Genomic DNA, 72,089 nt, shown 5'->3' with positions numbered 1-72,089 from the left:
TCTTTCTTTGTTTTTTTCACCTGATGCCTTATTTTATGTTCTCTTGATGTTGAGTTTCTTTTTTGTTTTTTTTTTTTTTTTTTTGCTTCTCGGTTCTTGTTCTATATGATAGTAGCATCTCCTTAAATCTGGAGACATGTATCTTTTCATGTAAGCAACGTAAATAACAGCCTGATACTGATTGTTATTTTTGTCCATGAAATGAACTGTTAATCTGTCTGGTCTTTTCTATTAATGTTGCAATTGACTTTCTGGTGGGATGTGATCAGGCTAAAGAAGTGGCAGAGAGGAAAGCCAAAGAAATTGCGAATGCCATGGAATCACTGAAAGTAGAGCTCAGAAGCGAGAAGCAACAAAGAATATCAGCAACGAATGTAGCCAAGATGAAAAACAAAGAAAATGTGGTGATGAAGAGGGCAATTCAGTCAATTGGATGCAAGGTTTGCTTCTCCAGCAGTGATGACAATACTATTGATATTGAAATCAGCCCAGCTGAAGCAGCACAAAACTTGAAGTATTCTCTAACCGGAATGGAATTTGATGATAAAAAGGATTTATCTGCTTCAGTAACAATTACAGAAGATGTCAATGATCCAAGCAATGCTATTAGTCAAGTATGTGAAACTCTATGCCCATTTCGTACTCAAGATGGACGCTGCCGGTGGCCCAATGCTGCTTGTGCACAACGTGTCAGCCAGTTTGTTGGTCTAAAGGCAAACTTTGATGCTCTAGATCAACTCTTAATTGATGATGATTATTTCAAGCCTGAGTGATCAGGGAATTCAGGTCCAAAAAGTATCAAGTTTTTGCTTTTTCTGTACTTTACCGTAGTCAAGAGTTCTATTTGAAATTCCAGATCACAAATGGGGACAGCAAGATTTGGCTTTCTGTACCAGGTCCCGGGAATTGTACAGACTAGAGTTAAAATCATGTCAGTACAGACATGTCTAGGAAGCTTGGGAAGATCAATTGATCATCGAGGCAGCCGTATGAGTAATTAGTTAATATTGAATACAGGCGTAGCAGGTGGTAGAAGCTGAAGCCTATTGTTGTATAGGTAATTAGCTCAAGCTCTGGGCACAGATAAATCAGTGTATATAGCAAGAATGTCGTGAACTGGTGTATGTTAAAGCAGCTATTCATTTGTGTTATAAAAAGAAGAGGGGGTAAAGGAACTTACTCGGTTTGGATTCAGATTGGGTTACAGCTACTCTTGGGTTATCTGCTAGAACCTAAGCCTAGATTGGCACAACAGGTGCACCACAAGAAAAGAATGGGCGAGTTGGTAGGAAAATTTTATGGTTGGGTCAGTTACTACTAATAGAGTTCCTTTATATAGACATAGATATGGATATTTTGGGAAGACAAAACATCCATGTTTTATGCATTTAAGGTGTGTCATGCTATCAGTTAGTTGATTTATCATGATCTCTATTATCCCCTGATGAGATCATGATCTCAATGAATGAGATGGTATACGGTATATATTTACAATATGGAATAAATACTGATTTAGTTTGTAGATATGATTATATTTAATCACAATGAAAATAATTCATATATATGCAATATTTGGGTTTGAATATTATAAATTAAGTTACAATTGGGAAAATTTCTATCAAATATTTCGGTCTATTACGAGCAAATCTAAAATCTAACAGTTTGTATTATGTTACCAACTTGACAAGCAATTCCCCGCACCATTGGATGATCACAGGGCAAGAGGTTTTGCATGGAACACTCTTAGGAAACAAGAAAAAGGTATCCGAACTAATTAGTAAAATCCTCGGATGGTGTGAAACAAGTTCTAGAGTAATAGCCTTAAAAATACGATAGTTTTTTTTTTGGTGAAATAAAAATACGATAGTTTTTTAGCATTAAAAATAGCCAACATTGTTATATTTTGTAAACTTTTAAAGCGATATTTCTTCAATAAAAAACTTTTCAATACCCATGACTTTTGAGTAAAAATTTTTAGAGCAAAAGTGGATCTCAAACCTTTATTTTTTTAATCCGTAAGGGAGTTGATAGATATATTTGTTAAAAATGAGAGGGAAGGGAAAGCATGTGCGGTTTGGTAGATTGGCACAACAAGTGCATTGAGAGAGAGGGGGGGGGGGGGGGAAGAGAACCAAACGTCCAACAATGGTTAACCAAATAATCAGTGAAAGCAACTTTTATATGTAGAGGTAGGTAGAGGATGGTTTAGGGAGGAAAAATATTCAGACCTTCAATTGCAGATTTTACACTTGTGAACTTTATTTTTGTTAGTCGTTAAAATGCTTGAATTAGGAAACCAAGTTTTTAAATTAGTTGATATAACTTTTGTACACTTTCACATTTTGTTTTACATATATATTATCATAGATATATGAAATATTTTTTATTTACTAAAGAATAAAGTCTTTTTTTTATAAGCATTTCATTTTTATTGTCATTTTTAAATTTTAAAAATATCTAAAAACATCGTACTCTACTTTGACTATTTGAAATATTTTATTTTTTATATTTATATTATGATGCATGTATATAATATTATTTCTATTTAATTGGGTTAATATGATTTTTGGTGCCTAAAATTTGGGTTTACTTTGGGTTTAATCTTTCAAATTTCAAACCCATGCTTTTAGTCTCTAAAATTTAGTCCGTCTTAAAATGTTAATTTCTAGAGATGTAATGGTGTTGAAATATACTAAAGTCTCAAATAACAACGTTAAAGTGGTGATGTAGATTAACTACTAGGTGACATCTAGTTGGATCTTGTGTGTATAATAGAAGAGTCAAAAAAGAGCAACTGCTCAAATTGCAGCTATTTAACCCCTGTTTTTTCTTCCTCGTTGTTTGTTTCAGGAGCTATTTACTGTGCTGTATTCTGTTATCCACATAAGATCTAGCTAGATGTCATACAGTGAGTTAACATCACTACCTTTAACATCAACAATCATTATACCTTCAAGGATTGACAGACATTTAAAGACAGACTACTAGTTTTGAAATCTGAGATACCAAAATCAAAATGGGTTCAAATTTAAAGGCAAAAAATTATATTAACCATATTTAATTACTCCTCTGTCATTAATATATGACCTAACTGTTGAGTTAATTTTAGTCTAAATATAAGGTTTATTATTCATATTTATAATATTTTTTAAATTACCCCTATAGATACTCTATCAAACACAATCAAATAGGAGAGGGAGAGGGGATATTAAGGAAGATGATTATGTGTTTTAGGAAAAAGCATGTTATATTTTTTATAATTAACTAATTTACCTAACTTTCTTAATTAATCAAATTAATTAAATAGATTTTATATAATCATCGGAAGAGTATTATTTTACCGTTCCTGCTTACCGTTTCAACCTTGACCCGGTGGTCTTCCGGTCCAAAGTGCAGTCCGCTTTTAAAACATTGCTCTGGAGAGCAGACTGGAGCCAACCTCCTCCTGCTGTTTCTCGAATTCCTTTGTAGTTTCCTACTCTTCACCCGACTTTCTATATTTTTGGTTTTTCGTCATTCACCACTGTTTCCATCCCACAGAGTTATCTCCGTCGTTTGAGGAATTAGTCCCATCGTCGAAATGGCCAACAACAGAGAAATCGTGATAAAGGAGGAAGACCCTAAAGCTCCCAGATTCGTTTTCCCTTTCTTCCCTAATTTTAAGTTTGATTTGCCTTTCTTGAAGACAAACTCTACTGAGGCCTCTGGTAAAGAGGTCGAGAGGCGAACTGGGACTGTGGATGATGAAAGTACTGGGAACGATGGTGCTAAGCCTAGCTTTGTGAGGTTTCCAAAAACCCAGTCGGTTGTTCCTCCTCCTTTGGAGACTGAGGCCGAAGAGTCTGCCAAAACTTCCAATCCTATTATACTCTGGCAGGTATTGTTTTGTTTTGCTGTTTTTGAATGCCTTCATTCGCTACGAGTTGTTGGCTGCATGTTTATGAAATCGAAGAGGTGGACCACATATTAGAAACTATTCTTTCATAAATTTACTTCAAGTGTTTGTCATGGTCTAGTGAAGGTGCTCTAAGTTTAAGAATCAGCAGCATAACTTCCAGGTTTTTATGATGGGACCAGAATCTGAATATTGAAGGGAACAAAAGATAAAGAACTAATAAATATTTAACAGAGAATCAGAATTGGAGTTTATTCGATCACACCAGTCTTTTTCGGAATTTTTTTGTGGAAGAATCTATATCCATATCTATATATCGATAAATTCTCTACAAAATTATTTGTAAGTCACATTGTTTATCAGTCATGAACAATGTGGTTCTCTCTATAATTCATTAGTCACAAGCTTCATGAGCAGGACATCTTGCATTGGGCTACTTGCCTCTCTTAATTATGTTAGTAATTTTATTTATAGTCTTCTCTCTGTTTTCTTACTATTTAAATTAAATTTCAATTTGGAATTTCCCATCGAAAAATGTTTTAAAATTAAATTATTCTCCCATTTAAAATTTTCTATCATGTTGTTATCCATCCTTGTATTAGACATGGAAAAATCTATAGTTAAAACTAAAGTTTATGCAATCACATATTGTTTAAGAACCACTGGATTTTGATAATTGAGAGGTTCAATGTCAATTTAAATCTCTTGCTGAACTCTATGGTATCCACAGATTGTGTTTGTAGATTAAGTTTGTCTTGGAAAAAATTCTATCCTAGAAGCTTTGTAATTTTTGTTCGGGACCAACCAGTCTTATTTAACTAACAATTTACTTTCTGCAGTACATCTGTGTTGGTACTCAAAAGTATTCAGTCAGTAATATGAGGCTCTGTTAGGCTGCCTTTGATATGTTTCTGATAGAATCACAGCTCTGAAATATGTATTATTCAACTAGAAATACTCCTCCACAGAGTGTAGGTCTAATGGAGGTAAACCTAAACAGAGAAAACACACTACCCTATGCATTCGAGAGGCATATGAACTCTCCCCAATTCACTCACCACATTTTCCATACCCTTTCCAATAACCAGGTTCCTGTTATATAGCCCCTCTCTCTCACTAACTGTCAAATGGAAAATACCACAAACACCCACACTCACATGGTTCACACCCCATATGTCAATAATATCCTTATACCCGACAGTTCCCCTGCATATTCTGAATGATCTCATGCTTTGGTTTTAAACCTTGACCGTGTGACACAACTGCATTAGTATTTGGATGATAAGATGATTCCCTAAACTTATGAAGTTAATTGAGTCCCCATCTTATTCGATGTGATGTTCAAGTGTTTTATCTGTGTCACTAAAAGTGTAGTTACCTGTATTTTATGTGTTCAATGCTTAATATGGCGTCATGGAATGAATTTTCTCAAGAAGAAACCCTGTCATCATTATTGGCACACATATCAGAAATTACAAACTTCCTTGCTCCTTCATAACTTGCCGTGCTCACGCATAAAAAGCTTTTTTTCATTGTAATATGAAAAGAAGAGAACAAAAGACTGACAAATTCCAACAAGCATCCAATTTCCAAATGTGTCAAGAATCAAGCACAAACTACAAAATGGCGTTACCAACATTTTGTTTTTTTGTGAATCAAACTTATTTGCTATCGAATTTTTTCTTCCTTGTTTTCTTTTTTCGTTTTTTTTTTTTTGGTTTTGGGTGAATAATTCTCTTTAACATCTTCTGTGGAAATTAAGGTATTTCACGGACAAAAATAAAATTAGGAAAAAAAAAAATTAGATAGGGACAAGATAGAATACATTGGAAGTAAACTATGAAAAAGCACCAAAGAAGTAGAAAAGAGAGAGAAAAGGGAGAGAATATAGGGGGTAGGAGAAAGAAGAGGGAGAACAACACAGCAAAGAGGAAAAAAAAAAGAGAAATAGAGACAGGTGGGGAAGGAGAGCAGAAGAATACAGAGAGGGGGAGTCTGGCCATCTAGGAGCACACTTCAGCAGGGAGGGAGGGATTTCGATGAAAAGATTCTCATGTACCTGGCTTGTGATGTGCACAGTGCCTGTATTGTGGGGCACGGTGCACCATCTTGAGTCTGAAGCGACACAACTTTGATGCGTTATATACTTTTAGCATGTATGGTCACTTTGCTATTGAAACAATGGATTTATGGTTAGGAATGATCGATGTATTACCAAGAAGGGTACCTTTACTGTAAATGCTTCTATGAGCACCTGACATATTTTCTCAATTTTATATTTTGGTTGGAGTGCCTTGAGTCATGGATTGAACCACATCATTGGTCAGTTGCACAACAGCTGGAAATCCAGTGTCTCACTGAGGGTTGGGGAGCTTCCCCCTATCGATGCCATTTGGGTTAGGCTTTTGTGGTCAATAATGTTTATTGGAGGTTCATATGGTTATTCACCGAAGGACAGATGTTCGTTGCTAGGTAGAAAATGCTGCCGCAGAGGGCAGGTTATTTGTGGATAAATTGGAAGAGACCCATGAAATTGAATAATGATCTAATTAATACTCTTTACTCTCGAAAGTATCCCAATGGGACAAGGTGTGTGAATGTATTACCCTGCGATCAATATCTTTAAAAAACTCATAAGAAATCTGACGGCCTGAAACCCTTGTAATATATGGTTCTTGTCGTCTTCTTTTTTCCCCCCTTGCAAAACTTGACTTGAACTGGAACATTGCGCCAGGTATAATTAGTTTATGTTGACTTTGATTGTCTTTTGGGCTTGAATATCGCAATCGGCTATCTCGAGACTATATGCCATCCTTGACTGATTGAATTTGTCCATGCTAATCAACTGGCAAAAGGTTTGGCTTGTCGTATATATGTTTGTCTGTATGTTTGCAAAATATAACTTTTGCCAATACACACACAAGGACGATTGACACGGTTTATGATTTATATGGTCACATCAAGCGATAATACTTTTGGACAGTGTTATCATTGTTTGAATCTATCATCTCTTTTTTGTTTTAACAAGTTTAAATATTCCCCAGCAATACCGGGGCAACTTATCTTTAGTATATAATTTTACTATTAATTCCAGGTTTATGCATTGGGAGGAATCCTTATTGCAAGGTGGATTTGGGCAAGATGGAATGAGAGGAGGCCTAAAGGGAGGAACCCCAATGATGAGAATTCCCAAAATAGGCGTTCTTCAGATGAGAATGAGGGTCGACCGTCTGGTAATGAATAGAGATTTTGATTTTCTATATAGCTTGGGTTGTTAGATGTCTGAACTCACTTCGACATCTTCTCATTGGCTGTGTAAATCGCCACTGTTTTATAAAGCTCCTCTTTAGCTTCATAGTATTACAAATCTTTTGCTTGACATGTGAACTTTGACTCTTGCAGTCCTATACTCCTCTTGAACTTTGATGTTGCGTTTATCATTGTATTAAAACCAACAACATTTGTTTCATGAATTGAATTTGAATGTATATGGGGTTAGCTCTTAATAATTATTCCTACTATTTATTGCCTTGAATAGCGTAGCAAAAATTTATCCCTGCTATGTTTAACTTCATTTGATCGCTTCTTTAAGGCTTTATTTACTAATTAAATTGAGAAAATTAGTTGAAATTAGTTAAATAGTAAAAACTCTTGCAAGTTTTCAAAGTTATTCTTTGGTTAATTCATTAGAGATAAAGGATGGACAAGTCATTTTAAAGAGGTAAAGGCTTTTTGGAAGGTTAATTATAAATGTTTTAAATTTTCTACTTAGCTTGCATTGAGTCCTTAAGTTGTTTATGAACTTTCATGAGTTTTTTAGCTCAGCGGCTATATAGACCATTCTTTCAATATCACTATAGAAGTACAACTTCATTTGTTTGGGACGTTTGGAACAAGTGTTACCTTTTAACTTTACTTTTGTCCACCTCTATGCATAACTTATGAAGGTCCACTGTCATGCTTTCTCAACGGTTGTTTGGTTAGCCATATTTCAACAGATGGAAGGGTAAACATGGAACCCAAGAAAAAGATGGAATGGAAATAATATTGGAATGGAGAAAATTAGATATGGATAGAATTATTAACAATTGGCATGGATTTTAAGGAATTGTACTGGCTTTAGTTTATATAGCCCCCCCCCCCCTTCAAATTTTAATCACTCATTAATGTAAATATATTGATTGGTTTTAAGCATTGATATTTGTAACTATAACAACAATGCCTTCCCCATGCAATGATGCACATGGTTGAATGTGAAACTCCCAAGCATTATTACGTTGGAAAAGCTAAAAAGCTCACTGTTTTGTAACGCATCATTTGAAGCCCTTGTCAATAAAATAAAAGCGACTTATTTGTAAGACAGACACAGTGAACAGAGACAGATATGGTGAAATAAAGCAACCTGAGACGTGATATTGTGAAAATTTTGAAACTACAAACCTCAACGTGAGAATCGTTCTCAGATTATGTAAGATAGTGATTGAAGGCTCGCCATGGGGCAAAAGCCAGTGATGTAATGAAAAGAATTTCACTTAATGTGCATAAATAGCAATTATGTAAACAAAACAAAGATTTGGAGCAATTATCTCATGCATTTTGGTTAATCAAAGGCTTTAGATACTCATGTAGGGCTTGTTTAGAATAAGGATTAAAGTTTTTAAAAGTAGTTTTTCAATTATGATTAACGGGATATTAGATGAAAGTTTTGTTTTGATTTATATAAACGTGATTATAAGTGTTTATATTAAATAACTCCAAATAAACATTATCCGTTTGAAACAAGAAGGCTGGCAATTTGTACCATATGTAACTAAACTTTTCGAAATTTACTAATGATTTTATATTACTACTCTAAAGTATGTAATAAACTGAAACGTTAGCTATTCTTCGAATCTTCCAAATGTTCCTCCTCAATTATTCTGTCTTGGTAAGGTTCAACGAAAGTATTAATTAAAAAAATTTACATGACAGTTCTTAAAATAAAAGATATCAAAACAGCTATAAGTGAAACCCATGTAGTCTGAACATCACATAAACTATTTGAATAAAACCTGTGTTGTCTAAATAAAAATATGCGACTTCTTACCCAAAAAAATAAAAATAAAAATATGTGACATCCAAATGGAATATTTACATACAATCTAGCATGTTGAAAAATAAAAGTAGGAATACAGGCTGGCCCTACAAGGCGATGGGCTTAAAAAGACCAACCTTGTGGGATCAAAATTTCAAAAATATATCAATTTGCTAGGCCTGGCCTTCAAGCTGACAGGTTCATGACTGGCCAACAGGCTTTTGACTCATTTTAAAAAATGTTATTTTTCATATTTTTATCAAAAAAATAAAAATAAACTGATGAAATTATTAATATAAGACATAAATGTGAATAAAATTAATTTCTATAAAAAATAAAAATAAACTAATGAAATTATTAATATAATATATAAATATGAATAAAATTAAGTCACAAATATAAAATATCATCATATCTAAATATCCATAAACATCCAAGAAAATTTAAAACATCCATTAACAAGATAATAACATCCAAAAGTTTTATTAATAGTGCAATGTGCAATGGACAAACACTATTATTAATTTTTTAAAACTTCATCATTATTATAATCAATTGTTCTTCTTCATGAATATGCTCTTCTTTCAAAGAAAAAATATCAACTTTTTTTTATAGGAATTTCACTTTTAAATTTTGCAATCTAGCTATTATTTTATTTTAGTTTGAGAAGTATTATTGTTGAAACTCATAAATTTCTAATTCCAATTATAGAATCTCAAGTTATGTAAGTATAAAAATTACTCTCTTATCAAATATATATAGTTTAAAAACATCAACACATAATATAAATCAAATTATTATTAAAGTCCAAATTAACCCATTTTTTAAAATTTAATTTTATTGTCTAAAATTAGATCAATCAAACCATTTTGTGAAATTTAATTTCAAAATGATAATAATAACTAAATAGTCTAAATATCATTAACAACATAAAAATAATAATATTAGAATCATACAAAAAAATTTAAAAAAATTATAAAAGGGCCTAAATGGGTTGGCCCTCGATCCTACAAGACTGACCAGTTTAAACTATCGACCCTATAGGACTAGTCCTTTTAAGACTATTTTTCATTTAAAGGGAAAAATTCTAAAGCCGACCCTCACAATTTTTGTGCCTCAGCTTGTTTTCCAATTCTATTGAAAGAGGATCCCTTCCCCAATTAGCTATTAGATATCATGTTAAATCATGTCTCTTTCTCTCTCTCTCTTTTTGGGTAAAAATTATGTTTTTCTTTTAAAACTGTATACGATTTCTCAAAAACAAAAACAAAAACAAAAACAAAAATTAGATCTGATCTAATATCACCACCCATAAAACCATGGTATTGAAATCCAACTCAAGGTTGGCTAGTCGACTGATGAATTGATAGATCAGTCTTCTATCCAATTCGATCAAGAGTTTTCAATAAGTTGACAGGATTGAATTATATACATATACACACATATATTAATTCCTCACAAACCCTAATCACATCAAGGCAGAAAAAGGTTACGTCTTCCTTTTGGGCAGCAATGACACTAGAGATCCCTTCTCACTTTCCTCAACTTATCACCCTTTTGTTTGAAACATTAGTTCCTTTGGTTTTTTTTGTGTTTTTTTTTGGGGGGGGGGGGGAAGGACGCGAAATAAGCTACTACATGCTTTGCACAAAATGTCACAGAAACTTGTTAAACTGTGGGGTGGAAGGAGAAAATGAATTGAAATGAATTAAGAAAAAAATAAATTTGTACATCATCTTAAAAGTAAATCAATCAAGATATTCAAATATTGCTATGCAAAGAATGTAGTTGATACATGAGTTCTTTTCGGAGTTGGTCTCTCCTTATTTTTCCCGTCGTAGTGAGTGGAAAGGGCTTCCTCCACAGGATAAACATTTTTGGAATCTTAAACCTGAAAAGAAATCAATGGAAAATATGTACCATATATTAAATTAAGTCACATTATTTATAAGTGACTCGTTCCTCAAACTTTATGCAATATACAAAAGGCACATCTAGTTGAACAGGAATCGCTAAAACACTGATGCATACTTAAACGAGCTTCCTCGCTTCTCAGTTTCTCTTAAAATATTATTTCCTCCTATTCTTAATATAAGAACTATATAGATAATTTGTGGATATTAAAAAAATTAGTTGATTTAGTCATTCATATCAAATGTATGCCGGTTTCCAAAATACGCTTTCTAGTCATATGTATTGTAACTACCCCAATACCCCTTAATGAAAACTTCTATGTGCAATCAATACGTTTTGGAAAAAAAATTATAAATTTAAAAGACAAAGTGAATTGAAATCTAGTATCTAGATCAAAATGAGCCCCTCATCTAACTCTGATATCTAGGATCAGCGGTAGTCACATTGAGTAGCCTGACATGCCTACATCCAATATTAAATAGCATGAGATACCTGCTTAAATTCTTTTCTATACAATATTGCCGAAGATTCTCTGGTGACAAGTGATGATCATCTGAAACAGACTGCTCTGACCATTGCCAGTCTTTTCTTGGTTGGATACAAGCAACTACCATTTCAGACAAGCGAGCATTAGGTATTCCAACAATTACTACAGCAGCAATCCCAGAATGTTCCAGAAGAATTGCTTCAACCTATTTGAAATAAACAGTATGCTTAAACCTCAATGAAAATTTCGAAGACCACAAATCAAGTAAGATAAAGAATTGATAAAGACAGGGAATCAATTTAATTTAATGACTTTGGTGGTCCTTATAATTTCATCACAGATAAATTTCTACAAGTGGTGTCATCTTAACTGGTTAATCATGTGCTATCTTGATATTCTAAACATGCATAGCTCATCGACAAAACATAAGATTTAAAGACAGAAATTTTGCTAGTATTAGACCAAGTCTTTATGAAACTATAAGGTACAAAATCATAAATTATAAAAATTATTTGTAAATCGTATAAAACTGAAAAAAAAAAAATAATAATGACACCATTAATTTTATGGGAAAATCACTATCAGATCTTAAGGAAAAAATATAATAATCTAAAAGTCTTAATCACAAGGGAGCAACCTGGAACTTCTTGTATTTTTTGCTCTAAAACTTGTTATTCACTAGTCATGGAACTTTTTAGTAATCACATTCCTTCATTGGGACCATATATTAGTTTCCCCTTCCCTTCACGAGAATTCTATATAATAATATCATTCATATGAATATGTTTTATTCTAGTTGTGTGTCCTTTTTGAAATATGAAGCTTTAAGAAATAATCCAAATAGGTTTATTGTCACTGTTTCTACCTCTTCAGGATAGATGTTCTCTCCACCACTCTTGATCCGACCTTTTGTTCGCCCCAGGAGCCACAAATTACCGTTTTGATCAATTGATCCAATGTCACCTGTGTCAAGCCAGACTTCATTTGAGGGATCTAATGAGCTTGTCGAAGTTTGATCCCAATATCGGATCATTACATGTGGTCCTCTGGTTAAAATTCTCCCAACATGGCCAGAGGAATCTGCACATATACTGAGTTCTACATGGGGAGCAGCCTTGCCAACACAAACCCCTTGGGAGTACTTTATTGTCTCAGATCTTCTATTCACAGCCATCTGAGAGGACTGACCAATCTTTTCTTGAGTTGCGTCATAGAGGGTCAGGAATGTCAGTGAAGAGCAAGCCTCAGTCATCCCTTACATATGTGAATCAGATTACAGATAGAAATTAAAGGCCAGTAAGTAAGAACTTCTATTTGTTGGACAAAGAAGACGTAACTAACAAGATTTGAATAGAGTAATATATTCATGTCTTTTTGGTATATCTTTATTCAGTAAATATCCGGGGGGAGGGGTGTTGAGACTATAGGGTGTCTTTGTCAAAGAAAACACAGAGGAATTCACTAAAGCCTAAAATAAAATCTAGGGAAAAGTAGCACCCAAAACCCTAATGTTATTTCCTAAGTGCATCCAACACCCTAGTGTCATTTTCTCGAAGAATCTAGCACCCCCTAAGGTTATTTTCCAATCATATCCAATACCTTAATCTTATATATGGTTTAATGTGTTGGATGCACTATAAAATTAAAGTGCTAAAAGCACCAAATACTCGATATAGGCAAAAGTCTAACGATGAATAAACCTCGGGCTATTTATAGATCCATAATCCTAGTTCATCTACACTACTATAATCGTAAAAGACAAGATGAACTTTGTCAAATTTAAAGTATTCTAAATCCTAGATGAAATTAATGTTTGTCTTCAGACCATCAATATGCTAGCACAAGTGATGCTGTCACTTTTCTGAATCATTAAATTTAAATTCTGTCACTACCTTTGCTTCTAATTAAAATTGTAGTTCTTAAGGCTCAGTTTGGTTGGAGGGTTGTTGAGGGAAGGGGAGGAGAGGGGAGGGGAGGGGAGGGGATAAGTGTGTTTGATTGGGAAAAATAGAGGGGAGGGGAGGGAAGAAATTTGTCTTTTAGTGCTCCCCTCCCCTCCCCTCCCCATGCTCTCCTCCAAATTTGAGGTTTTTTAGAGGGGAGAGAAATATTATGTCTAATATTAATCAAACTACCCATACTAATTTTTTAATATTCCAAGTTTGTCCATCTTATTAAAAATCTTTTTTCACTTCTTTCTCTTTTTAGCCACTAATAATATTTGATAATAATAATATAATTATATAATTATACAATATATACATATCATATGTATTAATATATACATATCATAACATGTGTGTATTATAATTATATATTATATCGTGTTTGTATTAAAAAAATAAATTAGTCTAAATATAGAGATAAGGGTATATTTGTCAATTTATAATTACCTCCCCTCCCCTCCCCTTATGAACCAAACAAGAAATCTCCCCTCCCTTCCCCTCCCCTCCAACCAAACAAAACCATGACCTCCCTTCCCCTCCCTTCCCTTTCCTTTAATTAACCTCCCCTCCCCTCCCTTCCATTGAACCAAACAAAGCCTAAGATTTAAGAGGTCTCAAACGAAATCTTCCTGAGAAGGCTATTCAGACAAATTATGGTAAAAAAAAAGCTAAAAAAAAGCTGAAAAAAAAAGCGGAAAAAAAAAAAGCGCCATGCCAGAGATACCTACCATAAGCTGATATAAGCTTAGCCTTAGGGAAGAATATACTGGAGTACATGATTAGTTCATTTGAGAGGCTCCCACCTCCGTTAAGTATTTTCTTGATGGATTCCCCACATTTCCAGATCTCCTTGCCCCTGACAGAAGGCCAAAAAAATAAAAAAGCCAATGAAATTATATTTATTAAACAAAGGATATGCAGAATTATTGTTCTTGGGTGAAACCCAAGCTGCAAATAGCAAGACCTTCAAGCAGAGAAGGCGTGACAATTTAAATTCAATATTTTGGCTACTAAAAGATGAAACTTGATCCTTTTTCAAATATCTTTAAAAAAAAAAACATATTACTTCAATTAATGTCAAAAAGTCCCATTATCTTGACGCGGTACATTAAGGAAGGGAGAAATCAAAAAGGGCGATTAAAACATGAAGTATTATGCGATAATCACTTGACTTGTAGGCATTAGTTTTAACTTATATCTATAGTTTTCAATCATAAAAGTTTTTTCTTTTACTTTTTTCCATTTTCTTTGTCGGGTTTAAAATTTTACATTTTAATGTTTAGGTAATAAAACTGTAACTACCCTTTAGTCTAGGTGGTTAAATGTATTTACCCTATCATTTAATTCAGCTTTTTTATTGCAGAATATAAATGACAGAAGAGTGAATGGAGCAACATTTTATACTAAAATAAAAGCCGTTAGTTTTTCAAAACCAGTTACCAGTGATACCCGGAACAAGTATGTCAATCAGAATATACCTAATTAACGACACCATATCAGCCATTATTGCGGGGACTGTGATTAGAGATGTGACAGTATATTGCTCTATGGCATCAACAGCCGATTGAGCGTCAAACTTCGGCATCAAGACATGGCAACCGCCAACCATTAACATAGCCATTGCCGATGACAATCCACCAATATGGCACAATGGAGCACTATGCAAATAGATCTGTTACAAAGAAAAATTCAAAAACAAGTAAAACTTAACTTCTCTTTAACTCTTTCAGTTTGAATTATCAAGTAAGCAGGTGTTTGGTACAATGTCATCTTGATCTCATATACTCCCTCCAGCCCTTATTATGAGCTTCAAATAACTAATTTACATATAATGAAAAATCAGTTAAAATTAGTTAAATGCAATAAATAGGTAATAAATACCCCCTCTTTCCATCGAAAAGAATCATCAGAATCTTACATCTAGTTTAATAAAATACCAACTGTATGTATCATTTCTCAAATCAAACACCTCAATCTACATTACTTAAATCAGAACATCAACTACTTTCAGTTCAAATAGTAGTCAGATTTTAGAAACTAAAACAAGAAAGGCATACATCATCCTCACTGTACCCAACAATGGCGATCTTAGCTAGAGATTGTATGAACAGAGCTGCATGGCTTAGGGTGACTCCCTTGGGTTTTCCCGTGGTTCCTTGAGTTGACAACAACATAAGATAAATTTTATGAGATTATGAATTCTCAAAGCATTAGATATGTGCTGTAATAGGTGAAGTAATATCATTAGTCGATAAAGAATTCAAGCCCCAGATTATCTGCATTCAGATATCAAACAGCATTTTTGGAACTTTGCATTGGACATTTTGTTTCTTAGAACAAAAATACCATAACTATGATTTATAAGGGCATCTAATAAACTTTTTCTAAAGAAAATAACTTGAAATTAAACCTCAACATCACATCTTTTTTTCTTTTAAAGTATTCCATCCCTCATACTTTCAGTGGATGGATATGTAAAACTTGATAAAATCCATTTAATAAAACAATCGACGTAAACTGATCATTGCATAAATTGGTCTCACCAATCACCTAAATACCTTCATAAAAAATCATTTAAATCAACATTTTCAACCTAGCAAGCCAATGCTTTTTACTTATGACTACTAATGCTGTGTTACCAAATGATTGCCTGCCAGGAACTGCACAAACTGAGAACAACTTATTTCCTAACGTCATATGGATTCAATTGGTAAAGGTTCTCAGTAACCACAAATCCTGCAATCTTGGCAGCAGAATGATTGATCCATTATCTAAATAAGTGGTCTCACCACCACTTCTCTGGTGATAGTGCTTGTTTACAAACACACAAATCAATGTTGGCAAAAAAATTAGAAAGTACACAAACCACAAGCATAAAATAGGGTATTCTAGAAAAGCAACAATAAGACTTGAACCTGAGGTGAAGCATATTACGACAGCGCCTTCAGGAGCCCAGGAGTAACAAAACGGTGGAAGCTTTGTGAGATGCTTCTTTAGTAATTCTGGAATTAGTACTGCCAAATAGTAAAACAATTATTATGACAGCTTATTTAATCCAAGAAAGAAAGAAAATGCTTCATATAGCATATTTTTACATTGGTCCCAAAATTTACCATTCCACTTCTTGACAAAATCTGAGGAAGGGGAGCCTATAAAGACATGCCACCTAAGAGATGAGGTATCCTCTTTTTGGAGGTTTATGAACCAGGTGTAACAGCTCTCATCAGTAACCAACATCACTGGTCTCACGGAGTTAATTGCCAATGTTGTCTCTTTAATGCTCTGCAGGTGAAGAAAATTAATTGGTAAAATAGGTGTAATGCTTAACACTAGCATTTGTACGTAACATACTTTATGGAAAAGGAAATTGAGCGTGCAAAGAAGATAAAGTAAATCGATGCACCAAATGGTTTCAAAGAGAAGGTAAATGACTTTCCAAATATAACACTAAGTTCCCTGTCCTGTATTACAGTCACATTCCTATGTGTGACAATATGCCATTGGAGTTATATGTGAGTCATGCTTCTTCCGCCCCTCCATCAACTCCGAAGAAGGAAAACTTATGAATAGATAGATGAAAGTTCATATTTAACTTAGTTTGGAGTCCTCTAAAAAATAACAGAGGAAGACCAAAAAGAGCGCTCAATGAGGTCATTGAACAAGACATTTTGGTTAACAATCTATTTAAGAATTTGTTCATATTTAACAATAAGGCGTGTTGTATCACTTGATGCTTATAAGAATGAAAGTTGAAATAAAATCACTTCCAAATATAGAGTTGAAGTGCCATCTTGGCAGCAGCAAGGCTTCATATTCAAATTAAGAAGAAATAAAAACAGGTCAATGATAATTCATCACTCATCTAAAAGGATCGATCATGTCAACAGAAAATCTACTTACCCATCGATAGTTCAGAAGAGAAGCTATCCCTCCAACAAATGCAATGGCTAATAACCACTCCAGATACAAATCACTGAGAGGGGAAAGAAAAGAAATCAATAGACGTTTCATAGGATATGATCTGTTCAAATGGCAAATCATTGACCAGTTTCTTCTGCTGGCAGGGGAGAAAAGAAAAATCATGTACAGCCAAGAAAACTTAAGCGAGAAGGATAAAATCTTGAAATCTAAAACTAGATGTAAAAGAGTAATTTTTCAGTGCCCTTCTTATTTTATTCAATTCATCATTATCTTGGAGCGAGACAGTGCGACTTAAAACTTCAAATGCCTTGTTATACATCACACACTGCTTAAGTCAAATTACTATCATACCCTGCTTAAGTCAAATCACTATCTTACAACAATAGCTTTGATCTATAATGACATCACAGACCAGCACGCAAATATAATGTTTCCATTAGAGTCATTACTACTCGGTAGACACCCCAAAGTATATGAATTACCCTATAGTAAAAGGCAAGTCAAAAGCTCAACGTCAAGCAGAGAAGCTTTTAAAGTGAATAATTTTCATGTTTGTCAATAACCACAGTTTTCAACGGGTTCTAGTACTTAATGCATAGCCAAATGCACCCGGTCAGAAATCTCAAAATAAATAACTTTTTTTTGGACTGAAGATAAATAATATTGATATAAAAAGTTTTAGCTACATATTAAAAAAAAAAAAATTCTTTTATTAGATTTCAGTGGAAGACAACTTGAATTTTATACAATAAAAAAATGTGCATGATAAAGCATTTCAAAATAAGAAAGAATAATTTACTAAATTAAATCGTAATGAACTATGAGCTGAACCAGATAATTTGAGGAAAAAGCATTTTATTTATCTTATTAATTTTCTCACTGTTTTCCGACAAAATCTACAGTGTTGCCAGCTTTATGAGATGCTGGGACAGATTCAGGGCATTTTTATTTAATACACAGAATGGCAAACAAAAGGATGCTAATGTAATAAGAAATAATCATAATGTTTTGATATTATATATATATGCACAACACGAATCATAAAAAATGATAATTACATAAAAGTACACTTCGTTCCACCCTATGCGTGGAGTAGAGAGGAAAAATATTTTTTCATCCTATTTACAGGGTACTGAAATTTTTTTTGTATATATGTACAATTTTATCTTTTATGAAGTTCAAGGTTTTTCTTAATACGTGTGAAATATATTAGAAGTAACTTAAAAATAGGATTAGAGGAGTACATCATTTTGAGTGAAAAGCAGAGAGGGTGCACGCTTCTTTATTTTTAAAAATATATATCTAGTGCCTTAAAATATTTTTTTCAGTGTCATTCACTATTCTAAATTAATATTTAGTGCATTTGGCATCATAAAATATTTTTCTAGAAGCACCTATTCTCTAACACCCTTACACCCGGGCATTCTGAAATATTTTTTAATAGCATCCAATATTCTAAAATATTTTTTTATCCACGGTTAAAATATTTTTCATTAACCCCCTCTATCTAGCATCAAACACACTAGAGTATTTTTTCAGTAGTACCCAGTATATTGAACTAAATTTTAATATATCTGTCATCCTAAAATATTGAACCCAAAATTTATTTAAAATATTAAGTGCTATGAACAAATATTTTAGGATCCTAAAAATTAGTTTAGGATATCTTGATATAACCGAGCATATCGTTGGCCAAAAAAGGGATAACCTCACATATCGCAGAGAATCAGTACTTTTGTATCATTGGTTTATTGACGGGGGTAGTTTTATTTGGAGGCCCACCCGACCCAAGACCAATATCCCTCGTAAATATTTTTAAAAAATATTTTCATGCAAATATTTTCCTGTAAATTAATCCTGTTTTTCATACTCCTCCGGTCCTAATTATAAGACCCAATTGACTTATTTGAGGAGATTAAGGAAGTAAGTTAAATTGGTTATTTATAATAAATAAGTGTTGTTATTCCTAAAATATCCTTGCTAATTAAGTATATTGGCTAAAACTATCATTATTAGAAGGATTATCTTGGAAAAAAATGCATAAATATAAGAGAGAAAATGAATTGGGTCTTATAATTAGGACCAAATAAAAAGTCAAATTGGGTCTTATAATAAGGACAGGAGGAGTATAACACGTAAAATCACATTTTTGTAAAATCATGTTTTGTTTTTCCCAAAAAGGCCCAAGACCAAAATCAAGCCGCAAAAGCTTGTATTGAAGCAGATGTCTGGAGTTCTGAACTTCTTGATCAAACTTCATTTCAGAACCCAGAAAACGCATTAAATTATCAAAAATTCTCAAGAATGTAAATTAAATAAACGCCCCAGAAGCTAGAGTACGAGTTCGAATCGAAAAACCACTCGCCCCACAAAAAACAAAAAGTTTCGGAGCTGAAGATTGATTGGAAGGGTACCTGTTGTAAGCAGAGATGGCGACAACGTCGCCTGCTTTAATTCCCAATTCTTGAAGACCGTAGGCCAACGCTACTACTTCATGCACGAACTGTTCTCCAGTTTTGTGACGGTCATTGGCAATTGTGACCGGAAGATTTCGTCGGGAAGTTAACAATCGACTCAAACATTGGCAAATGTGAGCATCGGAGTACTTAGCCATTCGGTCCCAGATTCCTCGACGAAGAAGCCCTTTGCAAGTGAATTGTTTTGAGAGCGAAACAGGGAGCCTACCGGACGGGGTTCAACTAGTGGGGACTCTTGGAACGCTGCTGTAAGAAGTCCCCAAGTAAGCATTCTGTGGGGGACCGTCCAGCATATCTGGCTGGGATAAGAGGGTGATCTCGTTCGCAATCGCATGGATCAGGTAGGAAAGGTTTTTTTTTTTTTTTTTAAAATTGAAAAGTGACGTCAATGCAGAACCAACAAATTAAAACAGAAACAAGTAAACTCCCGTCATCCTCCTTCCCTGCGATATGTGAGGTTATCCCTTTTTTAAGAATTGTTAATCATGTTACGAAGGTTAAAAAAAATTCAAAATACAAAAGTTTCCAACTGCCAGAGCTATAGTGCTAGTTGCTAGCTGACGACCCATCGTAGCTCTGGCATTGGCCTCAAGCGTCGAAGCTCTAACAGTTGGCGAGCCAACGAGACTGGCCTGAGGTTTTTTAATGCCATTATAAATTCACTGGCCTTTCAAAGTTCCAATTTAGTCATTATAATTTATTTAAAGTTTTGCAAATTCAAGTCACTTGCTAGGATTTTGAAAATTCAACTATTATATTTTTAGAATTTTTACCCAAAAAAATTATTTCTAGTTTTTAAAGGTAAGATAAATTTAATCACATGTATTTTAACCTCCACACTTGAGTTAAATAAAATCTTAACATTATTATATTTGCAATCTATATTTGCTCATGTGTGGGACGATGTACATATTGGGAATTTTTATATAAACTTTTTTAGAGGTGATGAGCAAAATTATATCATATAATAATATTTTATATTACCTTCGATCCTTAATATAAGATTAGTTGACTAAGTTCAGCAGATTAAGAAAGTTAGTTAAATTAGTTTTTTTGTAGTAAATAAATTTTATCTTCCATAAAATACACTTATGAATAATATGTACTCCTCTGGTGCTAAATATAAGACTCTTTTTGTAGTGTAATTTATACTACAAAAAGAGTCTTATATTTAGGATCAGAGGAGTATTTGAATTACATATTGATAGTAACCCATTAACATATGAAACTACTATAAGGATAACTTGAGGATAAAATAGATAAATATTGAAGACAAAATAAATTTGAGTTTTATATTTAAGGCTAAATTAAATATTAAATTAAGAATAGAAAGTAGTAGTATATTTACAATTTATATTTTGTACAAAACGCGGGAGTCTCAATCATTGCTTAACAAACATCTAGTCTATGTTAAGTTGAAAATTCTTCCATCATTTTTAATAAGTTGATTGACAAAATTACTTGATAATATAGGATCTATTTGTTTTTTTCTTTAATTCTCAAAACAATTTTAAAAAATCTGTCTGGATAATTATTTTAAAAAATTATATTTAAAAATAAACATACTGAGATCGGAGAGTGAATCCCCTTGCTGATAACTTAAGTCCTCAAATGGAGAAATAGCTATTGGGTAGAAAAAAAATGTTCCCAATTTTTTCAAACGAAACAATAAAAAATACAAAAACAAAAAAAACAACAAAAAATTATTTGGGTTTTTTAGTTTTTAAAAACAAATTTCTTTTTTTTTTTGTTTTTAAAAATTCTTTACTAAAAACAAATTTTCACACAAGTTTTTTTGTTTTTTGATTTTTTCAAAAAAAACTCTTTTCAAAATAAGAAACCAAATAAGGCTATAGTTTAAGTATCCAACTCTTCACAAAATATTTTTTGAGTACTCTTTAAAACTTATATAAACTAAATTTATCTGTTCCAAAACAAAGATATGTGAATGATCAATAAATAAATTGTAATTTTATTTGACTTGATGGGTTGTGTCGATGTCAATATAAATATAATTTTAAAATTAATTTTGTAGTTAAATTAACTATTGTGTGTGTAATACAAATTGAAAGAAATGCGTATGTTTATATGCAGACAAAAAAAATTAGGTGAGTTGAATTCAAAGGTTTACTAGGACTAGGGCACATGCCTCCAAATTCAGAGAGCATTTACAGAAGTATCCACAGATCGTCTATCAATAAGGTTCTCACATTGATAGTGAAATTTAAACTTATAACTTCATGAATTATGAGTCAACTTAACTAGATCAACTTTTATTAATAAAGGGTAATATAAACCCACAATCATGATATAAACTAACTTTTATTTCAGGAAAAATAACCAGAAAATGACTGTTGAAATTTAAAAAGACAAAAAGAGCATCCAAATAACTGAAATGACTAAATGGGCCTAAGGTATGAATATGGGATTATCAAAATTTTGGTATAAAAACTAAAACGCCCCTAACAACTTGAGCTAAAGAGAGGACACATAAAGCTCCAGAAGAGATATTGAAAGCAGGAAAGTTGGGAAGATGAAGCTTGGAGCAACACTTGGAATCTGGAAAGAGAAAAAAAGTAAGCAATTTTTCTATTCAAATGCTAGTATAGTACTCCTCCAACTATCACCATTTTGCAAACCTTATTTATTAGGTTGGATTTTGCTTGTGGGCAAGTTGGTTTGTAGTGTAAGGGGGGTGAATGTGCGACATTATGTAAGTGAGTCGAGGTTGATGGTGGGGTTTGGGTTCTTAACTGGCTTGGCTGTTGCATGCTCAAATGGGGATGGGCTTGTGAGTGAAGAGGGTTTAGATGAAGAATTTGATGGGGATGAGAGATTGATGTATTGGAAATGGAAAAATAGTGGCAAGTGACTTACATGGCCATGAAGTTTGAGGTGATTAGTGTTGTTAAATTCAGTAGTCGAATTGTTAAATCCTATATTTAATTTGTCATGGAGGAAGTGGGTGTGTGCGTTTTTTGGGTGTTTCAGAAGGTAAATGAAATTGATTATTGGGGAACTAAAATATTGAATTATGCTTCTTTGCTCTAGGTTAGCAAGCTTTGATGACGTCTAATATTGGGTCAACATCTTCAAAGCGACTTACTTGTTATTTTCATGTGGGTGGAAACTTTACAAAAAATGATGATGGTGAAGTTAAGTACAATAGTGGAACACCAGGGTAAGAATAATAAATGAGGGTATAAGGCTTGAAGATTTGAGGGTAATGATAGAAGTATAGCCTGGTATAGATAGTAATAGTTGTGACATTAAATACACATTAGGCTTTAATGATAGGATATTAATAGATCTCATTAATGATGATGAAGCTGATAACCTATTTCAGTATAATGACAGTAATGCACAAGTTTACATAGCAGCTAAAGGTAATGAGAATGTGGAGGAAGAAGTGGCTGATCCATACAGGTAAGTCACAAGTTTTTTGTTATAGAAGTTGTTAATTGTTACAATGTTATTGTCAATCTATTAACAAATGTTGTAATTATACATACAGCATCTCAAAATTCTTTGGACTATCACAGCAAAATGATGAGCCTATGTTTGAGCATATGTAGTACAGAGTATACCAACACCTTTACCAGGGATAAATTCCTTGAAATGGAAGAAAGTATTGTTAGGACTAAGACAGACTTTTACACATGCAGATAATTTCAAGAAGAGACTACACAAGTTTATTATTGCAAACAAATTTGAGTATAAATATGTGAAAAATTCTAATGCCCATATGTATGTCAAATGCAAGGTTAAAGTTTGTCCATGGAGGATCAGTGCGAGAGTAGCTAGAAAGAGCACTCTATTTTTACGTGTGACAACATTTAAAAATGAGCATATTCATAATGCCTAAGAAAATCTTCATGTGACACATGGGAGAATCAACTAGCTTGACATTATCAATTATAATTAAAGATGTTAGGGATCACATAAACATACATCCAAATAATATAAGAAAGAGGTTGGAAAAAGATTATCGTGTGAAGTTGACATACAAGTAGGCATATAAGGCTAAGGAAAGAGTGTTGGAGGACATACATGGCAGAGCTGATCAAACTTATATGCTTATTCTATAGATATGTGACGAGTTGAAAGAAATAGATAACAAAACAGTGACAAAATGGGTGGTTACAATGAACAACACATTTGAGCGTGTATTCATAGCCTATGGGTGTTGTATAGAGGGCTTTATTGCTGATACTAGACATATATTATATATTAATGGAAGTCATTTAAGTGGATTGTATAAAGGGACACTACTTTCAGCCTCTGCTTATGATGCAGATAATGAATTGGTGCCTTTTGTGATTGCGATTACGATTGTGAAGAGAGAGACACTTGAGGATTAGACATGGTTCTTATATATGATTAAGGAGATAGTTGGTTCAATGTAATTAACAATTATTTTAGACCAACACAATGCAATTATCAGTTCTGTCCAAGCAATATTAGGAGGTGAGCAACATGCGTACTATTATAGACATGTTAAGAAGAATTTCAGTACACAAATGGCTAAGTTAAATAGAGGAAAAAGTAAGACGAGTGGCAACACAAGGGAGGATGGATTGCAATTCCTAGATGCTATTATATATGTAAAGCTTGACACTGAGTTTGATAAAACAATGGATAACATGAGAAATTTCTATTCCCAATTATTTTAATGGCTGTCAATCATGATGATATTCACAAGTAGGCCTTAAGCAAGTTTCCTTTTAAACAATAGGACAACATAACAACAAACCTTATGGAGTCATTCAATGCGTGGATGTTGAAGGAAAGACGATATAATATTGTCCAATTTATATATGAGCATCATGAAAAAGTGGCTAAGAATATGTATACAGCAAGCATGGCAATGAGTAAAATTCTGTGGAATATGTGAATTACGCAGCATCTCAAAATTCTTAGGACTGTAACAAGTTTTTAGTTATGGAAGTTGTTAATTGTTATAGTGTTGTTGTCAATCTATTAACAAATGTTGTAATTATACTGCAGCATCTTAAAATTCTTAGGACTGTCACAACAAAATGATGAGCCTATGTTTGAGGAAAATACTATAGAATGTGTGAATTACGTAGTATCTGAAAATGTTTTTAGCCTACCATATGCAGTATAGAGTGCACCAACACCTTTACCATAGATGAATTCCTTGAAATAGAAGAAAGTGTTGTTAGGACTGAGGTAGACTTTTGCACATGCGGAGTTGTTCAATACGTGATATTAAAAGAGAGACAATATGATATTGCCCAACTTATCTATGAGTACCGTGAAAAAATGGCCAAGAAGATGCATGCAGCAAGTATGGTAATGAATAAATGGAAGAATGGTGTAGACCCAAACACAGATGCAATATTGATGTGGCGAGATTTGCACGCATGTTAAGTTTACCTTATGGAAAGGAGAGGATGTGTGTCCATACAGCAAAAGGAGTCATACATGTTGATCTTGGAAAAGGTGAATGCAGCTATACAGCTTGGCGAATGTTAGGCATCCCATGTTCACATGCATGTGCAGCTATCAAGGTTTTGAATTCCAATGTCTATGACTTTGTTCAGAAATGCTACAAGATTATGTCCCAATAAAAGATTTATGATAGGACTATGATTTCAATAGTGATAATCGACATACCAAATCGTAATAACTATTGGCTGCAAGATATAGCAAGTTCAAGTGTTCTTAGCACCACCTTTGACTAGTCAACCACCTGGAAGGCCTGGGACAAAAAGGCAAGGGCTGCAATTTCAAAACAAGAAGGTGTATCATTGTAGTGCGTGCCAGCAAGTTGGCCATACAAAAAGAACATGCAAGAATCTAAACCCAAGTTAAAGCTTGATGTTAATAACTCGGGTAATTTTTTAATATGAATGGAATGACTTTTGAACCCTTCTTAATTTTTTTAGGAGAAAGGTTGATAGGTAGGCTTTTTTTTTTTTTTTTTGTAAGGGATGTTAACAAGGTATGATATGTTTTGTGATCTGAATGACAAAGAAACATTAGGTGCTAGTTTAATCTTAATGTTACATTGTCATTTAAATATAAATTATGTAACTTCTGTCATAGGCCTACTGGTTTTTAGTAAATGTTGTCACTTTAGTGATCAATTCTATTACACATGTAGTAAAGTCTAGGGGTGAGCAAGATCAAATCGAAACCGAAAACCAAACCAAACCGAACACAATTCGGTTTTTTCGGTTTTTTGGTTCTTATCAGTTTTTATTTTCAGTTATTTTCGGTGTTCGGTTTTCGGTTCGGTATGCATAAAAAAATTTCGGCTTAAACCGAATAACTGAAATAATTCAAAACGACATCGTATTTGCATAAGATGTTGCTCCTCAATCCTTATATTGTGTTGTGCGTGGCTGCGTGCAGTGAAAAGGGATAGGCTTGTCTTCTTTTGCTGCTGGGCTTGGGCCCTCTTTGTAAACCCCCCAAAAAAAAATAATGATAGCTTCATGAAAAACAATTGACCAACATTTTTTGACTAAATGGATGGACATGGACTGTGGACGGATGGATCATGAATGGATTCATAAAATTGAAATAAGAATGTTTTTGAAAATAATTATTTTTGACTTGGTTTTTTTAAAATAATTGAAAGTTGACAAAATCGAAAATCCCCAATTCATTCAATGATTCAATTAGATCAAGAAACTCAACCCTAACCCTTCTCTAACCTCTTCGTCGTTCTCAAGTCTCCATCCTCGGTCCCTTGCATCCTCACACCTTTTCCCTTTGTTCAATCGACTGGACCCTCATCTCCTCACCTCTTGTTCACTTGTGCTCTCTAGTCTCGTCGCCATTCAGTCCTGTCTTCTATTCACTCATGGTTGAGCTTCTTTAGTTCCTGTTCAGTCCTGTTGTCCAGTGTTCATTCAAGGTTGAGCATCTCCACTCGATCTACTACTCCATTCTGGTAAGTAAACCTGTATATTACTAACAGATTACAGATTTTATTGTTGTTCTTTATGATTATATAGTTGTGATTTTGTCGACACTTCAATGTTTTGTTTCTTCATCGCTTTTATACGTTCACCATTCTGTTTCTATCTCTCTTTTATTAATCATTCTCTATTCCCTTTTTCTTCATTCTAAAGATGATTTCTATAATCAATATTAATATAAACGTACACGCAACATTACCTTCTTTTAGTATACATTCTTATCCATTTTATATATTGTGAAGGTGAAATTATGGTTGACCAAACAACTAGAGGAGGTGAAAAAAATCAACTTTCAGCTACTAAGAATAAGGCTTCAACAACCGGGGTTGGAAAAAGAAAAGCCATGAAACTAAGATCAAAAGTTTGGGAACACTTCACCAAATTTGTGAATGATGCGGGTGAAATTAGAGGTAAGTGTAATTATTGTGGAAGTGATATTAAATGTGATCCAAAATTGAATAGAACCACCGCACTTAATAACCACATGAACATCTGCAAATTGAGGCCCCCTCCTGATCAACTTGCACAATCTCATATAAATTTTAATGTAGAAGATGATAAAATGGGTCTTCTTAGTTGGAAATTTGATCAAGAAACTGTTAGAAAAGCCTTGACATGTATGATAATCACTGATGAATTGCCCTTCAAGTTTGTTGAGGGGGCTAGCTTTAAGCAATTTATGCAATGTGTTCAACCTAAATTTAAAATTCCATCTAGATGGATTGTGACTCGTGGTTGTTTTGGAATATATATTGATGAAAAGGTCAAATTTAAAGACTACTTGGCTGGTATAAAACAAAGGGTTTGCCTCACTACTGACACTTGGACCTCTATTCAAAGAATAAATTACATGTGTATTACTGCACATTTTATAGATGACACATGGACTTCGAAAAAGAGAATCTTAAATTTCATTCCTCTTTCCAGCCATAAAGGGAGGGATATTGGAATGGAAATTGAAAAATGTTTACTTGAATGGGGAATTGAAAGAGTGTTGACAGTTACAGTAGACAATGCTAGTTCTAATGATTTGGCATGTCAATATTTGGAAGAAAAAATTATAAATTGGGGTTATTCAATGCTAAAATGTCAGTTTTTGCATGTGAGATGTGTTGCACACATAATCAATTTAATTGTTACTGATGGGCTGAAAGAAATGGGGCGTTCAGTCAAAAAAGTTAAAGAGGTTGTTCGCTTTATTAGGCAGTCACCTATTAAAATGAGAAAGTTTAAAGAAAGTTGTGAAGATAAAAAGATTCAGAGTAAAAAAATGTTATGCTTAGATGTTTCTACTAGATGGAACTCTACTTATTTAATGTTGGACATTGCCCAAAAATTTGAGGCTGCCTTTAAAAGATATGAGCATAAAGATCCTTATTTTAGATTTGATCTTGAAGTTGAAGAAGGAGTGCCTGAAGCTGAAGATTGGAAAAATGTTAGGAGGTTAACCATTATGTTGGGTCATTTTTATGATCTTACTTTATGTATTTCTGGTTCTCTTTTTGTGACTTCTAATTGTTTTTTCTATGAAATTTATAAGTTGTATCGCATCTTGGATGAGTGGAAAAAAAAGTAATGTGGTGAAGTTGGCAAACATAGCAAGCAAAATGAAAGATAAATATGATAAGTATTGGGGAGATCCTATGAAAATGAACAAACTTCTTTATGTTGCTACTGTTCTTGATCCCCGATACAAGTTGGATTGGGTGCAATTTGCTTTGTCCAAAATGTATACAAGTGCTGTTGGTGAACAATTGGGGATGCATATTAAAGAAATTTTAATTTCTCTATATAATGAATACAATCAAGGTGTTTCTCCCTCAGCACAACCTGAAAGGGAATCAGTATGTGACACAAAAGTTAATTTTGATGATGATGATGACCCTGCTTTAAAAGTTAGAAAATTGCTTGATATGGAGGAGCAATTATTCATGGATGAGCTTCTTGGTGGGAAAACTTGCAGAACAGAGGTTGACAGATATCTGAATGAAGAAATTGAGCTTAGAAAAGATGATTTTGATATTTTGGGTTGGTGGAAGCTAAATAGTCCAGGATTTCCTATTCTTTCTCTAGTAGCAAGAGATATCTTGGCTATGTCAATTTCCACTGTTGCCTTAGAATCTACATTCAGTACTGGAGGAAGGGTTTTAGATTCATTTAGGAGCTCTTTAACTCCTAAAGTTGTGCAATCTCTTATTTGTGCTCAAGATTGGCTGAGGCTATCACTGCAATATCTTGTAGAAGAAGGGGATGATGATATACAAAAGATAGAGCTTGGTAATATTTTACTAATTCTTCATATATCATATCTTGGTAAGAATAATACTATATTTATTTTGAAATATTAAGTCTAATCTTGTTCTTTTGATTGCTAGATTTGCAAAAAAATTGCATTGAAAGCAACGGTTGATATCTTGTAGATGCAATATGAAACAAATTGCAAGAGTTGCAAGTAATTTTTATCATCTTTATATCATTACATATTATAATTTTTAATTGACTTTTTGTTGTTGTAATTGTAGGAGATTATGATTTATAATTGACTTTTTTTGTTGTAATTATAGGTGGCATTCAGGGAGCAAGGCAGAAATTATCATGTTTTTTGAACTGTTATTATGTTTTTGTTGGATCAAGCAATACTAGATAGAATTATTTAGTTTATATTTTGATCAATGGATTGATTGTATCAGATTTGACTTTCCCACATTCAAAGCTAGCTGCTGCTTATGGATGCGTTTTATAGTCTCATACGTACAAGTTGTTTTGTTAAGTTACCAAGTTTATATAGTATCTTTTTATTTAAACAAATATATCCTCCTCTTAATATGGCTGCTGCTCTTTATTTTTTATTGTAAGCTGTCTTGTGGCTTCTTTTTTTTTAATGAAAGGTATGTATATATTAATTAAAATCATATAACTATACAAAAGACAAACAAGTTTCCTTTTCGTATCAGGGGTTATCCTTCTTCTTGTAGTGATTCCTTTATTTTGAGTCCAAGCGTCTTTTTTGGCCCAAAATAATAGGAAATACTATGTTGAATTTGCCTTGGGCTTCAATTTTTCAAGTGGATAGATTTGCAACAAAAAGGCCCAATAAAAGGGCCCAATAATCGACCAATACCGAATAATCGAACCGAAATAATTCAGTTTGTTCGGTTCTGTTATTTAATATATTTTGGTTTCGATTTAGTCTTAAAAATGTGTAATGTTCGGTTTTTTGGTTTTTTCGGTTTTCACCGAAAACCGTTTGCTCACCCTTAGTAAATTCTGAAAGTTAATATAAACATATTATGATGTTCTTCAAGTGTACTTGTATGCTATTTTGTTAGCACATTTTACCATTTGTTTAATTCCTCCAAGAGAGTTGGTGAAAGTTGCCAATAGCCATAACCAAAATGGTAATTTTCATTACGAATGTTGTTATTCCCATTACAAATGTTATTATTCTCATTATTGGGGTAGTAAAATTGGCTCCAAATGGATGTTACTTGGGTTGGAAATAAACGAGGTGCAAATGGCAATACAGAAGTGGTAACTTGCATTACGAATATCATTATTCTCATTATTGGGTAGTGAAATTGGCTCTAAATAGATTTAAATTTGGTTTCAAATAAACGAGTTGCAAATGGCAATACAGAAGTGGTAACTTGCATTATGAATGTTATTAATCTCATTACTAGGGTAGTGAAATTGGCTCTAAATAAACGAGTTGCAAATGGCAATATGGAAGTGGTAACTTTCATTACAAATGTTGTTAATCTCATTACTTGTATAGTGAAATTTGCTTCAAATAGATGTAATTAAATAAACAAGTTGCAAATGCCATCACGGAAATGGTAACTTTCATTACAAATGTTGTTAATTTCATTACTTGTGTAGTAAAATTGGCTCCAAATAGATGTAATTTGGGTTTCAAATAAATGAGTTGCAAATGCCATCATGAAAGTGGTAACATTTATTACGAATGTTGTTAATCTCATTACTTGTGTAGTGAAATTAGCTCCAAATGGATGTTAAGTAGGTTGGAAATAAACGAGTTGCAAATAACAATACGGAAGTGACAACTTTCATTACGAATGTTGTTAAGCTCATTACTTGTGTAGTGACATTGGCTCCAAATAGATATAATTTGGGTTCAAATATATGAGTTGCAAATGCCATTACGGAAGTGGTAACTTTTATTACGAATGTTGTTAATCTCATTACTTGCGCAGTGAAATTGGCTCCAAATGGATGTTAATTGGGTTTCAAATAAACGAGTTGCAAATGTTATTACAGAAGTCAAAACTTTCATTATGCATGTTGTAATTAATTAGCCCAAAAAGGATTTAAATTAGGTAAACAAATATCATAACTTATAACCTACAATAATAAGTCAAATATCATCATAATAGTTGGACACTACATTGACAAGTATTATATGTTTAATCTACGTAATATTTACTACTGTCACATATGCTGTTTTTGGGTCAGCATGATGGCTTGATTTGATGAAAGCAAGCTCAATACTTCATCACGTTTTGAATTAAGGTTATGATTAACTAGCCACTATATAAGGTTTCGTTGGAATTCAGCTACTTGTTCGTGTGTATAGTCAAGTATGACACCGGCCTTCTATTTACTTAACAATATTAATACGTCAACACCACAGTCTCGCTTGCACATGAAAACATTCCAACAATATAAATGAATAAAAAAACAAAATAGAGTAGCATTCACACATTATAATATCAACAACTTCAACCACTCACTAATTGTTTTGTTATGGAACAAGGGCCCAAATAATATCACTTATTTTCTTCTTCTTCTTCCTAATGGCATTAGGCTTAACTATGTCAATAATGTCATAAAATTGATTCCTCTGAACAATATAGAGTTGCATTTATAAATAAAATGGTAAATGAAATGTAAATCATACAAGATGAGTTATATTATCCATACACATCCAGTGACTACGATCATAATGTCATCATTAATTACACTCTTCTTCTTCCCATCTAAATTTGGCTTCATTAAGTCCAGGACATAGAAATTCATTATACTAGGCTCAAGCACAACACAGAACCAGTGAGCGCCAACAAGTGTGGGTCCAAATATCAAATCACATTCTCCTATGTTGTAACCTATATTTTTAGGTAAAAATTGATTCTTTTGTTTTGTAGCAACCCAACTCTCTGGGTTATTAGCCATTATTGTCTACAACATGAACGTGTTAGTCATTTATCAGCAGCAATCCACAAAATACTGACATATCAACAAGCTTATAATAAATTCGGTATCAAAAATGTGCCACTTGACTTGTCCTTCCTTCTTCATATCAGCCATTAATATCTTACACACAATTGACATCAACTGTATGCAAAGAAATGATAGTTTTCATCAACTTAAAACACAACATCAACTAAAAAATTAAATCACCTAATCACAAATATTATACTTACCTGGTTACCTATTTTCTCAATTCCACCAAGTGTCTTGGCTGATCTCGAGTAATATCTTTATCAGAGATTTTAACCAAAGGCCTAAAAATATGTTGTTAATATCATTATGCATGTAATTAATTAGTACAAAACAGTAATAAATATCATTAAGTGGGTAGTGAATAAGTACTTGCTTGTCACCCTCCTTACTTGAACACATATGAGAAATTATGTCAAAAAACCGATCCTTGTCATCTATGTCCTCTTTCTCCTCTTAATTGGCTTTGTCAAAATCCATGGAGAATTTATAGCCAATTTCATCTCTCTCCGCGATCTCCTGAGTTGAAATCCCCTGTCTATAGGGGAAGGGGCAGGGGAGAATCCATATTTCCTATTTCTACTTCTTACAGTTCAACACCAATCTCTTCGCCCTTATCCGAGTCATCTTCATCGTCATCTTGCTCATTTGAGTCATCTCCATCATCATCTTCCTGATTTGATTCATCTCCATCACCACCTCATTGATTAGAGTCATGTCTATCATGATCATTAGGGTCCTCATTGCCAAATGCATCATCATATTCTCCCTTATCCTCATCTACAACTTCAATAGGCTCCTCATATCGATCTTTATTAGGCTCCTCATCTCCTGCAAAATAGTTTTCCTCTATCATTATCTACACCTTATATAGCTCATCTTTTTATGCACTAATAAGCCTTTTATTGCTTAATTCGATCAGAGCCATCAATCATCCATGCAAGTTCTGCAACTCCTGCATGAAATAATTTAAAAAGATTAAACCAAGGAACAAAAAACTAGATCGGACTGGCCGGTTCAGACCGGAAACTGACGAACCGGTCAGGTTCATCCTCTGAACCAGTACATCTTCGAGGTGGTACGAACCGGTCAAAACCGGAATAACCTGGTAATAACTGGACAATCCGCTAGGTTGGAAGGGTTAACTGACTCCCTCAAAAATACCCCAAAAAAACACAGAAATGAGCATGAAGAAAAAAGAAAATTCATGGAGAAAAAGAAGAAAGGGTAAGAAGGAAAGGAGGAAGGCAGAGAAAAGAGATTAGATGTGGAGAAGGAAGGAGAAGGGAGGACGGAGAGGGAGGGAGGAGAATGAGAGGAGCTTGCGAAGCTTCTTTTGATCTTTGCATTCTTGCTACAACTTCAGCTTCCTAAGCCATTGAAGAAAGGAAGAGCATAAGAGAAGATAATGACAATGGTTCAAAGTGAAATGAAAGAGAATGGACAATATAGAAAGGACAAGAAAGGGAAGAGGAATAGTTTTAAATTTCAATTTTTGACTGGCTAGAAAAGCACCACGTCAAATCAAAAAGAATAGAATAGTTGGGTCACATTACAAAGCATTAATAAGCCTATAGGTATGTTACAGACTTTTTCCTTCTTTTTCGTCTTTCAAAGCATAAATCATTTTTTTTAATTTTATCTCTACACATTCTCTTTTTTGCTATAAAAAAAATCTCTACTTCCCACCAATTCCTATACTTATAGTAATTATAATAAAACTATAAAATCAAATATAAGGAAGAAAGTCTGGCGAAAAAAGAAAGGAGAGGAGTTCTTTATTATTATAATTCATATAATATAAGTGTTACTTTTTTTATTTAGTAGGATGTTTTTAAATATTAGTTTTATTAAATTTTTTTATAACCAAATATAAATATTTTCGTATCAAAATTTTTTATATCAAATATAATACTTTAATGATTCTAGTAAGGCAAATATAAATATTCTCAAAATTATTGTATTTTATTATTGTTACAATTTAGTTATTATTGTATTTTTTACATTATTTTGTTATTATCATTTAAATTGTATTATTTAAATATAATCGGTCTGACCCCAAGTTGATCCCGATCTGACCCATTAACCCTTAAACCACTACTTCAACCGGTTGAGTGTCTGGTCCAGTTTTTTGTACCTTGGATTAAACACTTTTTTCATGACATTATTTGTTAATGCAGATGAAAATTACTAAGAAAACATACACTGGGTATAAATCAGCCACTTTTACGTTTTCTTTTATCTTTCTCATTTCTATCTGTAGTTCTCTTCCCCTTATGCAATAAAACCCTAAAGCTTTCCCTCTTTTTCTTTGTCATTTTCCTTATCCTCTGATTAGTCCAGAATTGAATAGCATTTATTGACCCTCGTTTAACAGCTTTCGACAGTGGGAAGCGCTCAGCAAAATATAACTGCAACAGCAAATAATTAACTTTCTAATTCCTCAATTAAAGAAAACAATAAAAAGTATAGGTAAGAAATACATACTAACAGGAGGTAGATGCGTCCTCCCACATTGCAACTTTCTTCATCTTTATCTTCATCTTCATCTTCATCTTCATCTTCATCTTTCTTTGCTTTTATATACACTTTCACATAATTTCCCATCTCTTTCCACATGTTCTTGCCAATGTACGTGGCCTAATCAAATTAGTGAAATCCTTTCACGGTATAACTCTTGACTCTTGTTAGCTCGTCACTCACGGTTATTTGAGAAGTAGGAGTTAATGACTTATATTGTCGAACTGAGCAACGAGTGTTAAAAGCAACTTTTTTCTTTCTCTTCTTCTCCATCCCTTCCTTTCTTGATTGCTAAACCTTATCATTATATTTCTTCTGCTCCACTAGTGTCAGCTACTTTCATGCTTTTGATGCCTCTATAACTTGTTCTGACATATTCTTGAACTTCCTCCCTGCCTTAAGAAATTTTTTTTTTAGACAACATGCACCCATTCCTTACTTCTTCACTTGGCTCTTCTTCTAGAACAAGCATATGATTACAACAAATAGATAGGATGCTTGCTAATGAAAACAAGATGCAAAAAGGAGGATTTAACAATTATGGTACACAATGAATAACTAAATTTGGTCAATTCTATTAACAAATAAATTTAATTGTAATAACAGGTCAACTTTCTTTGCCTTATAAAAAAGTTGTCATTGCCAATATAAATATAGTCATTCACATCCTAAGTGTTGTTATTTCACCACAAAACCAATCACAACTATTTACTACTCAGATAACCAAATTTGCTGATCAGGTGATGAAAGTTATTACTTGTTTCTGAATTATCAGAACAGAGTAGAAAATAGAGACTAACAAGATAGTACACTTTAAGACCAAACTACAAACAATTTAATATATTATCTTTGGATGTTATATAATATTTGCTCTTGCATAATTTTTCCCAAGTGGATGATACTCAATTTTCTTAAAAACTCAATGTTAAATTGTTAAAATAATATTGCTAAAGATTTTGGTTTTGCTATGAATGGCACTTCAAATTGATAAAAATCCATTGCCAATGAATAAAAATATTAGCAGTAATTTTTTGGTCATTTTCCCTTTACTTTGTAGGATTACTTTTTAAGCCCATAAGGCCCAGCATGTAGCCCTTGATAAATAAAGATAGTTATTCAGTTTTTTACTGGCTAAATAAAGATGGCTTACCCAATCCAACTTTTTAAAGGCTACCTTATGTTTGGATAGGGAAACAATTTAGAAAGAAAACAATAATATGCGAGAGAAATTTTCAAAAATAGTACTCTACAAGTTCTAGATGTAAGACCAATTTCTTACATTTTAGGGCCAGAGGAGTAAACTTTTTTTTTTAAAACTATTTTTAAAAGTTTTCCTTCCTAGTATTCCCTTCTTCTATTTTCTTCCAATTTTCTCCCATCCAAATATAACATGAGGCCTGAGTGGTCAATTATGCCCTGTAGATTAGGATTGCGCACATTGCGGTTTGATGATACCTCTTCCTAGTTCTAAGCATTGTTTTATGATCCTCAGAATAACTTTTTGTAAGAACGAAAGATTAACCCTCCAATAACTGAAGATATGAAAAAAGAAAGTGTATTTCAAGAAAAAGAAAAAAGAAAGTGAATAAATATGAAACCCTCACTAAGCATGTCAACCTGACACCGATGTGTGACTCCCACACTTCGATCTCTTTTTCTCTCTTTATGGTCAACTTCAATTACTTAATTGATAAGCAAGTTAAATCTATTTTAAGAAGTAAATCTGTTATTAGTTGAACTACTCCCTTTAACTACTATTTGCTTACTTTCATTATTCTCATCAATGACTAATAAAATGGACTGGTCACTACGGTCCAATCGGTCATAATGTTAATTAGATTTTCTAATAGCTCGGGTTAAATCAGAGTTAAGTCATCATTAAACTAAAACCCATAAATAGAAACAGAATTAGAATTAGAAATGTTTTCTTTTTTCGTTATGCATAAATATTTTTCTATTAGAGGTAATCCTGTTCGAGACATTGTCAAGTACTAAATATAAGCAACTCTCCCAATGAGAATTCGAACTTTGATCAACTACTTTGTGAGGGATTAGTCCCTTTCACTAGATCCAACACCCGTTACTAGAAATGTTTTTAAAAAATTGAACAAGTTTTGAGTATAACAGAAAAATGTCAAAATAATTTTAAAAACCTACAAAAATAAAAATTCCTGTCAAAGAGCCCAATATATTTTTAGACCCATAGGATATTGAAAATTTCATATATTATAATGTTATTATGATAGCAATAGACTTATCATGGAGTTATTTATTATATATATATATATATGCATATAATTACTTTCATTAATTTTTTATTTAATTATTATGTTAACAGTTACATCGTTAATCTAATTAGCTAGACCACGAAAAGTAAGACTCGTTAGCATTTCCCTATTACTATCTGATTCAGCTTTTAAAATATTAGTCTTCACATGAATGCATAATTTAACTCGAGACTTCATTATGAATCAAGATTTGACACAAAAGTTAACCTCCATATAGAATTCTTCCCTGCAATGAATGACCCTTGAACCTTCACATTTACATACAACTTTCTACCGTTCTAAACATAAATTATACAATCTCCAATAACTAAGTGACAAATTTAGCAAGTATACTATGCAAATTTTTGAAGAAACAGAAACAAAACAAACGAGGCTCAATATTAAAAAGCAGTTGGTTCGGAATTTGGCCACTCCTATTGCAATAAAGCAGTTATATATTGCAACACTTTATTGGTTAAGAATAAGAATTTACATTGAGACATCTTAGTAAATGTTTCAGCTCTAGCCAGTCCAGCTGCTTGCATCTTTGTAGAGAATATTCCTTGTAATTTACTATAACAGGATTGTTCCACATGATTTAAATAATGTGAAAACCAGAACCCAAGGAAAAAAGACAAAAAATAAAAAGGAAAAAAAAATCATGGGTTACTTTGCCGTCCAATTAGGACATCGACTCATAAATAAGAGAAGATTCCCGAACAGAACATATTCAAATTCTGTCTCATTGAGGGTTTTATTTTTTTTATTTTTAATATTTAAGAGTTAAACTGCATATTTGTCTTGAAAGTTTTTACCCGAAAGTTTGTTTGTTTTTGATTCAAACTTATTCTAAAAATTTAAAATCGTAACAATTTTTTTATTTGCATTAAAAAACTGAGAATGACTATTAAAATAGTGACATTGACCATTAACATTTTTAACAATAGGAGGCAAAATTAATATAATTTTAAACTTTTAGAACAACATTGAACTTAAAAAAACTTTCAGTTGCCAAGTGCTCTTAAGTAAAACTTCTAGGAGTAAATTTACACATTAACACAATATTTAATTGGGTTAAATATTGTGTTAATGTGTAAATTTACTCATGAAATATTCTTCCATGTGAAACTAATACTGTAAACTTTTCTTAAATGTAAAATTACATATAAATATCTCAAAATAATGCCAAAATGCAATGACCGTTAAATCCTTAATTGGTTGGCAAACATATTAATCAAGAAATTGATACAAAATATATACGATGTTTTGTTGAAAAAAAATACTGTGGGTGTTAAGTTAACCAATGCACCATGCCCTTGCAGCTATAAATTCTGACTTTGCGTGATGCCCTACAAGGGTTAGGACCATTATGCACTTATCCTCTTGCATTCTATATCTTCAGCTAGTAAAACTATCTTATGTTCATGTACTAATAATGTGGAAATGATCCCATGGCAGCTTCAATATATGAGCCCAGAGGTTTGGATTATGTACTTGTTTGGAATGATAATAAGATTTCTTAAAATCAACTTTTTAATTGTTATTTACTAAATACGAAATAAATAGGTGATATTAATTTTGTCTTGATTTACATGAATGTATTTGTAAATACTTGATATAAACAGATCCAAACAAACCCAACTGTTCCCGGTTTCCACTATGTGATTTTCCTTACTTTCACGGAAAAAACAACCAAAGGTTTATTAGGAAATACCTCAATTTATTTATATTATTATTATTATTTCAAAGCTGATATGCGTAATCTAAACTTTTTAGCAAATCAAAGGCTTGATGCATAATTAAACTTGTCCCTGATTTAGACCAATACCGCGGACTCCCTCCCAAAACAAGGAGTTCCTCTTGGTTTTTCACAGTAGCTGCTCCCTGGTTTGTGCTTTGCCTTTTCTGCAGCCGTTGTTTTCTTCTACGGAATCTCAATTCTTGGGACTTGCCCATTTGGAAACAGAGACAGAAATGATAGTACTTTCAAAATCATCATTATTACTTTGTTCACAGATCCATATATATGTGTGTACACATACACAGACAGAAAAAAGTTAGCTCCAGCTTCTTATATTAGCTCGATTCCCTTCGTAGATTATAAATGAGATCTTATAATTAGAATTGAGGAAGTAATATTTATTATATCAAATTTTCTAATCACATACAGTCACGTATCCTTTTTTGTTTCATTTGGATTTATAATTAAATACTATTAAATACTAATATTTTAAAAATTAGACGTATGGTCATTCATGATTGAAAAATTTAACATAATAAATATAAGCAATTTAATGTAAGAATTGTTGATATACTCCCCGGTCCTTAATATAGGACCTAATTATTGAGTTGATTTTGATCTTAAATATAAAACATATTTATCATATTTATCAGTTTTTTCTAAATTACTCTTATACATACTCCATCAACTATAATTAAATAGAAATGGAGAAAGGATATTAACAAAGATGTTTACGGTGTTTTAGGAAAAAACATGTCATATTTTTTATAATTAACTAACTTACTTAACTTTCTTAATCTAATTAAATTAGTTAAATAGGTCTTATATTAAGAATTGAAGAAGTATATATATAGTTATATATACTACTCCCTCTTCCCTCTTGTCTTTTTAAATAAGTTTTAAACAACTGAATTACCTAAATAAAAAGAGTTAGTTAAAATTGATTAAAGATAATAAATATGTAAAAATATGTAATATATTTTCTCAACAAAACCTTTATTTATAAAAAGTGTAAGTTGGAGGGAGGATTTTTTTAATCTATAAGCAGAGTTGGTGTGTTGTGTATATATATGTGTGTGTGAGAAAAAATTATAAAAATATACCATCTATTAGTTATGAATAATACACTTAATTTTACCCTTGCTTCAAATATTTGTTGAAAACATGGTCAAAAAAACATTTGTTGAAAAGACGTCGTTGGCTTCTTGACCTGAGTTAGTATCTGACGGCTGACTTTTTGATATAGATGGTTTGACTAAAAATTTTAATGTTAAAATTTATGTAAATAATGTAAAAAAAAAAAAGGTGTGATTTTATATAATTTATTTAGCTAGGCATTACTAAATCAATAATTATCTCGGTCTGCTATAAAATATTAACAAATTTCAATTCAAAATTACAATGTTGGCATCAAAAAGTCGTAAATTTTGAAATTAATTAATTTTTTAAATAGTTAATGTGGATATATAAATTGTGAATTTACATTTAAATTTATAAGATATTTAATATAACGTAGTATAAAATAAAGTAGTATCATCACCATCATATTATTTCCCAATATTGTGATGGACCACTCTAATATTATTTTTCTAATACATTTGGTATTATTTAATATTATTTTTTAATTTTATTTAATATTCTAATTTTATTTATTGGTTGTGATACTAGATGTATTATAAATAAAATTTAAAAGTATTAGAAGCACAAAAAAATATTTAGATAAATGAATATACTCCTTTTGGTTCTATTTATAAGTTTTAAATTTAGAAAAGAATGTGTTCTATTTTATAAATTTCAATTTAGGTTTGTCTTAATATTTAATATATATTTTTTTTCAGTATTGTCCTTAACTATTTTTTTCTTATCATAGTTTTCTATGCATTCTCTTTTATCATTTTTCTCATTTATTATAAAAATATATTTAAAAATAAAAATATATTTAAAAATTATTTATTTTTAATTAATCTATTCATGAATTAATTATTTAAAACTTATAATAATCAAAGTAAAAAGGGCTAAGGTGCGCCCAACACCCTGAACTATTTACCCAGGTGCGTCCAGTGGCCTAAAGTAATTTTGGGTGCATCCAGTATCCTAAAATAATTAAAATGGTGCGTCCATATCCCAAGCCAACAGAAATATTATGTTTAACTGTTACTTTCCTGACTCAGCTTAAACTTGACCCCAGATATTCTAAATGGTAGACATATGGACAGTTGATATGTATTATTCTTACTCAAAATTGAATTTATTTCCTTCCTCTTCTTCTAAATAAATTGACTTTTGAGTAAGAATAATACACATCGGTGCCCATGTGTCTACCATGTAGAATATCTGGAGTCAACTTCAAATTGAGTCAGGAAAGTAACAGTTAAACATAACATTTCAGTTAGTCTGGGATATGAACGCACCATTTTAATTAGTTTAGGATACTGGATGCATCCAAAATTACTTTAGGTCACTGAACGCACTTGGATAAATAGTTCGGAATGATGGGCGCACCTTAACCCAAAGTAAAATGTAAATATAACATTAGGGCGCGTCGTGTGTGCATGGCCCACACATAATTTTAAATCATATCGTCCCATCGAGGTACGAAAGTAACAGGAACTGAAGAAAGCTAGCCGGATCGTTGACCCGCCGGTAGTAATAGACCTCTCTTAGCACCACCTTCCCCGCCTCCGGATTGTCTGTGTCCGTGACTCCGACCCGTGGAATATTCCACGCGCGGCTTTCGTTCCAGAGATTGGAGCCATGGTTGTGGGCCCCACTGTGACGCTATCACGCTCTCTCTCTGCAGGCAGCAATAGCGGCACCTCATGTGCACATTATATATATATATATATATATGCACATTCACGATCCATGACATTGATTATTCTATATCAACTCTGAACTACACACTTTGCTCTGGACACTATTCTCTTCTTTCTCATTCGTTCATCGCACACTTTGTCCCTTTGTCCATACGCGATTTCAATCGCTGATCTTTGGCTTTCCGGCTTTCTCTGCTCTGTCGGTGATTAGTGCTGTGTCTTTGTTCCTTCTCCGACGATTTTGACCTCCTCCGTGTTGGTGTTGATCATCGAAAATGCATTCTAGTCCTTTGCTTCTTGAGGAACCTATTAGGATGTCATCCGTCCTCGAGCCATCCAAGCCTGTGAGCAAGAATTTTTCTCCTCTTTTTCAATCAGTCTAGTTGCTTTTTCAATTTTGCTGTCTTATTTTTGTGGAAAAAGTAGTTTCCACTGTACTGATCCTCCCTGCGAAGTCTTAAGCGATGTGGATCCTCAGGAGTGATCATGATTTGGTAAACAGTTTTGTTACTAGCAGTGATCACACTGTTGCGATGAGGGTGTAGCCTCGGATACTAGATTGCTTTTTGTATCTGAGAAATTTAGATGGCAAAGACTGTAGAGGATTAGTGTTCTCTGTCCTGTTTGTATTCTAGTTGATTGGGATTGAGTTACAATGTGATCGCAAATGTTCTAGTTACACATTCCAGGTTGGAAATGCTCATTCATTTTCCCCCACGTTGCTTTTGGTGCAGCAAAAGAATTAGTATTTGGGTACATTGGATATTGGACAGAGAGTTTCAGGCTATAGAAAAACTATTTGTTATATATGCTAACTTCCTAGTGGATATTGGCACTTGTTAATCGAAAATTTCAGTTTTTGCTAATTTTGATTTTGATCAAACTGCTTCGAACTGCAGAGTTTCTTTCCAGCTATGACAAAAATTGTTGGAACTCTTGGTCAGAAGTCACGATCAGTTGATACAATTGCCCGCTGCCTTGATGCTGGAATGTCTGGTATTCTCCCATTGGAAACTTTGATTGTCGATCATCTTGATTTGAAAAATAGATAGTAGCTGTTTCTTGTCCCTCTGATGACACTATCTCTTCTCTTTTAGCCAACGACAATGAGTTTGGGAATTTTTAGTATTGCTGTATTTTCATAAAGCAGCTCAGTCAGTTAGAATTAATTGAAGAGAAAATATTCCAGGAAGCGATTGTCTTCTGAAGTGTCTTACGCTTTTTAAATGGAATTTCAAATCATGACTTAACCGTTTGTATATTGCTGCCATTCTTTTGATTGTTCATAGTGGCGTTATATTGTCTACAGTCAGTGTCTCAGTCATCTTTTTATCATCTTATTCTTGTTTCTTACGTATGCTAGTGGCAAGGTTTGATTTCTCCTGGGGTGATCGGGAGTACCACCAAGAGACATTGGAAAATTTAAAGGCTGCTATCAAGAGTACCAAGAAACTCTGTGCGGTAAAATGCGATAATTTGTGAACAGAAAAAACATGCCATAATTTGCATGTTTATTATGTTGCTTTTGGCTGCTAGTATCTGTCAAAATGCATAAACTTGCATTCATTCATATGAGATATTTTTTATTTTATCTGTAGTTTATAATCTCTTTCAAGTATCTTCCTTAATGTTTATTTTATTAAAAAATATTGTCAGAGGCCAATATCTTTGAATAGTCATAATATTAAATATTGAAAGCATAAAGGGCTTCCAGCAAACCGCGATATTGAAGATTTTGGATTTTCCTACACGTGATGGACTTCATTTTACCCTCTTTTATCTTAAATAAGTATTAATCTTATTTCTTGTTTAAATGCTAATTGTCTTTTAATGTACTATACTACTATTTGCTATTGGACACGGATGCTCGGTCTGAACTTTTATCCTTTCCTGCTTCAATCTGCATTTTTTCCTATCTATACTCGCAAATGAATTTTAATAGTTCTAAATGTTTTCATAAATGAGAATAATATTGTGATAGATGAGACTGCTTATTCTTATACTAATTGCAAATCCAACATTATTTATCCTTAATCACGCTACTGTAATAAACAGAAATCGTTTCATTTCTTAAGCCTTTGGTGCTGGCTTTCTATGATCCTTATCTTATCCTTTATATCAAAAGCTGTCAAAACCGAACTTCTCTTAGAAACACCCTAGGGCATGTAAAAGCAAAATATGAAAACTACGATTTTATGTAGGGCCCATAATATCTTAAAAATAAAGTATATTCACAAAGCTGGAAGTAGTGGTGGCATGAAGTTAATAAACAAGGCATTGTATTTTAACAAGGCACACACTTGCACGGTAAGTTTTACTCTTAGCTGTGGTTTGAAGCTTATTTGAAGCACTTTTAGTGTGAAAAAGTTTAAGGTCTGTTGTAAGTAAAATTGCATGACGGTAATATTTTGTGCTTAAATGTATAATTTGATAACCACATTTTTTCTCAGTCTAGTCGTGTATTAATCTATCCTTTTATCTTACTTTTGTCAGTTGTCCCAGCTCTATTGCTTCGCATAGATCCAATGATTTTAAAGGAAAGGAATGATGGCATAAATGTCATTTTAAAAATGCCAAATATCTATGCCCTTTCCTCAAATTTTCCTAATGTAATTGAACATTAGTAAAGTGACTGGCTTATTCCATCATATCGAGTATGAGAAAGGAAGTTAAGATACGCAGCACCTCTGACTCCTTATAAATGTAAACTTAATCACACATGATATATTGAACAAATCAGTGATCATTATGGTATCTCAGCATCTACTATTAGACGCACATTCCATAAATGCAAATACCTTCTGACAGTTATACAAATTTTGGTTCAACTACAGGTTATGCTTGATACTGTGGGTCCAGAACTGCTAGTGAATAAAACTGAACGCCCTGTTTCCCTTCAAGCAGAGACTTTGGTTGTGTTAACCCGGATCAAAACAAAGAAGCGACATCAAATCTCTTACCAGTTAATTTCAATGGGCTATCAAAGGTCAACATAGCTTTTACATGCAAATCATATTCATTTTTTGTAAAAATTTCTGATGATTTATTTGTTGATATCTGCCTACTTTTAATCATGGTCACCTCATGGTAATTGTCTTCTGAAATAGTTCTAATTTGCTTGATTTTCATGGTGACTTTTCGTTACTTACTGATTATGCTGACTATTTTTTCCCTTTTGTTGATTGGCTTGCTTACACCATCTTAAGAACTATTAAGAATTTAGGAATCCGCACATTAATAATAGAGTTATCCTAACAAGAGGTGTTAAGAAAATAGAACTGCGTTGTAGGTTGAGGAGGTAATTACTTTCAGTTCATCAGTTTAAACCAGCTAGGTACATGTTGGCAGCCAAAAATATAAGTCAAGGGAATTTTTATTGCCTTATTTTCTTGTATTTATACCTCTTGTTCTTCATAACTCTCTAAAGTCATCATCAGAGCTTGTATTACAATTTTATTAGATTTAGATTTATATTTATAATTTTATTTCATTTGATAGTATGGTCAAGGAGTCTTTGAGCTTTGTCCAAACTAAATCCTGACCAGGATGATCATAAGGGCGCATTCCCTCACATTCATGTAGTACATTTTGGCCCTGTTTGGTACTTGGGTCTCAATTTTGATGGTTGGGAGTGGGAATGGGATTGGGTGTGAAAGTGGGAGTGGGAGTGGGAGTGGGATTGAGCTTTAAAATTATGTTTGGTTTGGAGTAATATTTGGAGGGAATGACTACATTAATTTTATTTTTAAATTAAGTATAAATTGTAAAATTACTATAACAGCCTTGTTATTAAGAAAGCCCTTGTTATTTGGATGGAAGAGAAGGAACTTTGGTCTAAAAAAATCCCCCTATAGTATTCTCTAATCTCACCTATATGGGTTTGCCCAATCCCAAATAACAAGCAATTCCTCCTACCAAACACTATTTTGGTAGACTTTTCCGATCCCAATAGCAATTCCTACCTCTGCTTCATACCAAACAAGCCCTTAGGGTTGTATTCCTGTTGGTCCAATTTTATTTGTGTTATTTGCATTGTAGTTAGAATCCCACGATTCGCGATTCGAATCGTGTGATTCGAGACAAAATAGACAATAAAAGATACAAATCTCTCACTGTATCTTTTTGTGGCCTAAATCGTGCGATTCACACTAGAATTGTGTGATTCACACTAAAATCATGCGATTCAAGCAATGTTGAGTTGTGCTGGATTTGACCCAACACGTTAAAAAACCTTTTCGATGTTTATTTTTTCTGATTTTTTTTTTGGTTATTTATAGGAGGCAATCTGTCCTATAAATACTTCCTAATGCACTTATCACTTTCAGCTTATCAAATATCAATCAAAACCCTAACTTTTTATTCCCTAATTGATTTTGGGGACTATTTGTCATTGAAATTTGATATATATTGGCTTTTTTTTCTTTAAATTTTTTGTGAGGTGTATAGAACCTAATATCTACAAACTTTTGATGTTCTCTTCTATAAAATTACCTATATGTCATCTTTAATAATTGTTCATGAATCCTACGATTCATAATAAGTTTCAATTCAAGATTCGAAAAATAAGCTTTCTGATTCACAATTTGTATCCCAATTTGATAACCTTGGTTATTTGTGTTTTGTCCTTAAATTCTATACATCATGGTTTTCTCATAACTGAGGTGTCCATACTCCTGCAGGCAGTGAAACCGGGTGACACTATTTTTATTGGTCAGTACCTCTTTACAGGAAGTGAAACAACATCTGTATGGCTTGAGGTAACGCAATGTTTGATGCCTGGAATTTTTCATGCTTTGTGCAGATATTTGTGCTAATCATATTTCACTCATTGTTTTGAGTACTGTTCTGGCTACTTAACTATACGAGTTATGAAAGCCTGAAGAAAGGATGTGATTATATATAGCCCATATCAATGTCTGAATATTTGATGTGGGCATATATTTCATGTGTGTGATCTGTAACCACTCATTAAATTCACCGACGCCAAAAATATTAAGGGGGGAAAAAATGCAATCATGGTCTTTACATATTTTCCTCTGATATTTAAATTCAAAGACCTTATAGACTTTCAATGATTCAATGACACCAAATTGGTTTTTGCATCCTTGAAATCTACCGTTCTAACAGTTTGACCCAATGAATTGTGCATGTGCGTGTGCAATCCACTAATGTACAATACATTCAATACAGCATATCAATGAAGATGGTAGTTTATAAAAATTGATGAAGAAAATAGGACAAATTATATTACTGATGGCAAATTTCATTAATGCCTGTGATGGAAGTGAGATTTTTCTTCTTCCTCTGTGTGTATTCAGAATTTTAAGTTTTATTTGATTATTACTAGTATTGAGGTCTCGGGGCATCAGTGGGATAAAAAAATATTTTTAGAGTTTTATGATCTTATGTGATGATAGTTTTTTATCGCTTCATGGTGGCTTTTCTTTTTTATCCTTTTATTTTATTTTATCTTGTTTGTATCTGAATGGTTTCTTATCTTTAACGGATGTAGTTATTAGTATTTTAGTTCTGGTTGGATCAATGTTTCTCTAGGATTGCATGTAGAACATATTTAATTCTTTGGATTATGGTTTTGCTTGAAATATCATTGGTAGATTTGGCAATTAAGCCTTGCCTTTTGTTTCACGTTTTTCTATACTATGTTCATTCTTTCTCATTCTTATTTCTCCTGATTTCTTTTCCCTCTTTATCTGTAAATTTGATTTGAAAGTAAGTCTTTTATGCTGTGTGAGCTAATTGAGTTATGACTCACCTGTTTATGTGAAGTTAGACCTTCCATGTCAGCAATATTCGAAAAAGAGACAACTTTGCTGATTCTCAATGTCAGAGTTCTTCTGTATTTTTGTGGTCACAGTTTTGCATTTACAATGTAGGTCACTGAGGTGCATGGTGATGATGTCACTTGTCTCATAAAAAATTCCGCTACACTGGCTGGGACGTTGTATACTTTACATGTCTCTCAGATTCGTATTGACCTTCCTACACTTACTGATAAGGACAAGGAGGTAAATACATGGTTACGCATCAGAACCTTGTTATTGAACGGGGTTGTGTTTGTTTTCTACTTTTACTTCTTGAGAAAGAATGGTCAAATTTTTTATGATTTCTTTCTTATGGTGGGAATTTGGGTTGAGATTGGATCAAAATTGGTTGTGGAACTAATAGGTCTGTTCTTTTAGATTGATTAATAGAAAAAAAAAAAAGGAACTTTCAATAAAAAATGTTTTGCAATTGTAAAGCTTTAATGTATGTGTATAGACTAAAGATGAGTATATTCTCGCTTGCCGAAATTACAAGATTACGGTTGATTCATCCTACCCCTGTTAGTTTCATGCATGTAAAGTACCTGTTTGTTACTTTCTTGTAGCTCACCGAATCTAATTATTATTTTGGACATATAATTCATCAACTCAGGTTATAAGCACATGGGGTCTTCAGAACAACATAGACTTCCTTTCACTGTCATACACTCGGCATGCTGAAGATATTCGTCATGTAAGAGCTATTCCAGATAGCTTTTCTCCATTTTCCTGACATATGATATTGAATGATTTCCTCCCAGCACTCGTGCTTACAGTTTTAATTTTGAGTTTGTGATCTTCCTTAGCTGGAAAACAACTTTGACTACGTAAATTGTTTTTCAACTTATTTTTTAATCAAGGTATTGGATATATCTGTATTTTCAATTTTGCAGGCCCGTGAATTTCTCTCCAAACTTGGTGACCTGAAACAGGCACAAATTTTTGCAAAGATCGAGAATATTGAGGTGAATTCCAAAATCCATGCAAGTTGCAACTATACACTCTGGTTACAAAAATAAGCAGAGAATTTCCTACATGGCTCACTTTTTGATGAGGCTATCATCTTATTGTGATAGGCTAGTTGTAGGGAATGATGATGAGAATATGAGAGACAATGCAAGTAAATTGTTTGAGCTTGCCTACTATGCTTGATTGTGATTTTTAATTGCATATTCCCCTGGTAAATTGCCACAGGGATTGATGCATTTTGATGAGATATTGAGAGAAGCAGATGGTATCATTGTCTCTCGTGGAAATTTGGGGGTAGATCTCCCACCTGAGAAGGTCAGCCTATGCTTTTGAACACAAAATGCTAATTTATGCATGACTTGCTTCTTTGGAGATTTTACATGCTAGTTATGAACTGTTATGTCATATTGATAGATTTTCTTCTTCGGTCTAACATTATATTATTAACTATACGCTCGCATATGTCTCCTACAATTTTTCAGGTGTTTTTATTCCAAAAAGCTGCTATCTATAAGTGCAACGTGGCTGGAAAGCCTGCTGTTGTTACACGTGTTGTGGATACTATGACTGACAATTTAAGACCTACTCGTGCTGAAGCAACTGATGTTGCCAATGCAGTCCTGGATGGTGAATTTTACTATTATGACTTCAAATGTGCTTTCGTTTTTCTTTGTTTTATTTGTTTGTTATATTTTAGTGAATCCTGCTTGATATGTGTGTGTGTGTGTGTGTGATGCAAGCTGCTCTGAATACGGACCATAAAACAGTAGAGGAAGCGCAAGAGCAATGAAACTGAATAACACGGGGGTTTTGATATTGGATAATCAAAACTGGATCGGCATTACGAGGAACACAGCACTGGTTCTGAGCTCTCTCAAAATACGAATAAAATCTCTGAAAATAAGACAGCAAGCCACAGCAAGGTCTCTTGCTGATATTTGAGGCCCTAATGACTAGTAAAAGTACCCAAAAGTGATGCTCAGAGTCCCCAATAATAGCTATAGAAACTCTATGGTCAGCCTACTTTCCTTTCTCCAAAATTGTAGGGTTCTCCAAGTCAATGCTCTAAAGGCGTTCTTCCTTTTTCATGTATCCCCTTAGGTTTCCTTTTGTATGTTTGACCGGCACAAACTACTCTAATTTGGTGAAACTCTTTGATGTATTCTGATTTTGGGCATTGTACATGTGCATGTTTCTATTGAGGCTTGTCAAGTCAAGATCTGTGTTGTTACGTGATGCACCTTTCTTGTATAACTTTGTTATCCATTTCTTGATGGGTCAGGAAGTGATGCAATTCTTCTTGGGGCTGAGACACTGCGAGGATTGTACCCTGTAGAGACAATTTCTACTGTTGGAAAAATCTGTGCAGAGGTAGGTTTATACTCTAGTTGTGACTGACATTCCTGCCTCAAGTCTCTCACATTCATATTTTTGGTGAGTTCTTCAGAGGAGAAGTCTTCGCTTCATGGATAATTTATAACGTTTAAGTATGTCTTTTATTGGATGGGTTGCTACTTATTCTAGGAGCGCATTATTTATAAATTACGGCTTCTTCGTTGTTCTGATGCATTTTAACATCTTTTATAAAGTCCAGTCTTCATTGATTTTCAAATATGCTGTGTCTCTGGCTTATGTACATTAAGACGCTGAACGTAGCCTGGCCTTTTGTTCACGGTCCTTTTGCTGATGGATGTATTTTATTAATGTATGGTATCTCTGAAAGTGTCGAGACACTAGCTTTCTTCTCTCTACAACCTTCACCTTCTCATAAGATGAAAAACGTTAACTGAAATTAGTCAACTGTTATGTGTAGGCGGAGAAAGTTTTTAATCAGGATTTGTATTTCAAGAAGACTGTCAAATATGTGGGGGAGCCAATGAGTCATTTGGAATCAATAACTTCCTCTGCGGTACATTTCTCTGATGACTGTATTCTTGATTTCCTGGTTTTTAGTTCTTTTTTCCTTACTATCATCATGCTAGTTTCTTTCCCAAAGAGATTTGAGTGTACCAAGTTTTGGGAAGTTCTTCATATGTGCTGTAACATGCAGGTTCGCGCGGCCATAAAGGTCAAGGCCTCTGTTATTATTTGTTTCACTTCATCTGGAAGAGCAGCAAGGTTTCTTTTTAACATCTTTCCATCTCCATTTCCCTTTTTGTTCATAAATTTACCATTTTTGTGGTTACCAATGCAAATTCATGTGCATCTGCTCAAAGTACTGATTTCTTCTGTTGGTATCTTTTGTTCAGTTCATGTTGATATCAACAGCCATGTGCTTACATTATTCTTTTTTGTTCTGTAGGTTGATTGCGAAGTACAGACCAACCATGCCTGTAATATCTGTTGTCATTCCTCAACTGAAAACAAATCAACTCCGATGGACTTTCACTGGTGCATTTGAGGTATATCATTAACATTACTTATGCATTTGTTGTTTCATTAAAATTTAATTTTGTGGTAGATTGGGGCTAGTGATTTGTTGCAAGAAATTTAATCCTGATGATGGCCACCAATTTATGTCAGCTTGATTAAGTGTCGTGTGTCAAGTCAGTCTTGTCAGGTGCCTGCATGATTATATTTATCTGTGATGTTGTTGCTATCAGAAGTTGGAGATACTTGCTTGCCTAATAGTACAGCCAGTCTGAAGTTACTTCTAGTGAACTTGAAGAACTTTTATTACTCCTTTAGTCCTAAATATAAGGCCCATTTTGTAGTATAAACACTACAAAATGAGTTTTATATTTAGGACGAGAGGAGTATTATTATTTTGGCTTCTACTATAATTAAGTTCAAAATACTATAAAATGGGTCTTATATTTAAGACCAAAGGAGTATTATTATTTCGGCTTCTACCATAATTAAGTTCAAGATAATCAGTCTATAAACATTTTAATCACAAGTTGTCGTCTTTCTTGGCAATTGGCAAGCATATTTGAATTTCTGGTACTGAAATCAAGCTCTCGTGCATTTTTAACTTCCATTGAAAAATTGTTATGATATGTTCAGGGAGGAAATCACACCAACTTACTTGATTTGGAGAAGGATTTTACCGACCTCCCTAGAATTTTAGAAACATACACATGCTCAGCTGACTAGGAGAGGTCTGTGTAAAATTTTCATATACCAAGGGAAGTCTGTATGTGTTTTGAAAACAAAGATGAAATTTCTGTAATATCCATAAAAACAAAGGACCCAAAATAGGGGGAAGGAGAAATCCAAAATGAGTGTCTCTAACTTGAAATGCTTTTGAATTTGGCTAAACTTCTCAGTGTTTATAATTAAAAAGACGTTGTGAGGCCCTGGAGTTGACTTTTAGTTGTTTTGATTTCTTAGTCATCTAGCGAGAAATGACTGAAGTTAAATATTGATAAAACAAAAATATTTGGGCGTTAGCATTCATTGCTGTGTCAAGAAATATTTGCTTTGCAGTCTTACTTGATAATGAAGATGAAGAAAAATTGGTTCTCTTTTTTTGTATATACGTGTGTGTGTGTCTTGTTCATGTTATCCATCAGCATGTTTTTATTTCTAATCCTTTTATTTATTGTCCAATGGCAGGCAAGGCAATCACTTATTGTTAGAGGTCTTTTCCCAATGCTGGCGGATCCACGTCATCCAGTAAGACCTATTAAATATTACTTGGTTTACCTTTGGTCTGTTTGAGTAACATGACAGTGTTCAAAGTGGGAAATAGTATTTCATGTTAGGTTTGATGCTTGCTTCTCTGAAGGTCATCATTTTAATTTACATGTCTGAAGTGCACCTTGGATCACACTTGTCCACAATATGGATTGTTTTAGTATTTTATTTAGGGGCATTGATCAGTTTACGAAAAGTCACTCGACAAGCAGTTAAACATTTCTTTTTTGGTTTGAGGGGACGGGGGGCTAACAGCTATCTGCTATCTGGTATTATCGACTAAGTCAAATTTGTTGGGCCCCTAATGATAGGTAGCTCTGTCATTATGCCTTTCATAATGGATAAGCGATGAACCTAAAACCTTATTTACGTAGGTAGCAAGTCCTTTCCACTTCATCTAGCTACCATCTGTAGAGGTTAACAAAAGTGGTTGATGGCCTAGACTTATAGCCATTTGGTTGGTGAACTGTTTCAAAACATGAAACCATTTTTTTCCCTGCATAATCTGCTAGTTATAATTTTCCTTTAGTTGATAGACGCAAAGTTATGGGGTCTCCACAGTCATGGGTGCTTTCGGCTAAATTCAAGTTGGCAATCAAAACTAACAATGTTGCAGAATGAATGCGTGCGGATCTTAAGTCATAACTGATCTGCTTATATTCCATTGTCCTGGGATGTCTCTTTGCTTCTCTAATCTGCTTGCCAATGCAAATCTTTTTGACCAAATACAAAACGAAATAGGTTTCATCCACTGCCCACATCTATCTATTCCAATGGAAAGTAATTTTCATTTGATGGCTTAAGTCAGGACTTGATATAATGTGGTTTGCTAAGGTGACATGTTGGTGCTTATCTTCCAAATTCACTGTTCTCTTCCATTGTGGTCCCTTCCTGTTCTCTTGAGCCTTCCTTCTTAATCGGTAATTCTACCATCATTATGAACTAGATGCAGCGCTGAAATTAACCAATTTGATCATTTTTTTAACTCGTATTTGAGGATGGCTTGATGTGGAACTAAAATAAGGATATTGAGATCAGCAATAGGTGCATTTAATAACCTCCTTTAAGAAGTTCAGTGGTAAAAGCCTAATTCCACGAGGATAGTTATGGGAGTGCCAGCTTCTAGTCCGCATTTGAAGTGCATGTCTGAATGTGGGCCCAATGGTTCAGGAGGGGAGAATTGTATGACTGGTTTTGGCAGGGGATGAGAGACGCGTGGCAGTTAATGCAAGGGGTTTGGGGAACCAGACATGTTAACAGGGTTACAGGTAATAAGCAGAGCTGCAGGAATGGAAGTAGGGCAGGAAATATTTGGATAGATTTTTAGTTGACACTAACTTCTCCATTTGTTTGAAGGTTGCTTTCTAGTTTTGTGTTCATCCTCTGGTTTAGCTGAATAGTTCTCTAACATTAGATTTTCTGATTTTCACCATTAATCTCAATCCACAGTTCTTGATTCACATATCTTATACTCTGTTTTCTTGCGTTTCTATTCTCTCACTTGGGTATTTATCAGATAATCAACCTAAATATTGTAGCTTAAGTTCCAAATAATCATAGTTCAGGTCAAGAGTCCTCTATTGGGATAATGTATCCTGAGATCCAAAAAATGATATTGAAATTTCCAATATACCGATAAAGCCTTAATCGTCCATTAGAAAGACTAAACCCAAATTACACATGCCCCCTAAATTTCAGATAGATGTTAACTTTTTGCCTTGTCTCGCTGGTGCGGGCACTGTTTCACATATTTGTATTTACCATAATGTAAGATATATAAAACAGGAGCTCAGTATGACACCTGCGTTATAGACAATGTGGCTCCTCAAATGATGCATGAACAATTCAGAATTCGTCATGTTGTATCTGTGCTAATCTTGTTTCATGTGTCTGTTTCGATATCTATGCTTCCTGGATCATCATCATCATCATCATTTCATACTGCATCGTTACCTATGCAAAAATTGAAAATAGATGTAATACCCTTGCCTTGTCTTGTTGGTGCAGGCTGAGTCTACTAGTGCAACAAATGAATCAATTTTGAAGGTTGCATTAGATCATGGCAAGGCCTTTGGCATCATTAAGCCCCATGACCGAGTTGTTGTTTGCCAGAAAGTAGGTGACTCTTCAGTTGTGAAGATTATTGAGCTTGAAGATTAGAACTTTTACGTCGTACTGAAGGTTCGATTATAAAATTCCTTACATAGCTTTTTGGGCTTTAGAATTTTCTCATGCACCGGTAACATTGAAGGACCACGTTTCATAATAAGGAAAAGGTACACATCGAAGTTTTGTATCATAACGTTGGTCATACCATTTTGCTGAAATGAGTAATGTAATTCCACTGCTGTTTGCTGAATCAGTTGTTTGTAATTAAGCTTGTATTACCCCCGACGGGCTTCCAATATTGCAAACTGGAGTATACCACCTGAGACATCTCTTGTTATGCTCCTTTTTTTTTTTTGTGATAAAATTTTAGGTGGGTATTTGGGGTCACCCCAAACTAAGGGTAGGGTGCCTGCCAATCCAGCACCTGGGACGTTTTACGTGCCTCGCCTGGGTACGGCATGCCTTCCCAAGTGCCACGACAGGAAATCAAACCCTTTTCCTGCTTGGTGAAAGTAAGCGATATTTACCGTTCTACCCACGATGAGTTGTTATGCTTTATATACATATCTAAACTGTTGAGAGAGGTAGGATATCCTCTGCTCCATGAAGGAAACAGATCATAGTTTCATAACTTTTCAACAGTTGAAATCAAAAACATTCAATCCCTCTTTGAGAAGTGCCAAATATAAAATTCAGATAGATGTTGATAGGTTTGTTTTGGATTGAAACCCCGAAAGAATGGATTTAAGCAGTTTCACTGGAAGGAGAATTGTCAAGGGAGGTAGTGTAGCCTCTATTTCATGAAAGATTAAATTAAATTAACTATCAAATTGATTTTGACATGAGAAAAATTAATCAATATTTAGTTTTAAATTTAATTTTGATCACATGTTTGTGCCTGGTTAATGACTTAAATGTATGCTAATTATAATTAAAAAGGGGGCAAAAAGCGTATAGATGTAAATATCCAGGCATGCATACATATAATTAGAGGAATCTAGAATTTTCCCATCTACAATGTTTGGATGACGATGTATCCAGCGTTTTGAAATATTTTTTTAGGTGCATTTAGTACTTTAAAATATTTTGTGATATATGTTATACCTTAAGGTAAAGTATTTTTTTGCTTATACAATAACTTTAAAGTATTTTTTTTAATACATCTAATTTCAAGGTGAAAAAAAAAATTTCAGTATGTTGAATCTACCACAGAACACCTTAAGGTACTAAATATATTTAAAAAAAATATTTTGAGGAGTGTATTGGATATACCCCCGCAATATTTTGGGATCAAGTACATGAGAATTCAGAAGAGTAACAAAAAACCATGGTTCATGGCTCGAAACCCTTTTTTTAATAATAAAATCCGTTTTCGAAGATAAGACTTACTCATTGAAAGTGTGCTTTCGAATGATGGCTCTGGCTGGAAACCGTTTTTCTTAAAATAATAAAATATACTCTTTTGATACTTAATATAAAAATTAATTAACTAATTTTAGTAGATTAAATATATTAATTAAATTATTTAATAAGATATGTTCTTTTTAAAATATTTCATGCATCTTTCTTAATTTCTTCCCTTCTTCTCTTATTTAATTATTGTTTGGAAGAATATTAATAGAGTTACTTTAAAAAAAATTAGTAAATATATGAAATATGTTTTACATGAAGGATTAATATCAACTCTTTAATTAGATCCTACATTAAGGACCGGAGGAGTCTAACATAATAAACATTGTTTTATAAAATGGGGGAGTTAGATTTCGGGAAAAAAAAAAGGGAGAAATATTGTTTGAAAAACATAAATGAAAACTAGCAACAACAAAAAAAAAAAAGTTAGTCAAAGCAATAGTATTTTTATGCGACAATATTTGAGCGAATATAAGACTGAAACTTGTGAGTAATCTGAGCAAAAATATAGTGTATTCACTGTAAATGTCGAGAGAATGTACAGAGACATATAGGCTGCGAAACTTCTATCCTAGGAAAGAAATTAATTGGCAATGAAGAGAAAATATCTCTTTAAATCCTGAACTTTTTGAAATTTTCATATTCTCCTCAAGTTGGATCATAAATGTCAATCAGATCCAATCTGAGCTCAAAATTTTCAAATAATTCATTGTGTAGGTCTTTTGTAAAGGTGTTTGCATTCTGGTTCCACATGGGCATGTGTATCAATTTTACTAGTTTCCCGTCAACCTTCTCTCTGTTAATTTCAACGTGTTTGGTTGTGTCATGTTGAACAGGATTATTAGAGAGGTTTTGGTTGTGTCATGTTGAACAGATTATTAGAGAGGTTGATGGCTGCCATACTATTGGTGTATAGGTTCATTGGCAGTTTCATTTCAATTTTTAATTTCTCCAAAATTCTCTTAACTCAAATTAGTTTACATGTGCAGTAAGCAACAACTCCAAACTTTGACTCTCCACTACTTTTTGAAGCCACATTTTGCTTCTTGCTTCTCTAAATAACTAGATTTCCCCACACATATGTGCAGTAGCTAGATGTAGAGCATCAGCATAATTTGCAGTAGTAAAGATTTCTACGATTGCCTTTTTGGATTTTTTTTTTTTAATACAGGATGCCCTTTCCTAGAGTACCTTTTAGGTATTTTAAGCTTTTATATACAACTTTGAGGTGTTTTTCTTTAGGAGCTTGGGAGTGTTAACTAGCTACATTTACTGCAAATGTAATATCTAGTCTAGTATGGGAAAGATGAATTAGTTTCCCAAGCTGTCTTTGATATTCACCCTTTTTAACATCATTGCCTTCACTCTCCTGTTCCTCTTCCTCTTTTTCTCCACTTCCTTCTTCATCTTTGTCTTTGTTGCCATTCTTCTTTCATTTTGTTGTTACTTCAATTGGTGAGGAGCTAGACTTAAAGCCCAATTGTAACATCCTAAATTTTGAGTCCAAAGGTACAAGAAATAATCTAAAATGGGTAGGTTATTAGACCCCAATTGATAGGAGTCCCAGAAGTTTCTTGAAAAGATAAGAAAGATTCTAATAGACCAAATTATAAAGAAAAAGTTTTCTAGGGCCAAACAACAAAAAAAATAAAGATTGCAATGAAATCTCAGGGACCTAGTATAAGAAATTAATATGAATATAGGTCAGAGGTTATGATAGAGACCTCGATGAGATGGTCTATAGGGCTAAATCCTAGCAGAGACCAAATCGTAATTTTAAAAAGTTTCGGGTTAAAAAGGTAATAATAGAAAGTATGACCGAAAATTTTAGAAAATTTTTCGAAAATGGGAAATGAGACTCTAAGGCCCATATATGGTTAAAAATAACAAAAATACCCCTATAGAAATTTATGAAATTTTTAGGTTTTGGCTAGTTATGATTTATTAGCCAAAATTGAATTATTTAAAACATCACAAGGCCTTAGAGGATTGGGAAAAATAAGGAATAAATAGTTGAGGAATATAATGTGTAGAAGTTGACTTTAACAAAATTTAAAACTTATTTATACCCTATCCCAAGAAAGTCAGAATGGACGATTTGTAGGTCAAGGTTTGACTTGAGAAAAATAAGAGAAATTTCCCATGATAAAAAAGAGTTGCTGGTATCCAGAGATAGATTTTCAAAATGATGGACTGATAGAGAGAGAATTTGGTCAAGTTTACTGTAAAATAAATATTATTAAATATTTAATAGAGAGAAAAGGAGAAAAGCATCTCGCTCTCTGTGTATATACATATATAATATCATCTGAAATTATTTGTGATTAAAAAAAGTATGCTAGAACATGTCACAGCATTACCAGGCAAGTTAGAACCTAAAAAAGTATCCGATACGGAGTAAAATTATAAAATAAGTGGAGGAATAGTTAAGGGTGAGAGGAAGCATGACTTTGGCCTTATTTTCCTCCCTATTTTAGTGTTAATCGAATGAGGGGACATGGAAGGAATTATACAATATATTTGAGGATATAATTGGAAGAGGTTAAATTATGATAAAATAAGGTTTTATGATCACATGTAATTAGGTGGCATGGCATGTGGCATAATGTCAAAGAGGAAAACATGATCAAGACACCTGGCAATTTCATGGAATTACAAGGCAAAATGATAAGGGATTAAGCTTAATAAGAAGTCAAGTGTTATGGCAATGGTAAATGGTAATTTGAAGTTACCATGAGGTGAATTCTCATAACCATTTTATAAATACCCCTACCTTTCCCATTTGAGAGAGAATTTTTGGCCAAGCATGAAGGGGAAGATGAAGAGCGAATTGAGAAGGAGCAAGAAGGAGAAGATGAAGAACTTAAACGCTTAGGTAAATTCAAGCTTTAAGACAAGGTAAGATAATGATTTTTAATGTAGCTTATGTTGCTCTTTGTCCTGTTGAACTTGGCTATGGCTTTGTTGGATTTTGAAAACATGAAACCCTAAGATGAAATGCTGTCCAAATGTGATTAAAGTCATGGAAAATATTAATTGAAGTTAGATTAATGATTGAAAAGAAGAAAAGAGAAGTAATTAAATGGTTTTGTGATGAAATTGGAGAGAATCCAACTTCTCCTTATGTTGTATGATTTTTAGTCAAGACTAGGTTTCATCTTAGGATAGGATTTTGATGTTTCTAATGTGTTTAAAATAAAAAATTGTGTAGGGTACAACTTAAAAAACAAACTTGGAAGCATTGGAATTGAAAATGAAATTTTGCTTTAAAACCCCTATGTATTCGGCCATCTCTAGATGAAGAAGAAGGAGCTGGATTCTGTCAAATTTGAGTTTGAAAATGGATTCTACATGCAAAACTATATGAGAATAGCGTGTGAAATTAATTTTAGAAAGACTAGAATGAAAACTCAAAAGTTAGAGGTTAAAGTATGTTAAAGAACAAATTATGAATGTTATTGATTTCATAGTTCTAATAAATGAATGGTAATAATGTGTTAATGTGATTAGGGCCATATGATATCAAGAAAGATGAATGGAAAAAGGTTGGTCAAGCAACCTTGATGGTTGGAAGCAAAGGGAGCAAGAGGAAAGATTGAATATAAAAAGCTAAAAGTAGCAAACTTTACCTCTTATGTACTTGTTATTGCTTGCATATATGACATGTTTGTATACTTATATGATTTAATAAACTCATGTATTGTGGACATGAATACGTTTAAAGTATACTATAGGCTTATGTGTTTTATAATGAATGCATGATGATTTTCAAACATATTATTATGTTATAAAGATGTTAAGTTGTGAGCATGTTATAAATATGAAGTTTGCGATATATGTTTGGATGGTTATTATTTGCTACCAAAATTCTCTCGAATCTCACTGTCTTTTAACTAACCATAACATGTATGATGTGTAAGGGAAGATCAATGCATGAGGAAGATCAAGAAAGAAGAGACAATTTGAGAAAAATATTATATTATGTTATGCATTACCTTATGTGATATATGATAAGAAGACTGCCATTAAAGTTATGTAATGATGAATGAAGAAAATGACGTATAAAATTGAGAACGAGATGTATGAGAATGACATATGAAATAGGGAGAATTGCAATTAGGTCCCACTCAAGGGAATTAAATGCAAAAAAGTCCCTTGAAATCATAAAATTATTCTGAAGTCCCAAGGGACCTTTTTACAATAAATTTTATTTGTTTAATTACCAAATTACCCTTCTTTTTTTTAAAAAAAAAATTTGCATTGACAACTGAAAGAGCAGTGGTTGACAACTCAGGGTGCAAGGATTGACAACTATCGCGGCTAGTTTGACAACACATTTTCTCAGCATATCACACCATAAGTTGTCAAACCAGCCGTGATAGTTGTCAATCCTTGCACCCTGAGTTGTCAACCACTGCTCTTTCAGTTGTCAATGCAAACTTGAAAAAAAAAAAAGAAGGGTAATTTGGTAAGTAAACAAATAAAATTTAATGCAAAAAATTTTTTGGGACTTTAAAATAATTTCATGATTTCAAGGGACCTTTTTGTATTTAATTCCCTTGAGTGGGACCTAATTGCCATTTTCCCTATGAAATATGGGAATGGTTGCATGCATAATTAAGTTTAAGTGTAGCATGCTAATTGCAATAAGGGGATAAACTTACCAATAATAAGCAATAAATTTGAGATAAAGCAAAAGTATGATAAACGAATAAATTTGCTCATGAAATTTGGTGACCAGTTCATATGCATCCTGAGTTTTAAAACAAGTGATAAATCACTATAAATAAATGAGTGTACTAAGAGGTATGATTGCTTAAAGTTAGGATAGAGAATATAAAAATGTACTATTTAACTAAATGAATAGTAAATTTTAGCAAATTAACTGTGCGAATTGAGAAGGTTTAAGTTCAGATTTATATTTTTTTCTAATAGAGAATGGAAATAGTTTTAAATAAAAACTTAAATCACCTCAATACAATTTTTTTTATAATGAGTTATGAATTTTCAAAATTAAACAAAAAAATATAGAATTTACTAGTGAATAATAATCCGATAATCAAATTTCAAATTTACAATTTACAGACTTATTTTATGATCTATTTGAACCGTAACGCCTCCGAATATATACTAAAAGAGGTAAATGGAAGAATATTTCACCAACAATACACAGGGTGACTGCATTAGCTCATAAAAAGATTTTTCAATTTACATACCATGTTTGGTTTTCTAGTGGGAATTCAAGAGGTGGCATCATATATACTTCTCCCATGTCACTATTTAATAGGGGTGTTCATCAAGCCCGCTAGCCCGGTATGCCCGCCCGAGCCCGCAAGAAAATGGCCCTGCCCAGCCCTGAAAAAAAATAGCCCAAAGAAAAATGGGCATTTTTGGGCTGGGCATATTATGGGCAGGGCAGGGCTGCGGGCATGGTATGCTGCCCTGGCCATTTGGCCCTGCCCGTGATATATATATTTATAATTCTTTTTTTTTGCCAAAAATACTTATAATAATATATAATATATAATAATATATATTATTCTCCCCTCTTTTATTTGCCATAAATACATTTAGTGGTATGCGTAATTCTTCCTTCTTAGTATCTTTTTAATTTGGTTTAGTATCTTTTAGTTTGTTTTTATTGTTGGTTGTCTTACAAAGATGCAAAAGCAAGCTCACTTTAGTGTTATATTAAAAGATATATCAATTTAAGACAAAGCAAAGTTATTGATTTGTTGAATTTATTGTTTATTCAAGTATTTATTTCTTTATAATTGTTATAAGATACCTTTACTTTAACTAAAAAAATTTTCACCAAGGTATCACTATTTGTGTTTGGAAGCCCGCCCTGCCCAGCCCGTTATTGCCCAGCCCGAAAATGGTTAGGGCTTCTATGGGCAGGGCAGGGCAGCGGGCCGCAAAATGCAGCCCACTCATTTTTCGGGCTGGGCATCGGGCAGGGGGCATGCCCTGCCCAGCCCTGCCCATGAACACCCCTACTAAAATACATTCTTTTCGTCCAGTTAGTAGATTGGTGATTCTAAATTTGCTACCAAAGACATTAGAATCCTCACAGTATTGAGTTCAAAAATATCTTTGTTGTGTGAATAAAGTTGCCTTAAACCGCTTTAATAGAATAATGAAATTTTAAAATAGATTTAGCAATATAAAAATCTAATCAGTGAATTACTCAGCCTAATGGGATTCTATCCAAAAGATTGTGCGTAGGCAAATCCTCAAAAAGGGCATGGGATGTGCTCCAAAATCCAAATGTCCTGTCATTACTTTTCCAAAAAAACAAAACAAAACAAAACAAAACAAAGTTTCAATTTATAATTTTAAAATTCTAAAACAGAAACTTCTTATCTCTTATCTCTGTTCGGTCGTCAAATAGATTCCAGAACTTAAATTGGTAATGGATGTAACGTCGCGAGGGTGATGCATAGCATGCCAATTACCAAAGCAGTGATGTCTGACAAACGTGAAGGTGAAACCCAAACATTGGTGGAGGCGGCGCTTCGTGTGCTGAACACCGCCGACCCATTCGAGAAGGCTCGTCTCGGTGACCTCTTTGCTTCTCAGTGGCTCCAAGGCTCCGCCGCCATCGTTCACCCCTATGATCCTTCGGTGCACTTCGCCGTTCCTGACCGCCCCGCCAGGCTCTCTAACGTTTGTTTGCCAAAACCTATTTTCAAACAAAAATTGTATTTTTGAAATGTCTCTTTGACGACGACGACGACGGTAATCATTTGCAGGTCAAGTTGGTGGCACCAGGCCACATGCCGAAGCTGGGTAAAGCGGGCAGCTTGCAGAGTAGGCTAGCCATTGTGCATAGCCTTGCTCACACTGAAAGCTGGGCCATCGATTTATCTTGGGTATGTCTTTTAGCTAGCTCATCCAAGAATTTTAATAAATTAAATAGAATACGGAATCATTTGTAATATAATACTGGCCCCTTTGCACATGCTTCGGTGGGAAGAAGTGTGTTTGTGTGTGTGTTTTCTTGGGTTAATGTAATTAAGAAATCATCACGTTCTTCAATAATACAAGTCAAAGAGAAAGAGATATAGAAAGAAGAAACTATTGTACTATTGTCTTAAGTTATTAAACAATCTATATATGTCCTTCAACTTGCCTTAGGTATGGACTTTGGTGAATATGTTGCTTTAACATTAAGTTTATCATCGTTTTTCTTTGTATTGGGCTATGTTGCTTTTGCACAGTGAGGCGAATAGAATCTCTTTTAAAGAGTAAGATATACTGGATGGAGCAGTCATTTTTGGCATTGCGAAACCCAGACTTCACATTTCTATAGAAATCTTTGTCAGGAGTTGGAGACTATGGATAATAAAAATAATATTTGGTTGTTTTAGGAGGATGTGCTAGATATGAATAATTGATTCTCACAAACGAGATACTTACTTTAGACCTACAAGGGCAAAGTGGGTCCCATCTCTTTCTGAATTCCAAAATTGTGGCAGGTTTCTAAGCAAATTAAACTAAAGCATTGTAGTGTTCAGTTAATTACTTTTTATTTTATACCAGTGTAATTATGTTTCCAAATATGATGATAAAAACTAGAGTTTTCCATTTACCCTGTATACCTAAAAATTGATAATTTTTTCTGCTGGTAAGAATTCGTTGTGCTTTAGTTTTACTCCTTTAAAGCGGTTCCTTGAAAGCATTTTTATAGTGTGTGCAATTTCGAGATACAGGATCAGGCAAATAAAACAAAAGAACAAGTTTGTGGAAATTTAGTGTATGAATCGGGAGCATTCATCCCTTTGATATTAATCTAGTCCTCTCAGTGTCAATTCTAATAGGGTGCTGCATTTCCTTTTATATATTAATTATGTTTAGAAACAGGGTAATTGTCTTGTATAGGAGGAGATAGTTTTAAAAATGTTGGAGGAGAACATTGCTTTAGAAAGTCAAATAAGGCTAGGATCAAGTTCATGGATAACTATATTGATATGTGCAATCTTGTATTATGTATATTGATAAGGCTTTTTGGCTACTAATGTGCAAGTCTAAATCGACTTTGCAATTGCAGTTGAACATAGTCATCTCAAAAATTTTTGTTAGCCGCATTGAGATCTTGTGTTTATGTTGAAGCTAAGCACTATGAGATTAGTGAAATATATTTACTTGTCCAGCCTTGTTTTGATTTTTTTTTTTTTTTGGAATTATCTTGGCTGTTGTTAGGATGACTTTACTTTAGAGTTCATATTGTGCTACAAGCGTTTAATTTTAATTATATAATACATTTATGTAGGATATTATTGCTCGATTTGGTAAGCAAGAGGCAATGCCTAAAGACTTCTTTACAGATTTTGTGAAGGTGGCACAAGATGAAGGGCGACACTTCACTCTTCTTGCTGCTCGTCTTGAGGAGCTAGGTTCTTATTATGGATCATTACCGGCCCATGATGGCCTTTGGGACTCAGCCATGGCAACTTCCAAGCATTTATTGGCACGCTTAGCTGTTGAACATTGTGTTCATGAGGTATGTCTGCAGGACCTCCAAGTGTGTGAGGTGAGAGGTGCAATGGTGGCGGATTAACTTAGGGGTTGTAACTAGGGTCTGCAGGAGAAGCTAGCAAACAAACTAGAAGTTAAATTAGAGGAGTTAGAACATTTAAGTCAAAAGGAAGAGAGATAGTAAAAAGTTTGAGTTTAACATCAGTTGCCCACATTGAGAAAGTTGAGACTAAGTCCAACGGGATAGTTGAAGATATTGGAGGATATAAATCTAGCAAAAAATAGGAGAGGGAAGTGATGAAATAAATCAATCTGAACCTAATAGTTTTGATTCAGATAACTAACTTAATATTGATAGGCTTTTAGATTGTTCTTCTATGTGTCTTCAGATAATTTTTTAAACTTGAGTTATTGTAGATAATATAGAAATAATTATTAAATAGTCAGATCTCAAGGGATTAGGATAGATTTAAATATTTCTTTATATCTCTCGTGTATCTCTCCTTATCCTGAATATCTCTCCATGTATATTCTTTCCATATCTCCAGATATCCCCTTCTGCTGTATATATATTGTACCGCCGTACATGTGAATGGAATAAGACGAAGTATTTCTTCCTAAAAGTCTACATGGTATCAGAGCCCCACTGGTTCTGTTCACAGCATTCGCACTCTCCTTCACCGTCCGGTCCTTCCCTGTAATCGGCCAAGTCCAGGTCGATGGATTCACCCGATTCCTCCTCCACGTCCGACCCGACCCGTGTCGACCAGCATTCTGTCTCAACCTCTAATGTCGACCCATCGCCCGTTGTGATCGTCTCCGAAAAACTCACGGATAGCAATTATAGGGAATGGGCGCAGGCGGTCCGTCTGGCCATCGGCGGTCGAGGGAAGCTCGGTTACATTACTGGTGAGTCGAGACCTCCGTCTGATTCTGCGTCTCCTGCTATGACCAAGTGGGTGACCGAAAATTCTATGGTATCCTCATGGTTGGTAAATGCCATGTCTTCCCATCTCAAACGAAGCTTCATGTACCTGCCAACAGCGAAGGATATTTGGGACGCCGTACGAGATTCATACTCTGATGGTGATGATCTCTCTCGTTTGTATGCCCTCAAAACCAGCATTTGGAGCCTTAAACAAGGTACTCAGAATGTTACCGAATATTGGCTGGAACTTGTGGGTCTGTGGCAAGAATTAGATTTGCTTGCTATTGAAGAATGGTCTTCCTCCGCTGATGCAGCACGTTACCATCAGAGTGTAGAGAAGGAGCGGGTGTTTCAGTTCCTCGCAGGCTCAACCTAGAATTTGATGGTGTTCGTAGTCGTATCTTGAGTCGTCAATCCCTGCCGTCTACTCGTGAAGCTTTCTCCGAAGTTCGCAGGGAAGCCTCCCGACGCCAAGTCATGTTACCTGAACCTACACCTTCTCACTCTGACTCCTCTGCCTTGGTTAGTAAGGCAACTAGTTCCGGACCTCCCGCCACTAAGTCTAAGGTTGTGTGTGATCATTGTAAGAAACCGGGTCATACTCGGGATCGTTGCTGGGATCTTCACGGAAAACCCAATGATTGGAAGTCTCGCAAGGGCAAATCCCGCGGTTACCATGTCTCCCATGAATCTTCTCTGACTTCCACTGATTCTTCTCCGGCTGCTCTCAACGCACAATTCACCCAATTACTTGATTTATTGAAAGGTCTTCAACCCCAACCACAGGACCCTGTTGCCTCTGCTTCCGTTGCCAGTAAAGGTAATGGTACGTCCCCTGCTCTCCCTTCTGACAAGTGGATCGTTGACACGGGTGCTACTGATCATATGACTTCAAATGCTCGAATGTTTGTCACTTATTTCCCTTGTGCTGGCCATAAGACGATCACAACGGCTAATGGCACTGGTTCTACTATTGCCGGGAAGGGCACAGTGCATATTTCTGATTCTCTACACCTTGAATCTGTCTTGCATGTTCCTCATTTAGCTTGTAACCTTTTATCTATTAGCAAATTAACCAAACATGCAAATTGTGGTGCTTATTTCTTTCCTACGTATTGTTTATTTCAGGATCTCTCCTCGGGGAAGATGATTGGCACAGCTAAGGAGCATGAAGGTCTCTATTATCTCGATATTTCTACCGTACGTGCTTTATGTTCCCAGATGCATGGTCTTGCCTCTTCGAATGATGTTTTCTTATGGCATAAAAGGATGGGTCATCCTAGTTTTTCCTATTTGCAACGATTGTTTCCTCATTTAAACATTAATAAAAATTCTTTTCCTCACTGTGACTCTTGTGAATTTGCTAAGCATCATCGTTCCTCTTTCCCCGCTTCCCAATACAAACCAACTCGTCCGTTTTCTATTATTCATAGTGATGTATGGGGTCCCTCACGTGTTCCAAATCGTTCCAATGCAAAGTGGTTCGTTACTTTCATTGATGACCATACTCGTATGTCCTGGGTCTATTTGCTTAAAGACAAATCTGATGTTTCATCTGTCTTCATGGAATTTCACAAACTCGTCCAAACTCAGTTTAATTCCTCCATCCAAATCTTGTACTCCGACAATGGCACCGAATACTTTAACCATTCCCTACATCATTTTTTGAAAACCAATGGCATTGTTCACCATAGCTCTTGCCCCAACACACCCCAACAAAATGGTATCGCTGAACGCAAAAATCGCCACCTACTTGAGGTTGCCCGGGCTCTTCTCTTCACATGTAATGTGCCCAAATTTTTTTGGGGTGATGCTATTCTCACTGCCACACATCTCATCAATCGTATGCCTTGCCGAGTCCTTTCCTATATCTCTCCGTTAGACAAACTCCGTGAAACTATTCCACTCACCCATCTTAATCATTCCCTTCCGCTGCGTGTCTTTGGTTGCTCAGCCTTTGTTCATCTCCATCACACTCAATCCAAATTTGATTCTCGTGCTGTTAAATGTATTTTTCTGGGGTATTCTTCAACTCAGAAAGGGTACAAATGCTTTGATCCTGTTTCCAAGCGTATCTTTGTCAGCCATGATGTCACCTTCTCTGAGCATGAACCTTACTTTCCTAAGCCTTCCATTCAGGGGGAGAGTTGGTGTGAATTTCAATCTAAGGAAAATGTGCCCGAGCCAATACCTCCCCTCTCCCTTGATGAGTCTATAACATCACCTAAAGTTAACCCTTCACCAAACCCGGACCAAATACCTCAGACAGGGGGAGACACAAACAAAAACAAGTACAACAAGGTCTATTCTCGACGAAATACAGAGACAATAGAGACTGTCATGCCCATAGTAGTGCCAGATTCAGAACCAGGGAAAGATTCTAGGGAGACTGAATTGATAACTGAAGATGATCTGCCCATTGCCTTGAGAAAGAAGGCACGCTCTTGCACCTCACATCCTATTCAAAAGTATGTATCTTATGCCACACTTTCAAAACATTATCATGCCTTTGTGACTAAACTTGACAAGATCAATATACCTAACAATGTTTATGAAGCACTTAAACATCCGGAATGGAGGAAAGCAGTAATTGAAGAAATGATGGCATTAAAAAAAAACAGAACATGGGAAATAGTTGACTTACCAAAGGGTAAGAAAGTTGTGGGATGCAAATGGGTATTTACTCCTAAGTACAATGCAGATGGCTCACTAAACAAGTTCAAGGCACGTCTAGTAGCGAAGGGTTTCACTCAAACCCATGGAATAGACTACAATGAAACATTTGCCCCCGTAGCAAAACTCAACACCATAAGAGTTTTACTATCTATTGCAGCTAATTTGGATTGGTCACTACAACAGCTAGACATCAAAAATGCCTTCCTAAATGGGGAATTAAAAGAAGAAGTGTACATGACTTTACCTCCAGGCTTCGACAAGGGAAGAAGAAACCAAGTGTGTAAACTTAGAAGGTCTCTGTACGGTCTGAAACAGTCACCAAGAGCATGGTTCGATAGATTCTCCAAGGTCCTAAGAGCTGAAGGCTACAAGCAAAGGCTATCTGATCATACAATGTTTGTCAAAAAGAATGGGAGGTTAACAACAATCCTCATTGTCTATGTGGATGACATCGTTCTCACTGGAGATGATGAGAAAGAAATTAACAGAATCAAGGCTGCTCTAAACCAGGAATTTGAGGTCAAGGATTTAGGCATCTTAAAGTACTTCCTTGGAATGGAAGTTGCAAGGTCACAGAAGGGAATTTATGTTTCTCAGAGGAAATACATTCTGGACCTACTTAACGAAACTGGCATGCTTGGGTGCAGACCGAGCAAAACCCCTATAAGTACCAAGAAGAGCAATAACAAGAAGAAAGTCATGACAGAAGAAGAAAAAAGGAAGCAAAGGAAAGATGAGGAACCAGTAGATATCGGAAGATACCAAAGACTGGTTGGAAAGTTGATTTACTTATCCCACACAAGGCCAGATATTGCTTTTGCAGTAAGTGTGGCTAGCCAACACATGCATTCACCAAAAAAAAGGCATATGGATGCTGCCTACAGGATATTAAGGTACTTAAAAGGGACACCTGGAAGAGGACTATTCTTCAAGAAATGTGACTCTAGAGCCGTGGAAATTTACACTGATGCTGATTGGGCAGGAGCTCGAGAAGACAGTAGGTCAACATCTGGCTACTGTACGTTCGTGTGGGGCAATCTTGTAACATGGCAAAGTCAAAAACAGAAGGTGGTCTCAAAAAGCAGTGCAGAATCCGAGCTGAGAGCCTTAGCACAAGGTATCATGGAGGGTTTGTGGCTGGAGAGAGTAGTTGCAGAAGCTCATTTGCATATCAATGGACCACTAAAACTATTCTGTGACAACAAAGCTGCTCTAAACATGGCGTTAAACCCAGTACAGCACAGCAGAACCAAACATGTTGATGTTGATCGGCACTTCATTCGTGAGAAAGTGGAGGAAGGACTTATATGCCTCTCCTATGTAACTTCAAAACAGCAACTAGCAGATATCCTCACCAAAGGACTATCAGAAGACATATTTGAAAACTTCATCAGCAAGTTGGACATGTTTAGCATCTATGATCCAACTTGAGGGGGAGTGTAGATAATATAGAAATAATTATTAAATAGTCAGATCTCAAGGGATTAGGATAGATTTAAATATTTCTTTATATCTCTCGTGTATCTCTCCTTATCCCGAATATCTCTCCATGTATATTCTTTCCATATCTCCAGATATCCCCTTCTGCTGTATATATATTGTACCACCGTACATGTGAATGGAATAAGACGAAGTATTTCTCCCTAAAAGTCTACAGTTATGCATTTTATCATTTATCGATAGCTTATGATTGACTTTTTATGTATAAAGGTTTCTCAATTTATATTTATCTATTTTTTATTGTCTATGCTCTATAAATAATATTTTTTAATTGTTGTGCCTAGCTTCATTTGGGCGAGCACCTTTTCTGCGCCGTTGGGCATGTTTGAGTTCTTGTGCCGTGAGTGCCCCTTTCGCCCTTGACAACCTTGGTCCTGTCTGCCATTAATTTAAGACCTCTCTAAAAGACCTATTAGGCTTGTATATAGAGCATATTCTCCAATCACAGTTATTCCTGCCACACATATAATTCTGCTCGTTTTGAGTATGTGAATAGTGGGGGGGGGGGGGAAGATTTTAATATCTCATAAGGCATTTGTGATGAACTGAATGTAATAAACATGTTAAAGTTGATGAACTTGACGTGAATGTCAAACTTTCCGTGTTTGCATCCTTAAATGATGTTTGGTTGTAGAAGGTTTTCGGCTACAGGGGCATTGGAATTACAGCTCCCCCCCCCCCTCCCTTCTCTTGTTTTGGTACAGAAATTACAGCTTTTTTAGTTCCTCAGGAGTGAATGTTCTCAGATTGTGTTTTTAGTTCCTCAGGATTGAAGGAAAATAGAAGCTTGGTGACACTGCTGTAGCTATAATCTGACTTGTATTATTGACGCAGGCTAGAGGACTTGATGTACTGCCTACAACGATCTTGCGATTCCGCAATGGTGGTGATGACATTACAGCCGATTTACTGGAAACTGTGATTTACCCAGAAGAGATTAACCATTGCGCTGCTGGAGTGAAATGGTTCAAGTATCTCTGCAGCAGATATAGGAATCCGGCCACTGAAGAAGGTCGAGAAATAATCGATGCAGAAGAAAGTGATACCACAGCAGATGAGAGGCAAGTGATTCAAGAGTTTCATGACATAGTGAGAAAGTATTTCAGAGGACCTTTAAAACCACCTTTCAATGAGGAGGCAAGAAAAGCTGCTGGATTTGGTCCAGATTGGTATGAACCTCTTGCTTCAAAAGAAGCAAATTCATGACAAGGATAGTTCTGTTATTTGTTACAAACGTCATCGCTGTAAAAGAAATGTTAGTTCCTTCGTTGGAAGATCTTAATGGGAAAGCTGCATCACCTTAATTTGTTTAGATATTTAATTTATCAAAATGGCGTTAAATTTGTAAATTATCCTTTAGCAGTGAATAATTCAAGCCTGGTTCGTTTAACCTGATGGATCGATGGGCCAATCCTTTTCTCGTTAATATTTGTTTGGGCAGCTGAGAAGGTTAATGTCTGGTCTCTATCCTGCATTCACTCCGACTTACACATGAAAAGAGCTCATTTGCCTATGAGGTTATGTTGATAAATACTCAATCGCTGTCCCCATTATAGCATCCATCTACCTATGCTTTTCTTACGCTGTTATGTCGGTTGTCCTCGAGTCTTTAAATTTAGAAAGAGGTAGAAAGAGATACGGTTTATTTTTATAAACTTCAATTTGAGTTTATTTTAACATTTAATGCATTTTTTTAAACATTATCCTTAATTATTTTTCTCGTATCGTGTTTTTTCACACATTCTTTTTTTTTCATTTATTATAAGAATATATTTGGAGACAAAAATATATTTCTAACCTGTTTATTATTTTAACTAATTTTAAGTAATTGTTCTTTGTGAATTGGTTATTTAAAGCTCATAAGGACTGTAGGGAGTACTTTTTATGTTACCGACACTAACAAAAGGATTGAATAGAAATTTTAATGCTCTCTTTAATAAAGGTAAAAATGAAAGATTTTTTTTAAATTTAATGCTATTATTGTTACGCAAGAAATTCCTAAAAGTGAGATGATTGTGTTATGCTACAGTTGGTATCTGGAGGATTGTATCCTTCATTAATGTATTTGTTATACTTCCAAGTAATTGGAGTTATATTCTAAAATCCATAAGAGAGTTGGAGTAGCTAATTCGAGTCATGTTTTCCTGAGTTTTGGCCAAACAAAAAAATTGAGTAATCTGAGTCCAAGTTAATTATATGTAATATTGGAGTTGTTTAATCCTTTAGAACTTATTACCTTCAGTCAGAGATATGCAAACTGGTTTGTCTTTTAGTTTGGTCTTAAATATAGGACTTCAATATATTTTGTCTTTAATATTTATTCGTTTTTCCTAAAAAAGTCCTTATAATAATTATACATGTCAAATATTTTATCAAATGATAATTTTAGTTAATACATATGATTAACAATAATATTTTAGAAAAGACAACACATATTTATTACTAATAATTAACTTAACTAATTTGTTTAATATCTGAAAACTAATTATTTAACTCTTATATTAAGGACTCGAAGTAGCAGTTATAATTGCTTATCAACTTATTACTTCCAAGAAAAGAAGTTTGCTTTGTAAGTAACAATGGCATCTTCTCATGGCAACTTTGTTGACAATCATGGTTTCTCTTGGGGCACTGTGACATACCTCAAGCTGACAAGAGAGTGAAGATGGGCTCCGACTTGTTGCTCTCTTTTTTTTTCCTATTAAAAATGGGGCATTCTGGTTTTGCAATCCCTAATTTGTGCATTTAACCTCATATGGAATTTGTTAAATTTATAGGCCTGAATTATAATTATCATAATTCAGCTGCCTTTAAAAGAAATTTCCCAAGGTTTAAAATAAATTTGAACTAAAAATTTGAGATAAAATAACAAATTTGTACCATTTTGTACCGGCGAAGCTTGTGTTGTTAATGGTATGTTTATTCAGTGGCAACAATATAACTTTTGATGCTTTTTATTTTGGTCTTTTCATTTTATAAAATGTCTTTTCAAATGCAGTTAGTTAAAAAAATAAAAATATTGAAATTTTAAATATTTTAAGCTATTCTCAAAGGATAAGATATTAAAGTTAATTTTCAAAATAACAATTATTGTAAATAGATATCATTTGATAGTATTATGATTAGAAGATTAAAAGATATTTTATAAAATTAAAAGACCAAATTAAAGCTTATAAATTTAGAACAAAAAATGTTCTTCTGTCTTTTTTATTACACAATTTTACAGGGAAAATTTTATTAAAGGACTACTAATGTGATTTTATTTCATCAGTCTCCAAAATTCTAAAATTTTACTACACTACTAAG

General features: G+C 33.9%; 4 protein-coding genes and 1 pseudogene across 4 annotated transcripts in view; 4 read left to right on the top strand and 1 right to left on the bottom strand.

Moving 5' to 3' along the window:
• The window catches only part of LOC114727643 (phosphatidylinositol-3-phosphatase myotubularin-1), a 19,733-nt gene extending 18,174 nt beyond the window's left edge, over positions 1-1,559 (top strand). Inside the window, exon 19 of the mRNA XM_028914332.1 lies at positions 270-1,559. Within this exon, the coding sequence (XP_028770165.1) occupies positions 270-773 (504 nt within the window). The 3' untranslated portion in view covers positions 774-1,559. The remainder of the gene's footprint in view (positions 1-269) is intronic.
• A 1,863-nt stretch (positions 1,560-3,422) lies between these two features.
• LOC114727645 (uncharacterized) lies at positions 3,423-7,416 on the top strand. Its single transcript, XM_028914334.1, has 2 exons — positions 3,423-3,877; positions 6,990-7,416. Exons 1-2 carry the CDS (start codon positions 3,581-3,583, stop codon positions 7,137-7,139), a joined length of 447 nt encoding a protein of 148 aa, XP_028770167.1. The 5' UTR covers positions 3,423-3,580; the 3' UTR covers positions 7,140-7,416.
• A 3,256-nt stretch (positions 7,417-10,672) lies between these two features.
• Positions 10,673-19,942, bottom strand: LOC114727644 (2-succinylbenzoate--CoA ligase, chloroplastic/peroxisomal). The gene is made up of 10 exons (XM_028914333.1): positions 19,652-19,942; positions 17,217-17,289; positions 16,430-16,598; positions 16,232-16,330; positions 15,374-15,471; positions 14,795-14,988; positions 14,045-14,172; positions 12,236-12,624; positions 11,376-11,575; positions 10,673-10,860 (listed from the first exon to the last, which is right to left on the bottom strand). Exons 1-10 carry the CDS (start codon positions 19,849-19,851, stop codon positions 10,731-10,733), a joined length of 1,680 nt encoding a protein of 559 aa, XP_028770166.1. The 5' UTR covers positions 19,852-19,942; the 3' UTR covers positions 10,673-10,730.
• A 21,335-nt stretch (positions 19,943-41,277) lies between these two features.
• On the top strand, positions 41,278-54,111 carry LOC114727702 (pyruvate kinase 1, cytosolic-like; annotated as a pseudogene).
• Positions 54,112-61,577: 7,466 nt separating this feature from the next.
• On the top strand, positions 61,578-70,065 carry LOC114727691 (uncharacterized protein HI_0077). Its single transcript, XM_028914392.1, has 4 exons — positions 61,578-61,867; positions 61,954-62,073; positions 63,474-63,704; positions 69,618-70,065. The coding sequence occupies exons 1-4, from the start codon at positions 61,637-61,639 to the stop codon at positions 69,987-69,989; spliced, it is 954 nt and encodes a 317-aa protein (XP_028770225.1). The 5' UTR covers positions 61,578-61,636; the 3' UTR covers positions 69,990-70,065.
• Positions 70,066-72,089: the final 2,024 nt, after the last annotated feature.

The sequence above is a fragment of the Neltuma alba genome, unplaced genomic scaffold (assembly GCF_004799145.2).
Source record: "Neltuma alba isolate B1F8T4 unplaced genomic scaffold, ASM479914v2 tig00012505_pilon, whole genome shotgun sequence".
NCBI lineage: Eukaryota > Viridiplantae > Streptophyta > Magnoliopsida > Fabales > Fabaceae > Neltuma > Neltuma alba.
Note: the sequence above shows the minus strand (reverse complement) of the source record. Positions and strands in the feature narration are given on the sequence as shown.

Coding starts and splice junctions, on each gene's coding strand:
- LOC114727645 (XM_028914334.1), top strand. CDS start 3,581: ATGGCCAACAACAGAGAAATCGTGATAAAGGAGGAAGACCCTAAAGCT. Junction 3,878..6,989: donor ATCCTATTATACTCTGGCAG/GTATTGTTTTGT, acceptor TATTAATTCCAG/GTTTATGCATTGGGAGGAAT.
- LOC114727644 (XM_028914333.1), bottom strand. CDS start 19,851: ATGGCTAAGTACTCCGATGCTCACATTTGCCAATGTTTGAGTCGATTG. Junction 11,576..12,235: donor AGAACATCTATCCTGAAGAG/GTAGAAACAGTG, acceptor TATTTCAAATAG/GTTGAAGCAATTCTTCTGGA. Junction 10,861..11,375: donor ATAGAAAAGAATTTAAGCAG/GTATCTCATGCT, acceptor ATTTCTTTTCAG/GTTTAAGATTCCAAAAATGT.
- LOC114727691 (XM_028914392.1), top strand. CDS start 61,637: ATGCATAGCATGCCAATTACCAAAGCAGTGATGTCTGACAAACGTGAA. Junction 62,074..63,473: donor GGGCCATCGATTTATCTTGG/GTATGTCTTTTA, acceptor ACATTTATGTAG/GATATTATTGCTCGATTTGG. Junction 63,705..69,617: donor TTGAACATTGTGTTCATGAG/GTATGTCTGCAG, acceptor TTATTGACGCAG/GCTAGAGGACTTGATGTACT.